At 36.2% G+C, this 72,089-nt stretch overlaps 3 protein-coding genes and 1 long non-coding RNA gene across 14 annotated transcripts in view; 3 read left to right on the plus strand and 1 right to left on the minus strand.

The window, feature by feature from the left end:
• The window catches only part of LOC141553148 (ribosyldihydronicotinamide dehydrogenase [quinone]-like), a 13,982-nt gene extending 13,579 nt beyond the window's left edge, over window positions 1–403 (plus strand). Inside the window, exon 6 of the mRNA XM_074284990.1 lies at window positions 215–403. Within this exon, the coding sequence (XP_074141091.1) occupies window positions 215–388 (174 nt within the window). The 3' untranslated portion in view covers window positions 389–403. The remainder of the gene's footprint in view (window positions 1–214) is intronic.
• Window positions 404–10,042: 9,639 nt separating this feature from the next.
• On the plus strand, window positions 10,043–40,863 carry LOC141544396 (ribosyldihydronicotinamide dehydrogenase [quinone]-like). 8 transcript variants are annotated; one of them, XM_074270514.1, is made up of 9 exons: window positions 10,043–10,287; window positions 15,183–15,703; window positions 17,237–17,369; window positions 20,917–21,049; window positions 25,324–25,488; window positions 27,667–27,797; window positions 31,860–31,973; window positions 39,550–39,651; window positions 40,584–40,863. In XM_074270514.1, exons 4-9 carry the CDS (start codon window positions 20,992–20,994, stop codon window positions 40,755–40,757), a joined length of 744 nt encoding a protein of 247 aa, XP_074126615.1. In that variant the 5' UTR covers window positions 10,043–10,287; window positions 15,183–15,703; window positions 17,237–17,369; window positions 20,917–20,991; the 3' UTR covers window positions 40,758–40,863. The 8 variants fall into 8 exon arrangements, with proteins under 8 accessions (XP_074126615.1, XP_074126606.1, XP_074126628.1 ...); XM_074270505.1 differs by having other exon boundaries at window positions 17,237–17,366; XM_074270527.1 differs by having other exon boundaries at window positions 10,062–10,287; window positions 17,237–17,366; window positions 20,942–21,049.
• A 6,836-nt stretch (window positions 40,864–47,699) lies between these two features.
• RIPK1 (receptor interacting serine/threonine kinase 1) overlaps window positions 47,700–72,089 on the plus strand; it is a 37,082-nt gene continuing 12,692 nt past the window's right edge. The window contains exons 1-8 of one of the 4 annotated variants that reach the window (XM_074270577.1): window positions 47,820–48,010; window positions 48,250–48,401; window positions 58,574–58,634; window positions 61,153–61,370; window positions 63,064–63,217; window positions 66,661–66,798; window positions 68,930–69,191; window positions 71,912–72,061. In XM_074270577.1, coding sequence (XP_074126678.1) covers window positions 61,162–61,370; window positions 63,064–63,217; window positions 66,661–66,798; window positions 68,930–69,191; window positions 71,912–72,061 — 913 coding nt within the window. In that variant the 5' untranslated portion in view covers window positions 47,820–48,010; window positions 48,250–48,401; window positions 58,574–58,634; window positions 61,153–61,161. Of the gene's footprint in view, window positions 48,011–48,249; window positions 48,402–58,573; window positions 58,635–61,152; window positions 61,371–63,063; window positions 63,218–66,660; window positions 66,799–68,929; window positions 69,192–71,911; window positions 72,062–72,089 lie in introns of those variants that run through there. The other 3 variants (XM_074270587.1, XM_074270607.1, XM_074270596.1) reach the window with 3 other exon arrangements.
• The window catches only part of LOC141544437 (uncharacterized), a 14,945-nt gene continuing 7,686 nt past the window's right edge, over window positions 64,831–72,089 (minus strand). The window contains exons 2-4 of the long non-coding RNA XR_012482603.1: window positions 68,880–68,975; window positions 66,728–66,878; window positions 64,831–65,224 (exon numbers count right to left, since the gene is read on the minus strand). This is a non-coding gene — a long non-coding RNA (uncharacterized LOC141544437). The remainder of the gene's footprint in view (window positions 65,225–66,727; window positions 66,879–68,879; window positions 68,976–72,089) is intronic.

A 72,089-nucleotide genomic window follows, 5' to 3' on the forward strand; every position in this document is an offset into this window, starting at 1 on the left:
GTCTAAAGGACTTCCTCTGATTCACAGTATCCAGTATCCTTATTTTAGCGAACAGTCTGTTTTCTGTGAATTGCTAGTTTTTAAGATTTTTGGTTTTATTAATTATTTTCAGAGAGTAATGTTTCCCCTTTGTTACTTCCTTTTGGCTTTTTATCTGGGTATTAATACAATGGTACCATTTCTCATTAGTTCCTTTCTCCCTTTCTGAACATAGCATGGTGTGTTTCACTTCTGCGGTTTCAAAATCCTCGCCCCACAGATCAGCTTTGCTCCTAATCATGCATCAGAAGACAAAAGAAAGGAGATGGTGACATCTTGGGCCAGGAGACTGGCAAACATTTGGGATGAGAAGCCGATACACTGCACTCCTTCTTGGTACTTTGAATAAAAGTATTTTGAATTGCATGCAAGATTTCCTCTGATTTTTGAAAACTGAGAGAAAACTTCTTGGGGTACATGAACATTTGTATACTGGATTTAATGTCAAGAACTCAATAAGCCTTATAACAAAATTAATCATATGCATGTATTCATTTATATAATAGATTATTTAGTAATTGGATATAGATAGAAGTAAAAAAAAATGTTTCAGTTGTTATTTTATACAGGCTGGCCAAGAATTTCTGGAGTCATTTTTTGTAGGAAAAGACAGGGAAACTGAATCCATAATGACTGAGCTTCTTCCTTTTTCCCATAGGAAATCACTGGGTCTCAGGTCCTAGGTATTGGCAATCAGGACTAAGAGTAAATAGAGACCCAAGTTTCACTTGTCTTTACAAAAGTCAATCTTTTCCTTTTTGTAGTGGGAGTTACTTCCCTTTACTAAGGAATCATTTTTAAAGAGGAAAGTATGAACCTTAAGCTTCTTTTAAAAGGCTCTCGAGAAGACCTCAGTATCTATATTGTGGCTCTCTTTATCCTTCCCCTAACTTAATTCCATAGTATATAAGGGAGTTGATTGATTTGTATAGGTTTTTTGTTTGTTTTTTTGTTTTGTTTTGTTTTTAGAGTTGTATAGTTTAAGAGAAAGTTCAGAAAGTCTTACCCAGACACTTCTTGAAAATCCCCTTAAGAATTCTTTTGGGTGAACAAAGAAGGAAGCCCTTGGAGAGCTAAGGAGAAGATTGATGCAGGAATAGATTAGGAGTAGGAGGATTTTCTATAGGTTAGGAAAATAAACTGATTAAACCATTCTACACTATGAAGTGTCAAGGGAGTGGTAGTTCTGCTAAGGATAAAGTCTGGGGAACTTTTTCTCTATGTAGAATATTCAGTTAGGTCTTTGGGTAGCAGGAGATAGTAGATACTTATGTAATATAGGAGAGAAGATATTAGAAGGAAGTTTATGAAGGGATGGAGGGAAAGAAAGAGAGAGAGGGACAGAGAGATGGTGAAAGAAAGAGTGAGAGAAAGAAGAGAGGAGAAAAAGAAAGAAGAAAAGAAAAAAGAGAAAAAGAAAGAAAGAGGGAAGGAAAGAGGGAGGGAGAGAAAGAAGCATAAAAAAGGAAAGAGAAAGAGAGAAATAAAGAAAGGGAAAGACAGAGAGGGAGGGAAAGGAAGGAAAGGAGGAAGGGAGAGGGAAAAAGAGGGAGAGAGAGAAAAAGAAAGAGGCAGACAGAGAGAAAGGGAGAGAAAAAAAGAAAGAGAAAGAGAAAAAGAAGGGAAGAAGAAAGGAAGGAAGGAAGGAAGGAAAGAAGGAAGGAAGAAAGAAAGAAAGAAAGAAAGAAAGAAAGAAAGAAAGAAAGAAAGAAAGAAAGAAAGAAAGAAAGAAAGAAAGAAAGAAAGAAAGAAAGAAAGAAAGAAAGAAAGAAAGAAAGAAAGAAAGAAAGAAAGAAAGAAAGAAAGAAAGAAAGAAAGAAAGAAAGAAAAAGAAGGGAGGAAGGAAGGAAGAAAGAAAAGAAAAAGAAGGGAGGAAGGAAGGAAAGAAGGAAGGAAGGAAGGAAAAGAAAAAAAGGAAGGAAGTTGGGAGGAAAAGAAAAAAGGAAGGAAGGTGGGAGGAAAGGAAGGCTAAAGGAGAGAGACAGACACAACGACAGAGAAAGAGATACACATAGAGAAAATTATTCTGTATTTTCAGAATGGACACTTCATACCTCATTCTTCATTCCTTATCTCCCTATCTCCAAAATGGTAACGTGGACCTTATGACCTTCTGTACAGACCACCTGCTTTTGCTTGAGACATTTCCAGTCCCCCTTTTTCTAATTCACCTACCACAGACTGACTCCATCATTAAATGGTCACAGGATAATTTGTGGAAAATATGACATATCAATTATAAGTGGAAACCAAAAAGAAGGTGTGTTCAGGGATACTCATAAACATTAACAGAATTATATACATCTGGGAGGATCATAGGGACACAGCTATGTTCTCACCCCCGTCACCTGAGAGGAGAGTTACCGGACCTGGATTACCTGTATCCAATCTCACTTAGACACTGGCAGAAACATACATGGCAGCCACAGCCACAGGGGGAAAAAAAAAACTAAATGGTCTAAATTATGATTTTTCCTGAACCCCTACTTTTTAGGGGTATGTCAAGAATCCTGAACTCCAGCCTTCTTTTTAGAAAAGAGATCTCTCTAGCATTGTGATCCCAGACTTTAGTTTTCCTACAAGAAAAGGGAGATTTCTTGAATACTAATCTTGTGTTTGTCTTTTAGCAACAAGTTCTAAAATTCTGCAATGTAGTCTTCTAAAGAGATGAGGAAAGTTTCCAGGGAGTACTATGCAATTTCTTAGAAAGAGGAGATTATGCATTTGGCTCCAGCAGCAGCAAGGGGCTAAAGCTGTTCTATAGAAGAAGAAAATATCAATATTTTGCCTTTCATTAATACTATGAGTTACTCACAGTACAGGAAGAAGCTTATTTTCCTTCTAGAGGACTTCAGTATACTACCACATTGGCTAAACTCACCAGAATGCCAGTCCTCTGATGCTGATTTATGAAGCTAATGGTCAGCATAATGACCTTTTTCTGAAAGAAATAGCCGCTTTCCCAGCAGTAGAGAAAAAGCCTGGCTCTGAAAGTCTGGTTATGTTGATCCAAAAATTTGCTCTATAAGCCATAGATATAGCAGGGCCACTGGCCCTGAGCTTTCCAGGCATAGTCTCAGATTTAACGAAAAAATATAATGTACATATATTTTTATGGAATTTTTTTCAATCCTTTTCATCAAAAACACCAAGATCATCTACTGCATCCTGATCATTTTGCCACTGACCTTCATCTGGAAGATAAAGTAAAACTGACTACTTGGTGTGACTCTACCTCATTTAAATCCAATTCACTCAAACTCATCCAGTTGATACTGTTATTGCTATTGTTGATCTTGTTATATCTTAGTCTTAGCAACAGCAACAACAACAACAATATTTCATGTAGAGGCAGCAGAGATTTGTAATAGATAAATTCTAGTTTGAAGTATGTGCAAAAATAGGATAACAGAAATTTATAGTGTGTACAGCATTTTGAAACAAAGCTCCTTTTTGTAATGGCAAGGAACTGGAAACTGAGTGGATTGGGGAATGGTTGAATAAGTTATGGTATATGAATGTTATGGAATATTATTGTTCCATAAGAATGATCAGCAGGAGGATTTCAGAGAGGCTTAGGGGTCACAAAATGATGACTAGTTATCAGTAAATATTTAATTGGTATTCCTATTTTATAGGCCTATATACCTGGGGTCATGTAAAATTTTTTCTGACAAAAACAGATAGTGAGTGGAAAAAAGACAAGGTTTTGCAAGGGTGAATGTCGAAAACTATCTTTGCATATATTTTGAAACTAAAAAGCTATTTTTTTAAAAAGGAAAGAAAAAAAAAGCTGCTAAACTATACCACCCTGTTGTAGACCAAAGCTTCTTAAACAATGGTTTGTGACCCTATATGAGATTGTGTAATTGAATATGTGGGGGGGGTCACAAAATTATGATTGGTTATCAGTAAATATTCGATTTGTATTCCTATTTTATATGCCTATTTACCTGGGGTTATGTAAAAATTCTCTGGCAAAAACTGATAGTGAGAGGAAAAAAATCAAGAAGTCCTGCTTTATACTATGCTATGGTCTTATGATTTGCTTTCTTGTGTCCTTTTCCCTCTAGCTTGTCAACTCCATGTCTAGATAAATATACAGTTAAGATAAAACACCATGTTTCTTGATCTTTATGTAACATATCACTCCCTAGAGAAACAACAATTCTATATCAGTCATGATATTGAATTTCCTAATAAGTGATACAGGTAATAGAATGTAGGATAGCTAATTGAAACCCAAGATATCAGTGAGCATCTTTAAGATTTTTTTAAAGTGGTCTTGAAGCATACTTGTTTTTGTTTCTTTGTTTGTACGATTTCATTTTTGTTGTTTTTTGTTTTTGCAATTGGGGTTAAGTGGGGTTAAGCTAGTATGGGCAAAGTGTCTGAGACCAGTTTTGAATTCAGGTTCTGACTTCAGGCTGGTGCTCTATCTGCCCACCCAGCTGCCCTATGAAAGCCATTCAAACTGGCAACATAAACCAGCAATCTTCACTTTTCACTCCTTCTTGTACCTTCTCTCTTTCCTTTGCCCACTTTGGAACTTGGGGTTTCCCTGGGGTGTTGTGAGACATTATTCTTTTTTCTTAAAATTGTGTTTACTCTTTTATGCTTAAAATTTTACTTTGCTTTCTTAAGCAAACAAACATGATAAAACTGAAGCAACAAATTACAAAACAGCCTGTGCTATTTGTTTGAATGTATCATTGAGACGGGATAATTTGGGAACAGCAGGAAGAGTCTAAAACTTCCATTTTCCAGAATGAGATTTCTGGCTGAGAGCTCACAATTAATGGAAAGAGTTCTTGATTCATCTTTTTATTTCATTATCTTCCCAGAGCAGGGAGAATACATGAACCTTTCTGTGGAAATGAGTCAGCAACAGTGGCTGGTCATCAGAAAGCTGGAAAATCACTCCCCAGTAGAATAAAGTTCATTGTAGTAAACAAAAAGAAAATTATATCCTCTGGAGAGGGCAGCTAGGTGGCGTCATAGCACATAGAGTGCTGAGCCTGGAATCAGGCAGGAAGACATCTTCCTGAGTTCAAATCCAGACTCAGATATTTACTAGCTGTGTGACCGTGTAAAAGTCACTTAACCCTGCTTGCCTTAGTTTCCTCATCTGTAAAATGGTCTGAGGAAGGAAATGGCAAAACACTTGGCAATCTTTGCCAAGGAAACCTCAAATGGGGTCATAAAGTTGGACATGATTTAAATGGCTGAACAACAAAATCCTATATGGAGGAGTAAACTGTCCCATAAAAGGGACAACTAGCTCAAGCACAAAGAAATATAACTGATCAGGCAGCAAGCCACCACTGTTACACACACATTTTCCACTACCCAAAGGATGAGACAATTTTATGTAGTAGAAAGAACAATGGGTCTGGATCTTGATCCAACTGACTACCACATTATATTGAGTCAATCACTTAATTTCTTTGGTTTCGGTTTCCTCATCTGTAAAATGAGAGGGTTGGTTGGATAGTCTCTGAGTTCTCTTCCAGGTTCTAGTTTTGTGATTCTAAGAGAAGCAAAAGAAAAGCAACATGGTTATGATGGTTGAAAAGAAATAGGAAAGAAAGAAAGAAAGAAAGAAAGAAAGAAAGAAAGAAAGAAAGAAAGAAAGAAAGAAAGAAAGAAAGAAAGAAAGAAAGAAAGAAAGAAAGAAAGAAAGAAAGAAAGAAAGAAAGAAAGAAAGAGAGAGAGAGAGAGAGAGAGAAAGAAAGAAAGAAAGAAAGAAAGAAAGAAAGAAAGAAAAAAGGAAAGAAAGAAAGAAAGAAAGAAAAAAGGAAAGAAAGAAAGAAAGAAAGAAAGAAAGAAAAAAGGAAAGAAAGAAAGAAAGAAAGAAAGAAAGAAAGAAAGAGAAAGAGGGAGGGAGGGAGGAAGGAAGGAAGGAAGGAAGGAAGGAAGGAAGGAAGGAAGGAAGGAAGAAAGAAAGAAAGAAAGAAAGAAAGAAAGAAAGAAAGAAAGAAAGAAAGAAAGAAAGAAAGAAAGAAAGAAAGAAAGAAAGAAAGAAAGAAAGAAAGAAAGAAAGAAAGAAAGTCAACAAACAGGGAAGAATGGAAAAGTTGGATTATAAGAAGTGCTTTCCAGATGTTCTATGAAGAGGAGAATGAATAATAGAAAGGATTCACTCAAAGAAATACACTGGGTTTTAAAAAGATAATTAGAAAGTATTTAAACTTAGGAGTAGGTGGTGGAAAGATAGGTGGAAACTCAATGGTACTTTCCCTATTTCACCTTTTTTTAGTAACTTATAATAACTTCAAAAGCCTCTGCCTCTGGAGACCCACCTGAGTGGAAGAAACTAGTAGACTACATATAAATTAGCTTAGTTAAGTTACTTTTTCCAGGCAACTTTTACTGGTTCCTCTTAGTACTCAGCTCCTGGAACAATTTTTCTCCCATTGCATTGCAGCTGTTGATGAGGCTGATCTGAGATTAAACAGATGTTACCCAGTACATGTAAAGCATAAGAAGAGGAACAAGTATAAAAAACAAATAAAAAACACCCAGCTCTGAGTTTAGATTCTGCAATGTCATACTTCCAAACATCCCCATTGTTTTTTCTCTTTACAACATTTTTATAAGAACAGATCTCATAGGTACTATTTCTTTCAATTTGAAATCTAATTCTTGGATTTCAATCAACAAGGATTTGTTAAGAAAATACTTTCCACTGGACACTGTGCTAAGCCCCAGAGATACAAACAAAAGCAAAAAAAAAAAAAAAAAAAAAAAAAAAAAAAAGGCAGGTAGAAATACAAAGATCTAGGAATGGAATGGAAGCCTTCTTCAAAGTCTGGGACCCTTCTTCAAAACCGATGTTCTAGAAGGAATTAATCAATGAGAAATAAGTCCATAGGGGCAGAAGGATGTTTTATAGAAAGGAAAGAACTGAAAACATGGAGAAGTCAGGAGAATCAGAATCAGAGCCAGGGAAGAAGAAAAGGATGGCTGGCAGGGAGGGGGGCTTGGATTTTAAAGCAAAATGTGTCAGATAGTTGAAAGAACACATTCTCTTTCTCATACACACAACTTCCGATGTTGCTAGTGAATGTCCATGTAAAGTCATTAGTCATACCATCATGGGAAAGTAAGGAAATAAAATGAATATTGAAACTTTAAACTACCTAAATCAGGCATTTCCAATTATGCTTTAAAAATACAGGCTTCTATGAATGGAGTCACAAATGTCTTTCAATGACTAAATTTAACAAATATTCACCTTTAAGTAGAATGAAATAAATGAAAAGTGAGTGGGGAGAAGACACATAATTTAATTCAGGGGTCATAGTCCATCTTCTTACATTATCCTATTCCAAAGTCAGTTCTGTCCAAGAAAAGGTACTTTAAAATGCTGGGACAGACCCTTTAAAAAAAAAAAAAAGAACTTCTGGCCAAAGGGGTAATACATGTCAACACTTCTCTGCCTCTTGGCAGACAAAGAAAACTCTGTAGGCAGTTTGTCTACCACTAAACATGGCCTATTGTTGTAGAATTTTTCAATCATGTCCAACTGTTCATGATCCCATTTGGGGTTTTCTTGGCAAAGATATTGAAGTGCTTGCCACTTCCTTCTCCAGCTCATTTTACAAATGAGGAAACTGAGGCAAATATAATTAAGTGACTCACCTAGGATCACACAGTTAGTATCTGAGGCCAGACTTGAACTTCTGAAGATGAATTTCCTGATTCTAAGCCCAGAGCTTTATTCCCAACTCCATTTAGCTGCCAAACATAAGATTATTAACAAACTCTAGTTTTAAACTTGGGTGTGTCACTATCTGGATGACCTTGGAGAAATGATTTAATGTTTCTGGCCTCAGTTTCCTTATCTGTAAGATGAGCTTCTAAAGCAAGACCACAAATTTATGTAAGATCTGGAAGAAGCTAAGAGGAAAAAGAAGAAAATCTTTTGTAAAAGTAAATGAAGATTGTTAGTATTTGTTTGTGGAGTACATAGGAATGGCAAAAGTTCTCTAAACTTCTGTCAGTAATTTATTCCAAAGGATCTAGGAAGTAGGAGCCAGCCCCAGGCTAAGATGAAAAAACTGAAATTGCTTTAGCTTCCAAAGTCAATTCCTTGTCTCTGTTCCTGGAGGACTTTGATCTTCCTCTATCACCTAAGGAAAATAAATTCCCTATGAGATTGTTTTCCCTACTGTTATTCTGTGACAATATTCCTTTATAAATCTGCTAGAGTTTTTCTTCCAAAAAATCTTGCTTCTTTTTAAAAATTTGTTATTTATCTTAAATTTAAATTCAAAATGCAAAAAGAAAAAAAAAAAGAACAGTTCCATGTACAAAACAGAATACAGAAGATTCAATATAAAACAGTACATTTCCATTTCTGATTTTTTTTAATCTATGTAATAAATACTATACACGGTTTTCAAAGCTACCCAGCTTTTCTGTGCTTCCAAGTTTTATTGTCTGCTAGATGGACTTTGCTTCTTAAATGTTCTCAACTTTAATAAGTGACAACAATTCTTTTTCTTCCTCTGTTCTTCCTTTTGTTCCTCCACCTCCCAGGTCTCACTCTTCTTTTCAATTCTAGGACCCTGCCAGGCCCTGAGTCTACTCAACATCCTAAAGGCAGTATGAACTCTTTGCTCCATAGAATTTTTTTAAAAAATGTTTTAACAGAGTTTGCATAAGGGTTTAGGCTGGATTTCTCCAATTATAGGAGGAAGAGGGCTTTAGCTGAGAATTGGCCTAAAGTCAGGAAAATCTGGATTGGAATCTTGCCTCTGACACAAGCTGGCTGTGCCAGTAATTAACATTTATTAAGTGCATACTATACACCAAGCACCGTGCTAGGCAGTGGAAGATAAAGAAAAGCAAAAGACTTGTTTTTGTTGTTGAGGCAATTGAGGTTAAGTGACTTGCCCAGGGTCACACAGCAAGGAAAGATTCAATATCTGAGGTGAGATTTGAACTCAGGTCTTCCTGACTTCAGGACCAGTGCTCTTAAAAGACAATTGTTGTCCTCAAGGAGAACATTTGAGGCAAAGGATAGAGCCAATGAAAGTGCCTAGAGTTGGAAAATGGAGACGTAATGTCTTATCTAATAAGAAAGCCAGTGTCATTGGATTTCAGAGTACCAGTGAGAGAGGGGAAAGGGTCTAAGAAATTGGAAGAGGGGTAGGGAAGAGGAGAAGAAGTTTGGGAAAGGTTCTGAAAGTTAAACACAATTTTATATTTGATCTTCTAGTGATTGGGAGCCACTGGCATTTACTGGGGGGAGGGTAGTAATGAAATGGTCGGAACAACATTTTAGGGTGTCTAGGTCTCACCAGTGGGTAGAATCCTAGGCCTGGAATCAGGAAGACCTTTGTTCAAATATGAACAAATTACTTATTAGATGTATGATCCCGAGTCACTTAATTCAATTTCTCATCTGTAAAATGAGATGGAGAATGAACTGGCAAGCCATTCTGATATCTTGGCCGAGAAAATCCCAAATGGGGTTACAAAGTCCGATACAACTCAACCACCATTTTAGAAACATTCTTTTGGCAGCTGAGTAGAGGGAGTGGGGAGAGACTTTTGGCAATAATCACCTGAGAATAACCAGCTGTGAAAATCTCTTACTGAAATTCAAATCTGGCTATTACAGTAATCCAGGAGGAGGCCCTGAGGGCTCATACTAAGCTGCTGAGTGTCAAAGGAAAGAGGGGAGACCTATGAAAGGGTCTTTAGGATTTTTACTTTAAGAAAGTAAAATCAATAAACTTCAGTTGGAAGTAACTTGATTATCTATGATCCTGGACAAGTCACTAAGCTCTTAGGAGTCCAGCCAACTCTCTAAGTTTAGATAAAGGGACAAGCAGTGGTAGAAGGATTTTCCTATCCAGATCCAGAGCCCTAAATTCCTATACAAGACTTAATTTTCATGTTCAAATGCAGTATTTGCTAGACTATAGAGTATACAGACTCTGACATCTAGTGGTGGAGATGGGTGTGGCCTCAAAAATGGAACTAGAAATGTGTATTATGACACCATAAAATGAACAAGCCCCAAGAAATTCTCTCTGGAGACACAGTAGAAAAGAAATGTCTCTCCTGCGTCAGAAATGATTCAAGTTTAATGACAACCAAAAGGGAAGTTCTAGCCACCAAACACAATCGGAGACTATCAAGAGCCATCTTGCAATGCATACTCCAAGAACCACCCCACACTGAAGGAAAAAATATCCATCACGGCCTTGAACTTCATATGCAAGTGGTAGATAGGTAAGTCTGGACAGCACTAGGTTACCTTCCGGGTGATGTGCAAAGCTGGGCTCATTTCAGCTGGATAGCTCCAGTTTTCTCCCAATATAACTTTATACATCTCTTTTCGGGGAAATGTGCATTTCAGTAAGAGATTTTCACAGCTGGTAAAGCTAGAATCCACAGAAGTTAATCTCTACTGTAGAGTTAGAGCTCTTTGGTCAGATGCATTTTTCATATTTATGTTTACATAAGAAATGTTGTTTTTCTCTCTTATTCCCCAGTTCAGCCTTTCTTTGTGCTAGATTAGAAACTCCTTTAAGAACACAATCAAAAATGTTTCTTATGCCTTTTGTAATATCTTATACATAGTGAATACCCAATAAATACTTGTCAAATTGATGCAAATGAATTGTCAGGGGAGAGAGAGGAATTTCCTAGTAGAAACTATGAGGAGATAGATAGATAGATAGATAGATAGATAGATAGATAGATAGATAGATAGATAGATAGATAGAGATATTGGAACAGCCCTCAAGAAAATTTCAAAGTAAACATTTTGCCTTGGGGACCTTCCCATCTTCCTTTCTGAATTCATTTTTCCCAAAGGGATAAGATCCATGGCTGCCTTCTGATTGCCAAAACCTCTCTGGCCTGCACAAGGCAGAGCCCACCAAAGTTTGCCACATTTCTATCCCATGTGCCTCAAGGACCAAGGTCGTCCATTCTTCCTTCTCCAGCATAGGATGAGTGAAACAAAACTAGAGAGTACATATACCCTTTCACTCGCAGAGGTCCCTCAAGGACCTCTCACCGCAAAGAGTCCATCCACATACGGGCCATTCTCTTGGCAAGATTAAGAAACCAACCCCAATTGTGTATTGAGTATCATGTAGATGCAATATAGCCATGGAGCCACAAGGGGGCTACTGCACCTCTTAGTTAATGCTCTAAATTTTCTTCTGGATGTGTGTGAATTTAATCATTAAAATCACATTTTAATATGCAAAAAGAGGCTTAATCAAGAACTGTGAACTCTTTTATATGCAGTTTGGTGTGGTCTGGTATGTGTGTGTGTGTATGGAGACTAAATTTGTGACTTTATTAGCATGAAATAATCCTGAGAAATTCCCTCGACCAATTAGATTGGCTCCTTATCTGCAACTTAAAGGCTTGGAGAGTACCGTGAGAGGCTAAGTGATAGCCCAGAGTCACACAGTCAGTGTGAGATAGAGATGGGGTTAGAAACTCGGGGCCAATTCATCCACTTAAGACATGCTGGCTCTCAAGAATTACATGTGCATGAGGGAATGTATGCACAGTTTGAAAAACAAAGTATACATACATACATAAATACTTTTTTTTGTATATATATATATATATGTATATATATATATGTATGTAAAACTGAAAAATAAAACATTTAGCAGAAAAACAGAAAACAGCTGTGGTCATGAGTAGTCAAATTGAAAATATATTAATTTGAGACATCTATACTGTACTCACATACATAATATATATTACAACTACACTATATATAGAATAGAATATACAATATGTATATATGTAAACTTAAATTAATTTAACATTACCATATTAAATTATTTAGAATTTAATATGGTAATGTTAAATTAATTTAAGTTTATTATATTATAATAAATATTTTAAAATATCTATAAAATAATTTAATTTGAATTAAATTATAATTCAATAGGCAAATTAACAAAACTGTTCCATTTATGTCACCTATACCTTTTTGCTCTCTTCTGTTCATTTTTTTAAAAAATATGTTTAATTAGTGATCTTGGAGGGGAAGGTGAAAACACATCTATCATTACCTACCAACTTTGTATCCCTATCCCCATCTTCCCAAGTTAAAGCATTCCCTTATAGCTAATATATATATATATATATATATATGTGTGTGTGTATGTGTGTGTAGCTATTTATACACATGTATGTATGTATATATATTAGCACATGTCCCTGGGTGAATCACTTTATAAATACATATATATATATATATATATATATATATATATATATATATATATATACACACACATATATATATATACACACACACATATATATATATACACACACACATATATATATATACACACACACATATATATATATACACACACACGCACATATATATACATATATATGTATATATATGTATATGTATATATATACATATACATATATATGTATATATATATGTATGTGTATATATATACATATACTTACATATAATACATAATATATATTATATAGTACTTTGGGGCAGCCTAGGTAGCACAGTGGATACAGCACTAGCCCTGAAGTCAGAAGGACCTGAGTTCAAATGTGACCTCAGACATTTACTTTCTAGCTGTGTGATCTGGTTAAGTCACTTAACCCCATTTGCCTCAGCAAAAGTATATATATACATATATACACACATGCATATGCATATATGTATATATATACATATGCATATATGTATATATACATATGTTATTATATATATATACATATGTTATTATGTTTAAATATAATATGTATGTATAATAAGAGTTCAAACCTGGTAGATTTCACCATCACTGATAATGAGAAGAGATCACTATAGAAATCTGTTCTACTTCACATCTTTCTTTGCCATTTCATCAATAAATTTTCCTATAGCCCTTCCAACAATCATCAGCTTTCTTTTTTTGTCATGTAGCATTTGCCGTTATCATTATGAGGCAGGATATCAAAGTTGTTTCAATGTACATTACTCTCTTCATTGGTTATTTGGAATTTTAAAAATATTGTTGATAACGTTTCTTTGAGAAATACATGTCTATATCTTTGGTTATTTATCTCTAAGGGATTGACTTGTTCTTACTTATCTGAATAAGGGATTGACTTGTTCTTACTTATCTGAATTAGTTCTTTATATATCTTGAATATCAGTTCTATATCAGAAAATCTTGCTGTAAAATTTTTCCCAGTTAATGGTTTTTCTTTTGATCTCAAATTTCTTAATTTTATTTATGCAAAAATGTTTTAATTATTTGCCATCAAAATTTATCCATTTTTTGCCAATCGTATGCAGAGAAAGAATTATGGACACTAAATAATGGATCGAAGCATAGTACTTTCACCTTTTTTTTTGTTTGTATTTTTTCTTTCTTGTGTTTTTTCCCCTTTTGGTCTGATTTTCTTGCACAACATGACATATGGTAATTTTAAAAATATTGAATATTTAACCTATATCAGATTGTTTGCTATCTTAGGGAGGGGAGAAGCTAGGGAAGGAGAGAAAATTATAGAACACAAAATCTTACAAAAATGAATTTTGAAGACTATTTTTACATGTAGCTGGAAAAATAAAATACTATTGAAAAAATTAATCATTATTTTCTTCTGTGATACCCTTTATCCTTTGTTTTATTCTGAATGCTTATCGTTTTTACAATTGTGAAAGGTATTTTCTTCCTTGTCCCTCTAATATGTTTATATGACCTCTTAACATCAAAAATCTGTTTCCATTTGTACCTTATCTTTAGATATAGTATGAGATGTTAGTCTTTCTAGTTTTCCCAGCAGTTGAATTGTGTCCTTACCCCACCAGTCAGGGCTTGCATGTTTACAGAATATTATGATGCTATATTCATTTGTTTTTATATATAGGGTACCTGATCAGTTTGACTGATCAATCTTTCTATTGCAGGGCATATATATGATGTCCTATATATCTACATAGATCTATCTAGATAGTATAAATAGATATCTTTAGAATCTCTTCTGCCCACCCCTCTCCAAGGGGCACTTTGATCCTTACCATGAGGGAAACGGGATTGAGGACACAAGGTTGACCAATAAAGGGATATTGAGCTGGGATTATATCTAGCTTCATCCCCCAAAAATATCTTTAATCTAGGAAAATAATTTTAATGTTCAAGTTGAGCTTCTAGTGGGAAAGGAACGTTCCAAACTATATATCCCAAGGTTTGACATCCTTACCACCAAATGCCAATTACACCGATATATAGTGAATAGCAAATAAACCCATTTATCCAAGCCAATAGCAAATAGATAGCAAAGAAATGATATAGTTTAGAGCAAATCAGACAACATATATGGTGGATGAGCTCTCCCATCGGGAGCACAATATTTCAGTTCAACTATAAGAAAAATAAAGATTCCCATATCTCACCAAAGAGAAATTCTCCAAAGTCTCTAGCATGGTAAGCTGTGGATAAGAACATGGATGCTGCCTCCTCTATAGGCCATTTTTTCTCCAGAATCTTTCTTTCCCTTCAAAAACCTTTGCTTGAGGAGAATCTGGAACCGTTTATTCTCCTGCTTTAAAGCGGGAAGCTAGAAGGATAAGAATCTCTCTTCTCCAAAGTTCTCACCCCTCTCACAGTCATGGAGAATCAGGGCATCAAGTGGTCTCCATCAATGAGATGGAGCACATGTATTTAAGCTTCAGACTACACTATTTTTCAACAAGAGCCAAATAAAATAAAAATTTTGTAATACCTTTGTAAACTTGTGTAGGTCACTTAATTTTTCTGGACTTGATTAATAAAATGTGGGGAATCAGACTGAATGATCTCTTATGTCTCTTGAAACTCTAAATAAGAATCATAATTATTATACAGAATCCAATTCTTCCCCCTACTGGAAAAATACTTCAAGGCCTATGGATTTTAGAATACAATCTGAATCATCTTCATTTGTGAAATTCAGCATCTAAATTATTTGTGATTTGCTCAGTTCCGATTTAAGTCCTAATTTAGATACAGTGTGGGGAGTTAGTATAACCACGCCTTTACTTTTTCTATAATGCTATAGAGGATAAAAAGTTATTTTAACTCAAGGTTTCTTTAATTTGTTTGTTTGTTTCTTTCTCACTTTTTGTTCCCACTGTTTAGCCGGCAAACATTTGGTCAGTAAACTGACGAGGGATTTAAGAAAAATAGATGAAATTAACACCCTGCAAGCAGCATGACCGCAGAGAGGCAGCCGTAAATTACCGTCTCCCTGGGGTTCAGCCGGTCCCCGGTGAGTGAGCCAGAGAGAGACTTACAGCAGAACGATTAGCTGAGCCATCCCGCGGCCAGAGGGGTGATCCGGCCAGCGAGCAATCCATCGCTCTCCTCCCGGGGCAGGAAAGCTGAGGAAGTCGCGCTGTCTGAGAATTTGGATCAATTTTCAGACAGTACTAGTTGCAAGAGACGGAAGCCTCCGCAGCCTTTCTCAGCCAGTCACCGCAAGGAAGGCTGCTGGTGACTTGGGGAGAGGGCCCGGGAGCAACACGGACCCGGAGGCTGCAGAAACCCTCCCCCTGGCTGGCCGTGCCTGGTCGTCCGGACACCGGGACTTGTGAGCCGGGAAGTGTTGACAGTAGGAAGCAGAATTTCCCAGGATATTCTCTGCAGCTGCTTTTGTGAGGGTAAGTCCAGTTTCTTGCAAAGGCTTATATAACGCTCATTCTCTCCACCTAGCACACACAGAAAGGGCTTTGCTGCTGATTTTTCAAGCAAGGATTTTTGTTGCAATCTTTTGTTTTTACATTTCTTGTTTTCCCCCTGAATCCTTCTCAATTTCTCCTCTAATTCTCCCTCATTCTCCTTCCTCCTTCTTCTCCCTTTCCTCCTCCTCCTTCCATCACTACCTTCTCCTCCTCCTCCTCCTCCTCTTCCTATAGAGGTTAACTATTATTATTATCGTATACCCATATCATTTTTGCTTTCTCTGACCACTTTGAGGTAGGGGCCTAGTAACGCTATTGCTAGATCAAAGAACAGTTTAGTGACTTTGGGGACGCAGTTCCAGATTATCTTCCTGAATGGTTAGAACTACTCAGAGGTCATCAGTGTGCCTGTTTCCCCTCAGCCCCTCCAAAAATGTGATTTGCCTTTTTTAACATCTCCAATCCTTACCATCTTAACCACCTGACATCATCACATCACCAGTGGTTATGAACTGAAATGTCAGAGTTTAATTTGCATTTCTTCAATTATTAGTGATTGGGAATTTTTTCATATGGTTCTTGACATTTTCCATTTCTTCTGCTGAGAAACTACCTGTTCTGTCATTTCTTCTTTAAAAATGCAGACGAGAACAGAAGGTCAGAAAGAAGCATGGGACACTCAAGACATTTTTGAAAGCTACAAGATGAACTGATTATATAATTTGTTTAAAAAAGCAAGCTGCAGATAGTGCAGATCTATAGTTTCACATACAACTTTTTTTTGTTGTTATGTATATAATAATGCCCATTTTATTTGCTGTTGGTTAAGGTCAGAACATAAAGGGAACAGTTTTCAAATATATTGTTAATTTCATTGGTTTTGTTTGAACAAAATCTTTTTAACTTTATAACTGAAAATCATTTTATCCTCAGAGATCATTTTCAACTCTCTTTTGAGTATTCATTTTCTTTTTTTTTTTTTTAGGGGGGGGGCAATCAGTGGTAAGTGACTTTCCCAGGATGACAGAATTGTATCGAGCCTGGATTTGAAATCAGATCCTCCTCACTGGGGGCTGGTGTTCTATCCACTGGGCCAGCTAACTGCCCCTCATTTTCATTGTCTGTTGTGTGATTGTTTTCCATTTTTGCACCATGGTACTTACTTGTTTTCTTAACCCTGTTTCCCCCTACCTGTAAGGCATTCCATCAAAGTTAAGGAAACACGGACAAAAAATGAAGTGCGCTCTCCACAACTGAGGAGTTTATGCTACACTGAGCCCCAAGAAGGCTTCAACAAATTCTTGATTGAACACTTTGCCCAGCTCTTGCCACTGACTAAAGAAGATAGCATTTAACCTCTGTCTGTGTCAGTTTCTTTATCTGTAAAATGGGGATAATAATAATTTCAAAGGAAGTCAATAATATTAAAATTTTTTTCATTTTAAAATAAAAAATTAGGATAATGCTTTAGACACATCTCAGCTTCCTTAAGTTTTCAACTCTTCTCCTCAGTGTTCATAAGGATTTGGAAGTACTGACCCAAACTTCTCAGGCATCTATCAGCTGGAAGATCCTGTGTCCCTGTGACAGCGACCCTCTCATCAGCCGTGAGAGCTATTCCTGGCGCTGTTCCAGATTTCAGGTTGTAAGAATATGTCTTTGCTCTCAGAATTGTATTTATTTTTTTTATATAACATGGAAATTATGATCTTATATAACTTAAAGATGGTAATTAGGTTGTATTAGCTCATGATTAACCATCAAAATGTTAATTATTGTGTTTTACTTTTTATTGCTATCTTTTGTTTTTATATCACCTTCCCCAAACTTCTCCCAAAATGGATTAATTTTTATATCAGGATTTAGATGCTGAATTTCACAAATGAAGATGATTCAGAGTTATATTCTAAAATCCATAGGCCTTGAAGTATTTAGTAATTATGATTCTTATTTAGTTTCAAGAGACATAATAGATCATTCAGTCCAATTCCCCACATTTTATTCAAGCCCAGAAAAATTAAGTGGCCTACACAAGTTTACAAAGGTAGTAGCATGGCCAGATTTTGAACAGAATTCGTGTGATTTCAAATCTAAAATTCTTTCCACTGCTCCATAGAAATTAAACTGAATGGTCGCCATGTATATATTCTCTATTCCAGTCTATCTTGAGACCAGTTATTTGATATTATTTTGTAGTTAATATAATTTTTTTTACTCTTTATACCCCCAATATAAAAGAGAGGGGCGAAAAGCTTTATAATAAATATGTATAATCAAATAAAATAAATTCCTATTTCATTCATGTCCAAAAATGCATGTTTCACTCTCTTTTTAATCCACCACCTTTCTATCAAGAAATGTGTAGCATAGTTCAATATTGTCAAGTCAGATCAAATCAATCTACATTTATTAAGTATTTACTATATGTCAGGCATTCTGCAAGCACTGGAGATAAAAAGAAAGACCAAAAAAATCTCTGTGACCTCATAATATAAAAGGAAAGACACCAAACAACTGTGCACAGATATGATAGATCTAAGATATGATACAAACTGGAGATAATCTCAGAGAAACCCCATCACAAATAAGGGGAATCTCAGTCTTCTGGTCTTTATTATTGAATAAAATTGTATATTTTGTATTGCATACAATTGTACAATTGTATTGTATAAAAGTTGTGTAAATTGTTCTCCTGATTCTGCCCCCTTCACTTTGCATCATGTTCTAAATCTTTACAGGATTCTCTGAATCTGCCCCCTTGGCCATTTCTTATAGTGCACTAGTATTCGATTATATTCACATAGCATAATTTGTTCAGCCATTCATGACCAGTTATTTTTTGAGAAGGACAGAAAGGGCTGGAGAACAAAAGAAAGATAACCACATGAAGTTATGGCCTCTTAAAATATTACAACGGGAAGGGATTTAAAACAATAAAGTGGCCAATCCTTTCATTTTACAGATGAGGAAATTGGATGGTCATGACCCCTACTACACTATGCTAATCCATGAACTAATTAGTGTGTGCGTATGTATGTGTATTATGTATATATGCATGTCAATGTATGTGTATGTGTATGTACAGGTATATGTATATGTGTGTATGTATATGTGCACACACACGCCCCTGCATACTCTATAATGGCCACCACAGTGGCCAGCTTATTCTTTCCAACACATACTCCTCCATCTCCCTCCCTATTCCTCGGCTCTGTTTCTCCTTCTGGCCTCCACTGCCTTCTTCTTACCTCCATGGGATAGTTTATATGGCTTTGTAAAATCTCAACTCAAATCACACTCCTACCTTTTCCCTTATATTACCTTTAGTGTTGTTTTTAATAGCTTTTTTATTTTCAAAATACACGCAAAGATAGTTTTCAACATCCAATTCAAAATTCAAAAATTCCAAATTTTTCTTCTCCTCCCCATGAACAGAAGCAATTCAATATAGTTTAAACATAGGCAATTCTTCTACACACATTTCTACAATTATCAAGATCACAAGAAATGGGGAAAAATGAGAAAGAAATACCATGTTGTGATCCACATTCATTCCCCACAGTCCTCTCTCTGGACGTAGATGGCTCTATCACAAGTTTATTGGAACTGTCCTGAATCATCTCATTGTTGAAAAGAGCCATGTCCATCACAGTTAATCAAGTGTTGTTCCTTCTTGCCTATGACCCCATTTGTAGTTTTCTTGACAAAGATACTGGAATGGTTTGCCATTTCCTTCTCCAGCTTATGTTGCAGATGAGAAACTGGGGGATCACACAGCTAGTACTTGGCTGAGGTCAAATTTGAACTCAGCTCTTCTGATTTCAGGCCCAATGATCTCTACACTCTGACACCACCCAGCTGCCTCTATATTACCTGATAGGTATTTCATATGTACTTAGTTATTCTCATGTTTGTCTCACCCCTTGGAAATGTGACACCTCGAGGTCAGGGGGGTGTTTTTGTTTTTCATTGTATTCCCAACATTCACCACAATGTCTGGCATGGAGTAAACATTTAATAAAATACTTGTTCACTGACTATTTTGTTTGGGTCTTTTTAGGCTTTATCTTGTGCCTTCTCACATCTTTCAATTTGATTCTACAAGCCTCTGTCTGTCTGTTCATCTCTCTATTTGTTTTTCTCTTATGTGTGCTTTTTAGCCTTTACATGGAAATATTTACTTCAAAAGATATAATCATAAATTCACAAATCACAGATATTCAAATTACTCCCCCAGCCCTTGGGAGATAGGTAATCCCTCCTGCTTTCACTACAATCGTGGGCAGAGGAGAGCAACGGGATTAAGTTCTCAGTTCAGCTCATTTCTATGGAGCACAGTCACAAATTCCAAATCCAGAGTTCTCTTGGAGCTCCAGTCTTGGGCCCCTGGTTTCTCCCATCTTCCATGCTGGGCAGACGGCTGCAATCTTGGCTCCGAGGTCACAGAGCTTTTATTAAGTGCCTACTATGTGCTGGATCTTTAGAGTAGGCTGCTGGACATACAAAAACATACCAAAACATACAGTGGACTAGCTATGGTTTTTTTCCCTTTAATTTTTTAGTCTTTTTTTTTTTTTTCTTGAGAATTATCTGATAATTCAGTAAAAACCTGTAATTTCAACACTGTGGAACACTAGATTGGAATCACGAGATCTGCTTTTTTTCCACCTACAGCCTAAAACAAATAACTTTCCTAATCCATAAAACGGAAGAATCAGATATCTGAGGTGGCTTTTCTGATCAAAATCTGAGATCTGATGATCTCAGAGAGAAGCAATCGCCTGCCCTTATCTCCACTCAGTTACCTTATGTTGCAATAAAGAGGCCTTGAGAGGCACTCAGTTGCTCAATTTGGAAGGGGCTAGACCTGGGGGAGGGAAGAAGAGGGATATTGTGTGTGGGAAAGGGCTCTTGCTCCGTCTCTCTCCCCCTTCTTTCCCCTCTCTGTCTCTGCCTCTGTCTCTCTTTCTCTCTCTTCTCCTCCTTCCTCCTTCCCTCCTCCCTCCCTCCCTCCTCTCTCTCTCCACCCTGCCCAGAACCTTCTACAGTTTCTCCCAGGACCCTCACCTCCCCAGTAGCAGCAGCCCAAAAGCCACATTGTATCTCTTGACAAGCAGTTCCTCACCCTGCTCTGCACTGCTATTGGTCCTTCCCTCGGGGCACATGCTTTTTTCCCTTTTTTCCCCTTCCAGACCATTTTCTTCCCCCAAACTGCAGAGAGCCGGTGTGTGACCTGCAGCCTTCTGCACAGAGTACCTTTCTTTGCTATGAGTGGGACGGTGTCCTTGATGGGGCCGGAGGATCCGCGGCCCTGGGGAAGGGCAGGTAAGAAGAGGTGCCTTTTTTCTGGAGTTGAGGGAAAACTATTGGGGCTTCGAGTCTATTTTTCAGACTCTCAGCCATAAATAAACAATAGCTCTGTGGCCTGAAGCGACTTAATGTGTGTGTTCTTCTGAAAGCCCCAGCCAGATAACCTGAATTACCATTTCAGCCTCAGAGACCCCCTGCTCTAACTTAAAGCAGTTTTCCTCTTAGTCACCCTCTAAGCCACAGGCTTCTGGGAGGTGGCAGAGAACCCCATGTCACCCATATCATTCATGCTTTTGTAGGAAAGGACAATTGGACGAGGATTTCTGAGAAGAGTACCCCGGAGCCCATGGGTGTCCGGAGCTCTGCAGAACCCAGCTGGATTCCCCAATCCCTGGGCCTGGGAAAATTCTCTCAGCCTTGCCTTCTAGAAAATTTTCCTGGTTCACTTTCCTTTAGCCTTACTTTCCGAGGATTAAATAAGACAATATCCCTAAAGTGCTTTGCAAACTTTAAAGCCTAGCAGAAATAATGATAATATAATAATGATGATGATAATGGCAATTCTAATCTCTCTGAACCCGTAATTTTCTTTTCTATGAAATAGAGAAAATAATACTCCATATTTGTCAGGACTATGTGAAGATTAAATGAGGTAATTTCTCTTAAGTTTTAAAGTAGCATAGAAATGGTATTATTATTTAATTGGCTATGATGGAGGTAAATATATGAAGTATTTGTTAAGTACTTACTGTGTGTGCCAGTGCTGGAGTTACAAACACTAGCAAGAAAATGATTCCTGCCCTCATGGAGATTTGAGCATTCTAAAGGATCCTGAGGAAGCCATTTCTCATTTCACTGTTTTCCCACTGGGAGGTCCTCATTGTTGGCATTTATGGGGGGTGGGGCAGCTGGGAACTCAATACATTAAGGGGAATATATTTCAAGGCATGACCCACATGGAATGGGGATGGCCAGAAGACAGAGTCCAGGCCTGCATCATCTCAGTAATCAGCCCGAGGCAAGCCCAGGCTGTTGAAGGGCCATCCTTTCAAAGGTGGGGGTAACAAGATGACACAGTAGAGTAGGAGTGAGTAAGACCCTAGTTCAGATGCAGATGATTGAGAGCAAATTACTTAAAATCAGATTTCTCTGCTATAAAATGGGAGCCATCATGGTGTCTAGCTCCCAGGTGATTGGAAGAGTGGAGTGAGATAAAAGTGCTTTCTATTTAATTCTCACTGTAACCTGGGAGGCAGGTGCTATTGTTATTCCCATTTTCCAGTGAGGAAACTGAGGCAGAAGCACTTTATATCTAATTCTAAAAACAATCTGGGCAGTGGGTCTGGGGGAAATAGGGGGTGGGGAAAAAAGTTGACTTTCAAGTCCACTTTTAAAGTGGGTTAATTTTTCCCAGTCAGATTATCTTGGAGACAGTCCTAGTTAACTGAAATCTGATCAGGAATTGTCTTTAGGCCTTTTACAAGGTGCAAATGGGTATATATGGGGCCCAGAGAGGGATTATCAAGTGACCCAGACATAACTTCATTGCCTTGTAAATAAAGTTGAGCTCATCAAAAGCCAGTCCACTTTAGGCTAGCTTCTATTTTCTGAGCTTAATCCATGTCCAGGAGGGCGTAGAGCCCAGGAGGAGGAGGTGGGGGTTAGAACAGTTCAGTACTTGAGAAAATGTCACAGCAGAAAGAACCAGATTCCCGTCATAATGTATGGTGATCCCATCTGGGTGTCCCAGCTGAAAAGGGCATCGATAGACTGAAGCGGCCGGGAGGAGAAGGGCCTTGAGTGTACAAGGATGGCTTAGCTGAAGAAATTGTCATTGATATTTAACCTAGAAAAGAGAAAAGGTAGATAGGGCCCAAATGTAGCCTTTTATTTCTTTACTGGGTGATATTTTTGCCTCAGTTTTATCAACTAAAATGGGCATAATAATAGCACCCACATTCCAGGGTTTTTGTGAGAATAAAGATATTTGTATAGTGCTTAGTACATAGCAGCTGCTAAATAAATGGTTTTTTTCCCCTTTTCTGTTCCTCTGAAGGAGTCATATTTGGCCCAGAAAATAGAAGCAGAAAAACTGTAGAAAATGCAAAAAAGAAAGTTTAATCATGTTAGGAAAATATATGTGTGTATACAGACACATATATACACATGTGTGTGTATGGTATGTACACATGTATATGCATGTACATATATTCCTTCCTACCAAGGTGTCTATATAACAAGATATGTATATATATACATATCTATCACACATATACATATGCATGGATATTATATACATATATTCTATGTGTATTTTATGTTTATCTCTATGTTGCATATAAATAAAATATATAATATATAGACACCCCAGTTAGAGCTCTCCAGAAATAGGCTTGAAAACTGAGAGGGGAGGGATTTCCCCTTTGTTGACAATTTTCAAACAAAAGCTCTATGACATTTTGTCTGCTTGGGTAGAAAGGGGATTTTTTTTCCCCATATGGATTGGTCTTGAACTCTCAACTTCTCTGCTTGGGAATCTAGGTGGTAACCGTAGATAGAACACCAACCCTGTAATTAGGAGGACCCAAGTTCAAATCCAGCCTCAAGACACTTATTAGCATTAATTCTATACAACAGACGTAATTTCTTTGCCTCAGTTTCCCCATCTGTAAAAAGGGGGTAGTAATCGCACCTATTTCCCAGAGTTCTTATAAGAGAAAAATCAAATAATTGTAAAAACTTAAAACAGTGCTTAGCCTATAGTAAATATTATATGTTAGCTATTAGTATTATTATATAAATGTTAACTATTACTCTGTTACTCTTGACACTTAGTTTCATAGATTGGTGAGTGATTATAGCAGCAACTTCCCCTTTTTTCCCTCCTGGCTCCATGGATATTCTTCCGGACTGATCTCAAAGCTTACCTTCTCCAGGAAGCCTTTTCTGCTTATACCTCCCATTTATACTCTATATATTTCATTTATAAATAGTTATTTTCACATATAACCAAAACTCAATTTATACCCTAAACATATATCAAATTATTATAGTATATAGTTATATATTGAGAAAACATCTTGTCTTCTCATTTTTATGATCTAGCATAGTGCCTTAAACATAGGAGACATTTAATAAATGCTTGAATTAACTTTTTTTTGTATAATTTCCAGATCAAAGGTTAAATTACTACCTCAGAAATTATCTAATGTTCATTTACCTGATGAGAAAAAATGAACTTTAGATGTATTTTTTACTCATTATGTTAATTATCTATGTTATGATAGAAATTATCAAAAAAAATTTCTCAAATTATCTAGTATTCATTTACCAGGTGAGAAAAATGAACCTTAGATGTATTTTTTTTACTTTTTATGTCATTATCCATATTATGGTAGAAATCATCAGAAATTATCTAGTATTCACTTACCAGATGAGAAAAGTGAATTTTAGATGTATTTTTTTACTCTTTATGTTAAATATCCATGTTATGGTAGAAATTATCAGAAATTTTTCTCTCAAGTTATCTAGTATTCATTTACCAGATGAGAAAGATAAACCTTAATTGTATTTTTTACTCTTTATGTTAATTATCCATGTTATGGTAGAAATCATCAGAAATTATCTAATATTCATTTACTACTTGAGAAAGATGAACCTTAGAATTTTTTTTTAAACTCTTTGTTTAATTAACCATGTTATGATAGAAATTATCAGAAATTATCTAGTATTCATTTACCAGGTGAGAAAAACAAACCTTAGATGTATTTTTTACTCTTTATGTTAATCATCCATGTTATGAGAGGGACCTAATGTACTTGTTTTGCACTTTGAGTGTGACTGATAAAGTTGCCACCACAGGTCATTGGTTAATAATAGCCAACATTTATGTCACTTTCTAGGCTTGTTACTTTCTCCTCCCAACACACCTGAGTTAGATGCTGTCAATATCCCCATTGTATGGATGAGGAAGCTGACACAGACAGGTTACATGGTTTGCCCAGGACCCCTCAGCCCTTGTGTATCTGAAGCAGGCTTTGAACTTAGGTTTTCCCCACTCCCAAATTCAGCTCTCTGATCGCTGCATCACTGAACAGGCTTGGATGCTTTACTTATAACTTGAAATATCCCTTATGTGATTAGAGATATTCTGTAATAAAAGTCTTTATTTTACATATTACTCATCCATCTGATGCATTTGTGAACACTCCCTCTAGCCCCATGGCTGTTCTTAAGCACTAGAACCATTCCTCAAGGAAGATTTGCTTTCTTTTTTCTCTCTGACCCAGGGAAGCGCGTGCTCATAGTCTATGCACATCAGGAGCCCAAGTCTATGAATGGATCTTTGAAGGATGCAGCAGTGACCGAACTGAGCATTCAGGGCTGCCAAGTCACTGTGTCCGATCTGTATGCTATGAACTTTGAGCCGAGGGCCACAAAGAAGGATTTTGCAGGTGAGTCATCAGCTTTTGCAGCCTTGACAACTGGAAAAGTCAATACGTGACTTACCTTTGTAAGGTGGTAGCTTTGTCTCTCCGTATCCAAAGGTAGCCGTGAGGAGTGACGTGCCTGGTGAGTGCCAGGCGTTGGAAGAAGCGCATTGGGATTCAAGGTACCTCCAACACTCACTCTCAGTCTAAGTTGTGAAGGTATAACCAGGCTCCAGGAGCCACAGCCCATCCAAAGTAGTTATATGTAAAGCTAATGAATGGGTTAAGTAAACAGATCAGCCACGCACCTAATACAGCCTGCCACATTCTCCCAAGAGGCGGTAACTATCTTGGTTGCTGTTGTCCAGTCGTGTTCGATTTTTTGTAACCTCTCTCATGAGAGACTTTCTTGGCAAAGACCCCTGAGAGGTTGGCCATTTCCTTCTCCAGCTCATTTTACAGATGAGGGAAACTGAGTCAAATAAGGTTAAGCGACTTGCCCAGGATCATACAGACGGTCTTTCTGACTTCAGACATGGTACTCTATCCACTGAGTTAGATACCTCTGACTTAGATCTTAGCCTAGCATTATTCTCATATTATAAATGAGGAAATTATTGATCATCCAATCAGTAAGCATTTATTAAGTGCTTACTATGTGCCTGGCACTGCACTAAGACCTGGAATTCAAAGAATAGCAAAAACAATCCTTCCCTTCAAGGATCCCATGTTCTTAATAAGGAGACATGTGAAAATAATTATTTACATTTGAAATGAACTTTAGATGTAATTTTTTACTCTTTATGTTAATTATCTATGTTATGATGGAAATTATCAAAAAAATTCTCTCAAATTATCTAGTATTCATTTACTAGGTGAGAAAAATGAACCTTAGATGTAATTTTTTTACTTTTTATGCTATTATCCATATTATGGTAGAAATCATCAGAAATTATCTAATATTCATTTACCAAATGAGAAAGATGAATCTTAGATTTTTTTTAATTCTTTGTGTTAATTATCCATGTTATGGTAGAAATTATCAGAAATTATCTGGTATTTACTTACCAGGTGAGAAAAATAAACCTTAGATGTATTTTTTACTCTTTATGATAGAGACCTAATGTGCTTGTTTTGTGTTTTGTGACTGATAAAATTGCTACCAAAAGTCATTGGTTAATAATAGCCAGCACCAGCTTTAAAGTCAGGAGGACCTGAGTTCAAATTTGGCCTTAGACACTTAACACTTCCTAGCTGTGTGATCCTGTGTTCACTTAACCCCAATTGCTTCAGGGAAAAAAAAAAAAAAGACTAAATAGTTGAAGTATAAAAAGACTGGAAAGTAGGAAGGAGTCAAGTTATAAGAAGCTTTGAAAACCAAAGATGATTTTATATTTGATCCTGAAGGCAATAAGGAGCCATTGAAGTTTATAGACTAAACTGAAGTTTGGATTTATGAGATGTCTCTGAGTAAGGAGTTGAAGTTGACACCAAAGTTGAAAACCTGGGTGAGTGGGACAGTGACAGTGACAATAACAGGGAAATTTTGAAGTGGGTAGGTTTAGGTGGGGGGAAAATAACAAGTTATTTTTGGTCACATAGAGTTTGTGATGTCTGTGGGATATCCATTTGAGATGTCCATGAGGAGAGAGGTTAGGGCTGGATAAACTGATCTGAAAAATCATATGCATCGAAATGATTTGGGCCCAGAGAGGGGAATGAATTGCTGTAACATCACAGGACCAGTCAGTGGCAGGCAGGGCCAGAATTCAAACCCAGTGCAATCTCCAAACTCCATGTTTTCCACCAGATTTAGTTATCACACTGACTTTTGAAATTTTTCATTCCTCATATATAACCAATGTCAAATTGCTTACCATCTTAGGGAGGAGGGAAAGGCAGGAGGGAATGAGAAAATTTGGAACTCAAAAATTTATATAAAAAAGAACATAAAAAATAAAAATAAGTGAGAAGTAAAAAAAAAAAAAAATTTCATTCTTTCACTCAAGTAAAAAGAGCCATGAATCACACTAAATTTCATATTATGGCTGCTAATCAATTCTTAGTTAGACCCTGCTGGGCAAGACTATGTGCTCTTTACTATATTAGATTCCAATCTATTATAGAGTCACACACATTTGGAAGGGGAATCAATAGAACTAGATTTTTTTGAATAACTGTATTTAGTATATTTCTCTGCAGGTCCTTTGAATAACTCAGACTTCTTCAATTATGGGGTAGAAGCACATTCAGCATATAAAAAAGGATTTCTGTCCAGTGACGTGATTGAAGAGCAAAAGAAAGTACAAGAAGCTGATTTAATCATATTTCAGGTGAGTTTTCCTTTGATAAAATATGTTGAATTGGATACTCCCAGTGCATAAGTACTTCTTTTTTTTAATCCCACTTAATAGTATTTTATTTTTTCTAATTACATGTAAATATAGTTTTCAACATTTGCTTCTCTAAGATTTTGATTTCCAATTTTTTTCACTTCCCTCCTCCTCTCTCTTCCCCAAGATGGAAAGCAATTTTATATAGATTATATATGTATAATCACATTAAACCTATTTTCACATTAGTCATGATGTGAAAGAAAAATCAGAACAAAAAGAGAAAACCAAGAAAAAGAAAAATGTGAAAGTAGCTTCAGTCTAAATTCAGATTCCATGATTCTTTCCCTGCATGTGGATAACAAGAAGTCTTTTAGAATTTTCTTAGATCATTGTACTGCTGAGAAGAGCTGAGTCTATCAAGATTGATCATCACATAATCTTGCTATTGTTATGTATAATGATCTCCTGGTCCTGCTCACTTCATTTTGTGTCAATTCATGTAAGTCTTCCCGGGCTTTTCTGAAATCCTCCTGCTCATCATTTCTTACAGAACAATAGCATACCATTAAATTAATATTGCACAATTTGTTCAGCCACTCCCCAATTGATAGATCTCCCCTCCATTTCCAATTCTTTGCTACCACAAAGAGACCTGCTTATAAACACTTTTGCACATGTGGGTCCTTTTCCCTTTTGTATTATCTCTTAGGGGTACAGATCTAGTAATGATATTGCTAGATCAGAGGGTTGCATAAGTACTTCTAGGTAATATTATTTCTTGATATTAGAAACTCTACTGGCCTAGTCACCCATAAACAAAAGCATGGATTTATCCCATAAATCAAGGTCTTCTGCTCTTTGAAGATAAGTTCCTTGAGGGCAGGTCTGTCTGTTTTTTGTTATCTTTATCCTTTACACTTAGCAGGATGCCTGACACATGATAGGCACTTAATGAATGTTTATGTACTATGAATGAGGGTTTCTTCCAGTTCTAAATTCCATGATCCTGTAAAATTATGCCCAAGAGACTATTCTGGTAACAAGTAAGAGAATCAGGGTCTGAACACAGGTCCTTTAAGGTCAGAATCAGTGCTCTTTCCACACTGGACCACAGCCCAGCCCTAGCATTAGTTTCCTAAGATCTCCCTATCACTTTGCACAAGTTTCCTAAGTAGCTACTTCCCAGAATCCTAAACCAACACATTTTACTTAAAATTTTTTTTAATAAATAAAAAACTCAATTTTTCTTTCTCCTACCTCCTTTTACCTTATTGAATAAGATAGAGAAAAAACAAATCCCTTTGTCACAAATATGCATGTCAAGCAAAATTAATTCCTGTGTTGGCCATGATAAAAAAATATATTTCTATTCACATTCTAGATCTGTCTCTTTTAGGTGGCTAGCATGCTTCTATCGCTATACATTTGGAATCCTGGCTAGTCATTGCATCAATCAGAGTTTTTAATTTTTTCTAAGTTTTGAGCAGAGTCTTGTTAGAAATTGTTCTATTCAGTTCATTTTGCATCAGTTCAGATAAATTTTCTCTGAAATCATCTCTTCATCATTATAGCATAATAATATTCCATCACATTAATATACTATAATTGTTCAGATATGCCCTAATTGATGGCTACCCCCTTAGTTTCTAATTCTTTGCTTTCACAAAAAGAACTGCCATAAATTTGATTATCTGTATGGATCTTTTTCCTCTTAATTTGATATGTTGGGGTGTAGATCTGTATATCAAAATGGGTCACTTGGGGAGCAGAGTTCCAAATTGTTTTCCAGAATATCTGACTTAATTAATTGTTCTACTAATAGTATATTCATGTGCCTTTTTCCCCTCTATAGCTCCTGTGGCTTTTTTCAGTTACCTTTTTTGTCAATTTTACCAATCTTAGGATTTGGGAATGGGACTTTCTCTAATAGTAATTTGTATCATTTTCCCCCCAAACTGCTGTTGATAGCTCGGTTATTTTCTTAGAAAACTGTAGTTTTCAATGAATGAAATTCAAGCTGTCTATAGTCATATAAAAATGTTCCAAATCACTATTGATTAGAGAAATGCAAATTGAAAAAATTCTGAGGTACTACCTCATACCTCTCAGATTGACTAATATGATAGAAAAGGAAAATAACAAAAGTTGGAGGGGATGTAGGAAAATTGGGATATAATTGCACTGTTTGAGCTGTGAACTGATTGAATCATTCTGGAGAGCACTTTAGAACTATGCCCGAAAGACTGCGTATATACTCTTTGACTAGAAATACTACTACTAGGTTAGTATCACAAAGATTTCAAAGAAAAAGGGGAAAAAACATTTTGTAGCAGCTATTTTAGTGGTGGCAAAAAAATTGTTCATTGAGGAGATGTCCATTAATTGGAAATGGCTGAACAAGTTTGGAATGTGATTTTGATATAGCACTATTGTGCTATAAGAAATGACAAGCAGTTTGCTTTCAGAAAACCTAGAAAAACGTACATGAATTGATAAAAAGGGACCAAGAGGATATTGTACACAGTAACAGAAATATTGTACAGTGATCATCTATGAACAACTTAGCTATTCTCAGCAATAGACACTTTTTAAGGGCTTAACATGTAAAATACTATTATGTACCTCCAGAGAAAGAACTGATGGAGTCTGAGTGCTGATCAAAGCATACTTTTTTAACTTAATTTTTCTTATTTTTTTCTTTTTGTTTATGTTTTCTTTCACAAAATGATAAATTAGGAGAATGTTTTGCATAACTATGCATGTATGATACAAAATGAACTTTTTACCTTCTTAGAAGAGAAGAAGAGGAAGAGAATTTGGAACTCTAAATTTTAAAAAATAATTGTTAGAAATTTTTACATGTAATTGGAAAAAATATTAGAAATCTGTCAGTTCGTATCCCTTGACCATATACCAACTGGGGAGCCTCCACATTTGTTAGCCCATTTAAAACAGATTACAGTAATGCTCTGAAGTTAAGAGTCATGTGCTATGACTAATTTAGACAGAAAAGACAGATAGATACATCATCTTACTTGCTAACTAATTGAGTCAGAATTAGACTCTTCAATTTGTTTGTTAACTACAAGTAACTGAGTCAGAGTTAGACACCAAAATTCCCTTGAAAGCCTTGCCTATATTAAGAACAAGGGACAGGCCTGGGCCTGGAAAGGAATGTAGAAGGGGTTCCCTCTGGTGACTAATGTAGTGTTTAAGGACAGCCTGGATGTAATGCTTCCTCAATATCCATGTGTTAAATTTTATCTTGCTCTACTGCTCCCGACCACCCTAGTCAGTATAGTATGTTTTAACAGGAAATAAGATTGCAAACCAGTGGTTATGTACAAACTGTCCTAAATAGCAAAGGAGCATAATTTATGAATTATTTCATGTATTAACTACAATTCACATTGTGATAAAGGAAAACCATCTGGATGATTTTTGTCAAAATGCTGGCCCTGTGATATGTGAATCCCAGATAAAATCCAGATATTCACAGAGCTATCCCAGTAGAATATCAAAAAAATACCAATAACTTTGAGATGTTGACTTTGAAGTCTTACCAATAACTCTGAGATGACTTGGATATGTTAATGAACAAGGTAACACAGATAAAGGTTTGTCTGTTTCCCTCCAAAAAAACTGTAAAAATGAGACTTCAAAAACCTGTCCATACTCCCATTCCTACTCTTCAACCCCACCACAACCTTCTTCCTTTTGCATCAACACCATGCTCACTAGTGCAGTTTGAAGCAAATTTTTAAACTTTTTTTTTTTTCTGTGTGGGTGTTCTTTTGCAATATGGCTAATGCAGTAATATGTTTTGCACGATTTAACATGTATAATCAATATCATATTGCTTGCCTTCTCAAACAGGAGGGGAGAGATAAAAGGCAGAGAATTTGAAATTAAAAATTTTAAAAATAAATGTTAAAAATGTACATGTAATTAAGAAAATTAGTTAAATAAATATATTTTTTTAAATTGAATAATGAGCCATATGCAGATTTCCCACCAACCTGAAGTATTTATTTTGGTCTTGTTGTTCCCTTTCCCTAGTTTCCCTTATATTGGTTCAGTGTGCCTGCCATCATGAAAGGCTGGATGGACAGAGTCCTTTGCCAAGGATTCGCTTTTGAATTTCCAGAATGCTTTGACAGAGGCTTCCTCCAGGTATGTTCAGTGGATTATGCTATTATCACAAGCTTTGACACAAGGTCTGGCACTACAGGTTTTTAAATGTTATTTTTCAAACAAATGTCTGTTGTTTTCATCATTGGACTCTCTCTGTTGCTTGTTAATCGTTTTTTTTTTTCTTTACCACTTTCACAAAGAATCTTACCTATTACCTTACTGAAAAGATTGAGGTCACATAATACCAGCTCCCTGAATTACCTTTTTCTATATACCAAAACTTTTCTTAATTTTCATTAACCTCTCCTTCCCTCCTGTTTCAGAAGGGGAAGATTTCTTCCTCTCCCCAAACTTGAACTACATTCTAACATCTCTTCTCCCTTTTAATACTAAGGTTCTTGAAGATGTACCCTAAGTCTCATTTTTTACATTTTTAAAAAAATGTGTTTTATTTTTAACTTATGGAATAATACAAGGATTTCCATAACATAATATAATTTTTAAAAGATATATGAAACTTCTTATCTACTGACTACAACTTGCTGTTCTTTTTAAATATATAATAAAAGTATGTAGATTTTTTATTCCCCCTTCCCCCACTAGGTATCATTAGATGCATATAATGCATATATATGCAAAATTATTCTATATGTTTCTGTTTATAAGTTTTTCCTTTGGTGGCAAATAGCATCTTTCTTCATATGTGTTTTATTTTTTTAATTTGTGTATTTATAATACTTAAAATGGCTTATTCACTCAAAGTCATTCTTCAAACAATATGCTGTTACTATACACAATGCTCTCTGGGTTCTGCTTATTTCATTCTTCATCACTTCTTGAAAGTTTTCTATGCCTTTCTATTGAGCTCATCATTTCTTATAGCACAGTAGTAGTCTATCACAACCATATACTACAACCATTCTCCAGTTGATGAGCATCCCTGCAATTTTCAATTCTTTGGAGACTTTTTTTCCTAAAAAACTATCACTGTCCTTCAATCTCCCTTTCTCCCGAAGCACTAAAATAGACTAAACAGAGCTCAGAAAGTTTTAGAAAATGAACCTCCTAACAGCCTCTCATCGCTCCTCTTAATCTGCTGATCATCTCATTGATGAAGGGAAGAGGAAACTGAGGACTCAAGTCACTGTCTACTTCCCTCCTCACTATTTGGTAGAACTCCCTCATCTACAGTTGCTATGGAATCACCCACCTGGGATCAGGTGACTACCCTCTCCTGGACACTCTCACCTCAATCATTCCCCAAATCATTCTTTCCATCTCCAAAGACCAGAGTTTTCTCTATGCACATACTAAATCACTCCTTTCTCTGGGTGCCCCCTGCAAAGGTCCCTGGAATTAGACACAAATGCCAGCTTTCCAACCATGCTCCTTCCACCATTACACCCAGACTGGCTTCATAACTTTGAACATCACCAATCTTAAGGCTACTTTTTTACTGCATCTCTGTCTCCATAAGACCTCTGATTGTAGACATGATGAATAGGGCCAATGAAGTTTGATCCAGTTTCAAGTTCAGGGGCTACTTCAGGGGCTACCTCACATAATAGGATATAGTGATTCCTACATGTTCCTACATCCCTGCTCTTGAGAGACCACATTACCCCACTAATGAGTGAGAATTTTTACAGTTTAAATTGTAGACTTTAAAATGCATTACTGGAACATACCAACATAAACAAAAGTGAATAAGTGAAGACTTAGCATGTGTAACTTATTGAAATGTCATCTCTTCATGATATAAAATGTTGGTCCAAGTTTCCCCTCAGTGATCTGACTGACTAATGATAATCATAAAATACATTTAGTATTTACATGGCACTTTAAGATTTGCAAAACAATTTTCGTATATCATCTTATTTGATTCTCACTTATCCTTAGTTACAAAAAAGGAAACTGAGGCTGGGAAAACTTCAATGATTTGCCCAAGGTCTTAATAGCTATTAATTGAATAAGGCAGGATTTGAATTCATGTTTTCCTAGTTATCTAAGCTAAGACACAATGACATCATTCAAACAGAATATAGATAAGTATATGGTAAATATAAATTCCAAATCAATTAATTAGCATTTATTATAAACTGCCTCCTTTGTGCCAAGCACTCTTTCTAAGTGCTAGAGATACAATAAGAGGCAAAAGACAGATACTGCCCTAAAGAATTTACAATGCCTTTTCTTTTTCACACTGGAACTGGGAATTCATTGGATGGGGATTTCCCTCTAAGAAGACTCCTACTAAAGTAGATCATCTTCTTTGAAACTTAGAGTCTTAGAGAGTTGTCAAAGAAGATTCTTGAGGTTCAGATACCCAGGTTCACACAGCATCAATACTTGAACCCAGGTTTATTGGTTCAGTTTCTCTGTGTTGTGTTTCTCTTTCCTTAAAATGTAACTTAGTTGACATATAATTTCTCCTGGGACTTCTTTTTAAGTTTTACCTCCTTGTGTTCCTAGATCAAACACCATACGAATTTGATTCATATTTGTTGAATTAAATTTGTTGAATTGAATCAATTAAATTTTTTCTTCTACTTAATCTCTAAGAAAACAAAAAGTCTAATTCAGATCTTGAGGTAAGACATGCATGTCCCATTTGGCACAGGAGTACATTTTGGAGTTGTAAAAAGGGGCCTTTTAAGATAGTGTTGAAATTCAGGCAGATATTTCCCACAGAATTCTTTTGATGGTGGTCTAAAGCATTATTCATGCCTTATATGTGCTAAGGATGAAACAATCCTTGCTCTCAAGGAGTTTCCAGTCTACTTAGGGGAAGGAAAGGGAACTGGATACACAGAGAAGTAGATGCAGAATTGTTACAAAAGAGACAGTGGGTGAAGAACTGACCTGGGAGTTCGGAACCACTGATCTAGAGCTGATCATCTCTGGTGCACACAGAACTAGGCAGCACATCACTTAAACTCGCAGGGCTGTAGTCCTGAGACCAAGAGTAGCAGATTAAGAGCCAGTCTACCTTAGTAGGTGGGATTCCTTTAAGAAGAAAATAACAGATTTCATTAGAGAAAAAAAAAAATCTTAAAAAGTCACTGCCGGGAAAAGACTCCTGCCTTCCAAGAAGTCCTCCAGCTTGAGATGCCTGAGAGCCAGAACTGAGTCACCTCTGGAAGCTTCAGGAGTGGTGGAAGCCAGTCCAAAGGCTAGGGCCTTTCCTTTCCTGTCAGCTGGGAGAAATTTTCCCATCAGTCTTTTATCTAAATTACATGCCCAGCAGACACACACATACCATATGGGAAGATAAAAAAGAGCAGCATTGGGTCTGGAGTTAGTGGAGTCTGGGCCAGAGTTGGGACGGCAACCTGGAGGAGGAGTCTGGATTGGGGAAGGACAAGAGCTGGAGGAGATTCAGAGCTCCCAAGAAACCTGCTCACAGAGAAAAGATTTTACAGAAAAGAGATCTCCTCCCAGAGAAGGATTACAATTGAGAGACAACAGGACCCTTACATTTGTTTTCAGGAGTACCTTTTGCAACTGCAGCCTCTCCCTCTGATTGTCTCTTCCCAGAACCTCCATTCTAATTATGATGCTTAAACCAATAATGTCCTCATCCCTTTTTAGGTTGTGCTTCTAACTCTCGGGTTTCCTCTACAATGCTCCCTTACTGGCCACCTTCATTACTTCTTTCCATATCACCATTCTTCACTTTTTAGCTTTTATGTGCTGTTTTCCTACATTAGAATGTAAACTTGTTAATGGCAGGGCTGCTGTTGAAGGCCTACCTGCACTTTCACCGGTTCCTATTCAATGGAAGACTGATTTACCAGTGTGGGTGAAACAGTGGCCCTTAAGAAGTGATAAAATTCAGGCCTTATTAGACATAGTGCAAGAACAACTTGACCAAGGACACTTGCAGCCTTCTCTAAGTCCTTGGAATTCCCCAGTATTTGTGGTAAAAAAGAAATCTTGGAAAATGGAGGATGTTAACTGATCTAAGAAGAGTAAATGAACAGATGGAAACTATGGGAACTCTTCAGCCTGGACTTCCATCTCCAAAAAGTTGCCAAAAAGAATGGCCTCTTTGGGTTATAGACATTAAGGATTGTTTCTATTCTATCCCTCTAGATAAGGAGGATATGAAAAGATTTGCTTTTTCAGTGCCTAGTGTTAATTTGGCTGAGCCTTATAAAAGATATGAATGGACAGTTTTGCCACAGGGAATGAAAAACAGCCCTACTATGTGCCAAATGTATGTTGCTGCTGCTCTTGCTCCAGTAAGAAAAGCATTTCCAAAAGTAATATTGTTACATTATATGGATGATATTTTGGGATGTGCACCTGAGGAACAAATGTTAGAAGCATGTCTACAAAAGACCATGGAAACACTAAAGTACTACAAACTGCATATAGCTACAGAAAAAATTCAAAGACATGCTCCTTTTCAATATTTAGGATATGAAGTATATCCTAAGACACTCACAGTACAAAAGCTTTCTTTAAGAACAGAGAAGTTGGACACCTTAAATGATTTCCAAAAATTAATAGGAGATACCCAATGGATGCATCCAGTGTTAGGCTTAACTACCAATCAACTACAACCTCTATATGACATTTTAAGGGGAGACAGTGCTTTAAATTCACCACGCCAGCTTACAAAAAAAGCACAAGAGGCTTTGAGAGAAGTTGAACTTGCTTTATCCAATGTGGTTGAAAGAGTCACTCAAAAACCCTTGGAAATATCAATTTTTGCTACACAAGAAACACCCACAGCAGTTCTTCATCAAGGAGACAGTGTGATTGAGTGGGTGAACCTCCCAGCACAACCAGAACAAAGCCTGACTCCTTACCCAGTGCTTGGGGCTAGAATTTTATTAAAGGCCAGTAAGTGAGCAGTACAATTATCTGGGATAAGTCCTGAAAAAATATACACATTCTATACTAACACACAAATTAATGTATGCTGTGAGACCATCCCAGAATGGCAAATTTTATTGTCCACAGCTCCAAATTTTGCACATAGATCTCCATTAAAGATAACCCGGCTACTGCATAATTGGCGATGGATTTTTGAAGAAAAGATTTCTAAGGCTCCTCTTAAAGGACCAACAATCTTTACAGATGCCTCCAAAGAAAATATTTATGCTGTATACTCTCATGATTTAACCATAAAGAGAGTAGTCAGGACTCCTTTTCAGTCCACTCAGCAAAATGAATTATTTGCTATCATGCTAGCTCTTACTTATTACCCAGGAGATGTAAATATAATTACTGATTCAGCCTATTCAGTAGGTATAAAACAAAGAATTGCCACAGCCCAAATAAAATTTGCAGCCTCTAATATTTATCAGCTCTTTAAGGAACTTCAAGAGCGAGTGAGAAAGCATCCAGGTAAGAGTTATATCTTGCATGTCCACCCACATAGTGGACTTCCAGGTCCTATTTTTGATGGAAATTCAAAGACAGATAGCCTTCTAACCATGCTGGCCAGTACTCCTTTATTTCAGGAAGCACAAGAATCTCATTCTAAATATCATCAGGCTGCTTGAGCTTTATGTTTACAATTTGGAATAACAAGAGAAGAAGCTAGGAGCATAGTAAAAGCCTGTACAGCTTGCCTTCCATGATCCTACACTCCTTCCAGGGAAGAATCCTTGTGGTTTGAGACCCAATGAAATCTGGCAAATAGATGTGACTCATTATAAATCTTTTGGTCGTCTGTCTTTTATCCACGTGGTGGTAGATACCTTTTCAGAATTCACTTTTGCAGTGCCAACAGCAAAAGAGACAGCCTGAGTGGTCACTGAATTCCTTATTCAAGCATTTGCAATTATTGGTGTGCCACAAGAAATAAAAACAGATAATGGACCTGCATATACGTCTAAACATTTTGCACACTTGTGCACAATATAAGATTTTACATACCACAGGCATACCCTTTAATCCTCAAGGTCAGGCAATAGTAGAGAGAAGAAACAGAGACATTAAGACACTCCTCCAAAAACAAAAGAAAGGGGGAGCCACTGGTAACCCTAGAGAACTTCTAAATTTAGTTCTCCATACCATTAATTTTCTAATTTTTGACAAAGATGCACTGGCTACGGCAGACAGGTTTTATAACCCACCAGAAGGGCAGTGTCCAGTGCGAGCATCTCCACTGTCCTTAGATAATCTCCAGGTGATGCGGAGAGACCCAGAAAGTGGTGAACGGAAGGGACCAGATAGGTTAACTGCCTGGGGGAGAGTGTTTGCTTGTATTTCTTCAGATGGAGAAGGAATCAGATGCGTGCCAACGAGTCGTATTTGCCTTGTCCATCAGAGAGAGAGAGAGAGAAAGAGAAAGACCTCAAAACAAAGGAGAAAATCTAAGAATATCTGACACTGAAAGAGCATGGCTAATAAGAAGACTGTTAAAGAACTTTAAAACCAGCAGGAATCATTGGATTTTCTAACACAAGATGAAACTAATGGACAATGGACTTATGGACATTTATAAATTCTCAATTTATGATCATGTTATTTGTTTTATCACTTGTAGCATGTGTTATGTTACGATGTATTTATGTAATTTATGTAATTATGTGTAATACCTCCCATATTGATGGATTTATGTTTCAAGGTCATGACCACCCTATGTTCTAAATCAAAAGAAAGGGGGAGATATTAGGTCCTTACTAAGTGCTAAGTCGGTACTTAACAATTCTCTGTTCACACCTTTGGTTCTGGCCTTTAAGGGGAGTTTACTCCTTTGAACTTCTGAGGAGGAGTTTACATATGGAAAGGAGTTTACACAACCTTTAAAAGGAGCAAATTCATTGGTTGAAGTAATTTTTCCACAAGCCCCTGAGTTCTTACACGCTCATTCTCTGGGAGGATAAAAGAAGACAACATTGAGCAAGGAGCTAGTCTACTCTGGGACAGAGTTGGGACGGCACTCTGGAGGAAGAAGGGTCGAATCTGGCATTGAGTTGAGATGGCAGTCCCAAAGGACAACTTAGAGACGACAGGACCTTTACAAATCTGGACCTTCACATATATATAATGTGCACACACACGACACATATACATATACAAATACCATACATGTAGACACATACCACAGACACATAAAAATAATTATACTAAAGTATAATAAAAGTAATAAGGATATATATCTGAATAACAAAATTCCGCCATGAAAATAAATTTATTTACTTTAGTTAACTGAATTGTGTTTTATTATAAAAGTCCTTGAGATTTTTGTAGAGAAGAAACTATACCATTTATTAAAGTGATCTGAGCTTGAACTTACTCTTTCTATATTATTATATACACTTGTTATGGGCTATTATCACTGCATCTACTATTGGTTTCCCTTTGTGAAAACATTCTTGATTGTTAGGTTCTTACTAAGTGCTAATGAAATAATGAGATATTAGGTTCTTACTAGGTGCTAAGTCGGTACTTAACACTTGATGGCAGAATTTTTAATTTTATCCCTTTTTCTATGGAAGCTTAAGGGTAGAAAGAAGATCTCAAGTTAATTAAAATCTCTAAAGTTAATATGACATTTCTTACCTTGAACTAAATATTTCTCATTAATATTTCTGTTTTTGAAAAATCAGTTTTTCATATATTCATATATTCATTTTCTTGTATTCTATTCCAGAACAAATTAGCCCTCATTTCATTCACCACTGGAGGTGATGCTGAGTTGTACTCCAAAACAGGACTCAGCGGTGATATTAAATACATCTTGTGGCCCCTACAGGTAAACGTACTATTACTACTGTACATCACTGCCACCTTATCACACTTCACCTCCTGCTACTCCTCTGAGTAGAAAGACAAGTCATTTCTTCAAGAAACTGCATGAAAAGCAGGATTTAGGAAATTTTGAATATATCAATCAGCCAAGTAGTTATTAAGCTTTTATATATAGTAGCAAATCTGGAATTGAGCCTTACACAAAGTAAATAAGATGCCTAACAAATATTTGAAGAATAATGTAATGAATCTAAAGATAAGAAGGGGGAGAGAGATCCCTTGGGCATTTCTCTAGGAACTTCTTTCCTAGTCCACATCCATTCATCAAAGGTTATTCTTTAGAGCCAGTCAGTGGGTCAGTTCCCAAATCTACCCAGCTGTAGCATTACTTAGATCAGAGGTATCACACACACAGGCTATATGAGGTTCACAACACTCCTGAGTGCTGCCACAAATAAATTGAATTGTAATCGAACTGAGAAATACTTAACAAAATCAATAAAAATTCAATAAATCAGATGTTAACCTGTGGTTTTCTAAGTGGCCCACAGGGATCTTTATATATGTGATTTAGTGGCTTCTGTTTCAATTTGAGTTTGATAATACTGATCTAAGTAACCACATATTCCAATTTTATTTTCACAGATACCAAAAGTTTCCTAATCTATTTTGCCCACCAAAAAGTATTTGAATTTTTAAAATAAAAATTGTAAATATTAATTGCTGATAAGACTTCCTCTGAATTAACATGCCATCTAAAGGTTTAAAGGTTGTTCATTTGTTTTCTATGAATTTATGGCTATCAAGACGTTTTTGCCTCTTCCACTGATGTTTCAAAGCTTGAGATCTCCCTCACATTAATTCTAAGAGATTGTCAATTGGGTTGAAAAGTGGGTCATATTTCTGATGGATTTCTTTTTCACTTTCTGAGTCTAGCATGGTGTGCTGCATTTCTGTGGTTTCAAAGTCTTGGCCCCTCAGGTCAGTTTTGCTCCTGAGTTCTCATCAGAAGATCAGAGAAAAGAGATGGTGGAGTCTTGGGCAAGAAGACTAGAGACCATCTGGAAAGAGAAGCCTATAAACTGCACTCCCTCCTGGTACTTCGAATAATAACATCTGGTGTTATGTGTAATGTTCTTTCCCTTTTTTGACATTGTGAGTAGCCCATGATTTGGAGACAATCTGTTATAATCAATAAAGCTACAAAATCCACTTACCAAATGAATCTGAGACTTTTTTTGTTTTTTATTGTTATTGCATTATTGATATATTTTAATATTTAATAATTTTAGTTAATGTATTTTAATATGTTAGAATATTTTAGTAAGGTACAGCTGGGCAGTACAATGAATAAGAGTGCTAGACCTGGAGTCAGAAAGAATTGTCTTACAGAGCTAAAATCTGGCCTCAGATACTAATTGTGTGGCACTTCATTCTGTTTCCTCATCTGTAAAATGAGCTGGAAAAGAAAATGGCAAACGCCAATGTCTTCACCAAGAAACCTCCAAATAGGATCACAGAGAGTTAGGCATGAATGAAAAAGGCATGAAAAATAATAGCTAATTGAAGAGTCTGCAATTAATATTCCCTTCAAATATATAGACCTAAAAGTTCTAGGAATAGTTTTGGAAGGTGAGAGAAGAAATGAGAAGAGTCCCATGCAAGAAAGGGAGACGTCACACAGAGCAACCATGGTGGAGAGCCTTGATAGAATATATAGGTAGTAGCATCCCAGGCTAGGTCAATAGTTAAGTGATTTAACTCTTCCCTTCTGCAATGGGAAATGACCTCACCTCCTTAAACTAGTAAATGGAGGAGATGTAAGAAATGCTTCCTACACATGGCTCTTCTCAACAGTGAGGTGATTCAGGCCAATTCCAATAGACTTGTGATGGAGAGAGCCATCTGCATCCAGAGAGAGGACTGTGGGGACTGAATAATATTATCACTTTTTTTGTTGTTCCTTGCATTTTGTTTTCATTCTCATTTTTTTTCCTTTTTGATCTGATTTTTCTTGTTCATCATAATTGTGGAAATATATGTGGAGGAATTGCATATGTTTAACCTATATTGGATTACTTGCTGTCTAAGGAGAAAAATTTGGAACACAAGGTTTTGCAAAAGTGAATGTTGAAAACGATCTTTGCACATATTTTGAAAATAAAAAAGCTATTATTTAAAAAAGAAAGAAAAAGAAATGCTTCCTAGGCAAGCCTGTTTCTGGGATCAGGCTGCCTCCTGATTAAGTTCCTCTTTTGGAGGCTTTTACCCACATTCAATTTCAGCTCAGCAGCCAATAAAAACTTATCTTCAGCGGTGTGGTAAGTGACAGGAAAATGTCACATGCTATGAACTAGGCTGGGCTCCTCCATTCGACATCATTTATAGGCTTCCAGAAGCAGCTCACCAATACTCTCCTAGCTGCCACCACCTGGAGGGGCTGGCAGCCCACACTTTGAGGATACAGTTACCACTGGCCAACTTGCTGAGATGTGCAGTTCAGCTGAAAAGGGCGTATGGGCAGTGAAGGGGAAGATATAGACCTGATAGAGCTGAGTAGAATATTTTAGTTACTGTATGTGACCCATTGGGTAAATCCCTCTCTTTTCCTCTTCTGTAAAGTGGGGCTAAAGCTAACACCTCCCTCCCAGAATGGTTGTGAGGATCAAGTGTTATATTTATTTGCATAGTAAGCACTAGATAAACATTAGCTTTTTTTTTTTTTCCAGGAGCTTGCAGTCCTAGGCACTTGGGGAGTATGAGAATGTAAGAGAGAACATAGGAAGAAGTCTTGGAAATAGTCAAAGAACTCCCCAGCAGCCACCATTGTCTGTTCTACTCCCAACCCAGAAGCTCTCTCCCTTATTCCTTATTTAATTAAAAAAAAGGGAGCCTGTATCCTTTCACTCCCTTAGACCAGTAGTTCTCAAAGTGTGGTCCAGAGAATATCAGGAGTCTCTGAAATCCTTTAGAAGGTCTACAAATTCAAAATTAGTCTTTATACTAATATAGTAAATATAAATATAACCGACATGAACAAAGTCTTTGGATAGATCATCAGTAATTTTTGACAGTTAAAGAGACTGAGAACAAAAGTTTGAGAATCACTGCCTTAGATATAAGTTTGATTTTGGTTGAAAAACTTCCAATTCTGTTTTCTCACTGACTCTTGTGAGTTGGATAGATGGTGAGATGGGCTGTGGGATTGGACATACTTTGCAGAGCTGACAACCCATGAGTATCAAGTAGAAGGACTTGGGGCGGCAGGTGTTCACAATGCAGCTATGCAATCATGGAGCCCTTTGGTAGAAACTTACCATATTTTAGTTCCAGCCCCTCTCCCCACACATGAATACACACAAATCTCCCATTTGTGAGTTCAAGCTCAGGAGAGGGAGACATAAAATTATTTAGACATAAAAGAGGTCTTGGAAATCAAACATAGGCATTGTGGTTTTATTGTGCTTTAAAGATACCATGTTTTAACCAATTTAACAAAAATGTAACTCTGCATTGAACACGTCTTTCTAAACCATTTTTCCAAAACTATCTGCTCATCGTGTCTCTGAGTCACATTTTGGTGATTTTTGCAATAATTTAAACTTTTTCATTATTTTTATGTCTTTTATGGTGATCAGTGATCTTTGATGTTATTTTTGTAATTATTTCAGGGCACCAGAAATCACACTCACAAAACATTGGAAATTAATCAGGAATTATTGTTACGTTCTGATTGCTCCACTAACCAGCTATTCCTCCATCTTTCTGCTCCTCAGGCCTCCCTATTCCCTAAGACACAACAACATTGAAGAATATTACATAAACTAAATTATTAAAGCAATGGCAAGGTTTGAAGGGCTTTATTCCAATTTTGAAAGAAGTTATACTGTGGACAAAATCCTATCAAACAGTATCACATGCTACAGAAAAATCTTTTGTGAAAAGAAGTCAATTAATTTAGCAATTACCATTTTTGTCTTTAAGAAATTGTCACAGCTACCACAGTCTTCAGCAACCACAATCCTGATCATTCAGCAGCCATTGAGGCAAGATCCTTCACCAACAAGATTTTGACTCCCCAAAGGCTCAGAGATGGTTAGCATTTTTAGGAATAAAGTATTTTGTAATTAAGGCATGAGTCTTTTTTAGACATGATACTATTACACATTTAATAGACTACAGTATAATGTAGACAAAACTGTACTGGAAAACCAAAGAAATCATGTCACTGGTTTTATTGCAGTATTTCCTTTATTGCTGAACCAGTCATACCTCTGAGGTATGCTTGTAAGTTGGTTGTATTTCTGGAAATCATACTGATTGGTTAGGTGATTCTGGTCAGGTTATTTTATTTATTTTTTTTTTTTTTGCTTCTGATTTATTTATCTTTACAATGTGAACAGTCACAAGACCAGTGACTAGGTAATTGCCCACTACACTACATACCATTTGTCCTCTCTGATGTGAGGACAGCACTATGATGGCCTGTTTCTCAGAGAAGGGGCACTCTCTTCCAAGAGTGCTGAAACAGGAAGGATGAATCACACTTTGCAAAACTTATAGTAACAACAGTAGCTCTAATACTAGTCACTCTTGAAATTTTGCACTGAGAGTGAGCTAAGTCAGTGGACAGAGCATTAGACTTGGAGTCAGAGAGATCTGAGTTCAGTTGCAACCTTAGACACTTATTAACTGTGAAACATTAGGCAAATCTTTTAATTTCCCTCTCTGCCTTAGTTTCCCTGTCTGTCAGATGGGATAATAATGACACTGACTTCCCAGGGTTGTATGAGGATAAAACGGGATAATATTTGCAAAGTATTTTGCAAACCTTAACACATATTAATGCTAGCCATTGTTATTGAGTAGCTAGGTGATTCCATGAATAGAGCCCTGGGCCTAGAGTCAGGAAAACCTGAGTTCAAAATAAGCCTTACATACTAGCCGTGTGACCCTGAGCAAGTCACTTAACCTGTTTGTTCCAATCCACTGGAGAAGGAAATTACAAACCATATTAGTGTAAAACCACATGTACAGTACTGGTATGCTATAGTCCACAGAGTCACAGAGTTAGACATTACTGAACCATATTATTACTTGATGTTGTAGAGTATTGCCAAAATATATTTGATATATAGATATATACATATATGTATATGCATACAAACCCTATATAAATATACATATATACACAGATGAATGAATACACATATAAGCTATACATACATACATGTATACACACACACATAGCATCTTTGCTTTATGGTACTAATAACTGTGATTATGTATTATGCATTGTGTGTTGTAAATGGCATTAGACACATCCCTGGCCTTGCCACCTTCATCTGTAAAAGAAAGAAATTGGACCAAATATTATTTTCCAGCCTTATGACACAAATGACTTTCTATTCTATGACACATAGAATGTGTCATGAGTCTGGAAATGGCAATTGGATTATCTAGTAATTTATAGATTTAATACTAGAAAGGGCTTTAAAATTATAGATTTGGAGCTTGGTGGGGTCTCAATCAGAGGCTTCCATTTTACTATTAAAGAAAATGACACTCAAAGAGGGCAAAAGGTGAGAAGTAGAACTGGGATTAAAACCTAGATAGACTAAGTCCAAATCCAGAACTCTTTCCATGACTTAAGTAGCATTAAGATAAAATTAATTTTCAAGTTCTAAATAGTCATTACTAGATGAGGTACTTGTGAAAGGGCTTTGGAAAAAATTAATATTTACAGTTATCAAGGGATTTTAAGTCCTATGCATTAAGCCTTTCCTAGATCCAAGATTGTTTTTAAAACATTAATGGAGAAGATGTTCTGTTATTCTATGTGCTACGGATCAGAATTTATTTTTGTCTAATTATGGAAGTGGAACCTAGTTAGACTCAATATCTGTTGGATACAATAAAAGTGAAGTTTTCTTTTTTTTTACTCTATTATAGCTTAGCTTTACTATCCTCTCAAGTAAAATTTAACCATAATAAGAATTTTAAAACAAGCTTTTTTTCTCTCTTAATTATTATCCCCTAAGCGGAAATCCCAGGATCTGTTCTCCCCTTATTTACTTAAAAAATAAGACCCTCTTATTTGCCATAGGTGCCCTTATCATTTCATTTAGCACTACTTCATAAATGAGCCATGTGATGTTTTTATAGTTGGGAAAAGTCACATTCTTAAAACTAAGCTGTCTATTGCTAACGCTGGGCAAAGTTTATATATATATATATTATATATACACACACACACACACACACATATATATATATATATATATGTATATTACATGCTATTTTGCTCCTGTTAGAAGTCAGCACACTATACAAGTAGAAGAGAGATGATCTAATATGGTAATAGCTCATCCAGTAATTTTCAGTAATAGGATAACAGAACCAATCTCCATTCCTGTTCCCTTTGGCAAATAGACATGCTCAAAACTGATTCAGAATGTTAGAAAGGCAGGATTAGGTCCACATCATTGTCCCATAACAGAGAAGTGTGGCCCCCTCCAATGAGAATGAAATAACGTATAATATGGGATGTATTTCACCCTCAATGCTGAAGTCTCAACCATAGTTCTGCAGAAAGCAGAGAAGTGTGCCCTTAGGGACTTTACCTGAGGTCAGGGATAGATAGCTTAGGGAGATAAGTTTTCCCATTTACCAGAATAATACATGGCTCATTTATGAAGTTGGAAGTAAATGAAACAATATTTGCATCTATGGAAAATAAATAGGGCTTTGATTGTTTTTAAAGGAATTAAAGGAGCAATAGGTTCTAGGTTTTTAACTTAGTGGGAATAATTGAGAGAGGAAAGCACATAGTGCTTATTTTAAAATCCTAATTATGGTTTACTTTTACATAAGAGGGAAGTGAAGTATAATAGAGTTAAAAAAAAAAAAAAGAATTTCAACAAAAATGAAAAAAGAAGCCCTGTAATTTTTTTCTCACACGATTGTTTTTATTGTAGCCACCCGATATTTAGAGTAACTAGCTTCCACTTCCATTAAAAGATAAATTTCAGCACCGGAGCGGGTGCACACACACACCTTGAATAGACTCTAAAATGGACTGTGAAGTGGGCCCAGGACTGAACAAAAGGAGAAAGTATTTTAATAACCACAAACTCCCCTTGAAACAGAGATTAGTCATTAATGTTAATATTCTCACCATTAGAAGAACTAGCTGTTAACTCGTGCATTACCATTACAGTATTACATACAGTGAAATTCACATTTCTGTAATGTTTGACTTCTGACAATTTCAAAAACAAACAGAGTTCCAATAGCAGATTCAAAGTTATTTTTTCACTGACGTGGGGCGTTTGGAAAAAAGAGAAACTGGAGCAAGGCAGTGGAAGGGACGGTGCTTTGACAGCCCAAGTAGGGACAGGTGAGAAAAAGGCATTAGGGGGTCCAATATAGTTCCTGAATCCTTTGTTGTTATTGTTGTTGTTGAAACAATATATAAATGGCCAATTTATATAAATACAAATAAATAACCAATTTAAGGTTAGTTAAAATGCTTGTTCCAACTTTTGTGAGATTTGTAATGAAATCACTTGGAGCATCCAAGATTTTCACGGGCTTTTAAGGGGACCAGAGATAGTTTTATGAGGGATCGCAAACTCGGACAGGGAAGAATGCATCTTAATGTTCATTAACTTCCACCTGAAACTTAGTTTTTCCTGTTATTACTTTAAAACATTAATCTGAAAGGGGGGGGGTTCATATTCCTCATTAGATTACCAAAGTTTAAAACATTTAATTTGGACAAAAACCCACCTGTCGAATGTTCTGATATAAATGACATCTTTTTTTTTCTCTTACATATTAAGAGAATTTTGCTTTTTTTAAAGAAAGTGTCAAACAAAATTATTACCCACTAAGTTGAAAACCTAGTTTATTTGTAAAACAAACAAACAAACAAACAAAAACCTGTCGTACTGTCTGTGCGTCTTTACTTAGCACTACTTTTCTGTGTAGTGATACAGTATTGCTTTTCGCGAAGTAAATAAAATCGGCGCGGATAAGGCGGTAACCATTGGTGTTCCCAATATGTAAATGAGATACGTTTCCGTGAAATATTCCGCGGTCCGGTCCACTTTGGGCGGGGAGTTAGTCACTTGTCCCTCGGTATAAAAGTTGTAGCGGCTGAATGCGCGCAGGACCTCGGAAGCGCCTGGCACGTCCCTGCAGTTTCCCGGCTTTTTATCCTGCATTGTTGCCCATCCACACCGCAGTGCCCCCGCACTTAGTCCGTGCTCCCAGGTTCGGAAAGCTCCCCACAGCGTGTCACCTTTCCCCACCGCGCCTCCCCCGCTGTCACAGACTCGCCGGACCCTCGGAAAAGCCAGGTGAGCGGGGCGGGCTGGACGGGACGGGGAGCTCCAGAATCGGCCTTTGCTGGGGCCTCTCGGGGCCCCACATACCCTCCCTCTTTCTTTGGGAGCTTGCCCCCCCCTCCCTTTACTACTATTGCAGTCCCGGAGTTTATATGGGCGGGACTCGGGGGTCACTCCCAATCACTTCCTTCTCGCTCTGGGCTGGAGAGAGGTTTATTTTGACACGAAAAAGAAACTAACTTTTCCCCAAGTTGCGACTGCGCGGGTTCAGCCTGCCTTATGATTTTATTAATGGCGAGTTTCTCAGCAACATCTCGTGCCATTGCTGCCTTTCTGGGTCGGAGCGGGACTTTTCAGAGGCCTTTGGTCTTCAAACAGAAGGATTGACTCCACGACCCTCGAGGTGAGTTCTGCCTCGTTCCGGGAAGCCGGGGAAGCAGCGCTCCTGGGCCAGGTTAGGGTCTGGGTTCCCTGGGCAGGAGAGGCGGTTCGTGGGGCCGATCTAGTCGGGTCGGATGGAACCTCTTCCAGCGCTCCGGCGGCCGTGGACTTATGCTTGCCGGAGAAGATCTGAAAATGCCAGGTCCTCTTGTCTGACCGTCTCACACACACACACACACACACACACACACACACTCACACTCAGGAACGACTTGCAGTTCTGTTCGTCTGTCTCAGTCTCTGTGCCTGTGTCCGCCTGTATCCGTTTCTTCCTCTACATATGTGAGAATATATTGCTAAAATACAAACGTGTAGAGGAAAGAAGCTGTATTTGACTGAGCGAGCTGTCCACACCTGGGTATCCAAAAAGTGAATCGGACTGTAGGCGACACTCTAGTCCGAGATACTTCCTGTTGAGGAGGGGACTCTGTGTGGGTTGTAAGGATGGGTGTGGGCTGGGAAGGATAGAAGCTGGGTGCTGCCTCGTCTTCTGGGGAAGGTTGGGGTGGAGTAAGAGGGGAAGGAAAGTAGGTGCACAGAAGGTGTGGTCCAAGTAGTTCCTAAATGTTTAAGTCCCAGTTAGGCAAAAATAAAACGTTGCGATATGACCGACTTTTTCTTCTCTTACAAGTAGATATATTTTGCTTTTGGAAAGTGAGTTATTGCTTTTTTTTTTTTTTTTTTTTTTTTTTTTTTTTTTTCTATTTTGCAGCGCTTAGAAATGAGAGATAAATGAGTGTTTAAAGATCTGTTGGTTATCTTAATATATTGTGGCATTAGCAATAGAATTTCCACCCAGACTTTCACTTAGAATGTTTTATTCAACAAAAGTTATGGCAAGTTGTTATGAATCAAATTAGGATCTTGGCTCTGTTTGAGGCACACTGTTTTATAGACCACCATTCTTTCCCACTAAATGTTATTCTCCTTTACCAGTTGGAAAAACTAGAGCACAGAGCCATCAAATGAATTTCTGAATAGCTGGGTTGACCATGGGCAAGTCACTGTAACTGTTTCCAGTTAAGTTTCCTTATCTGCAAAATGGAGATACTGAGGGAAATGGGATTGCATCAGGGAAAGTGCTTGGTAAACTGTTAAGTGCCATGTGAATGTGAGCTATTATTTATTTACTATTTATTTCCCTAGCCTGGATTGAATAAACAGTTGGCCTTGAAACTAAAGGAAAACCTAAGTCCAAGTCCCTCCTCTGACACATACTATCTGTGTGACTTTGTACAATTCATTCCAAGATTCTCAGTTGGCTTTGATAAATACTTTTCCTCACCCTGAAGCTCCTATACCAAATAAGAAGTCTGATCCTTATCCCTATCTCTGTGTCCATATTGAGATGCAGGGATCAATGAAGCAATCAATAATCATGATAATAGCTGACAGTTATATAGAACTTATCGTGTACCAAGCACTGGTGCTAAATATTTTAGTTTTGATCTCATTTGATCCTGACAACAATTCTGAGAGATAAGTGCTAGTATCGGGGCAGCTAGGTGGCGCAGTGGATAGAGCACCAGCTTTGAATTCAGGAGGACCTGAGTTCAAATTTGGTCTCAGACACTTAACACTTCCTAGCTGTGTGACCCTGGGCAAGTCACTTAACCTCAGCCTCAGGGGAAAAAAAGATAAGTGCTAGTATTAATCGCATTTTACAGAAGAGAAAACTGAGGCAAATATGTAGTAAGTAACTTACTCAGGATCATAAAGCTAGTATGTGAGGCTGGATATGAACTCATTCAGTGCTCTATCATGAACCAAAACTTGAGAGTCAGAAGATCTAACTGTAATGTCTAGGCTCAACTACTTGTGATCTTGGACAATTTGTTTAATTTCTCTGATTTTTCTTATCTGTAAAATGAGGATCATACCTATTCCACAGAATTATCACAAGATTCAAATGAGATAATGTGTGTAAAAATATCTTATAATTACACACTGCTTTCCAATTATGTTATATTAAATAGTTTTGTGGCAGCGAGTCAGCACAGTGAATAGAGTACCGGGTCTGGGGCCAGAAGGACTCATCTTCTGAGTTCCAATCTGGCCTCAGAGACTTCCAGGCTGTGTGACTTTCGGTAAATCACTTCACCCTGTATGCCTTACCTACAAACTGAGCTAGAGAAGGAAAAGGCAAATCACTCCAGCATCTTTGCAAAAAAAAAAAAAACCCAAACAGGGTCACAAAGAATGAGAACAACAGAACAAGAGATTAATTAACAGGATCACAAAATCCAAATTGGAAGAAAACTTGGATGTCATCTAGACTCTAAATGTAGTATTTTCTGTAAAGCTCTTAATCTTCCTGGGTTTCAGTTTTAACATGGGTAAAATAAATAAAGACTGGATTCCCCTGGGGTGCTTTCAGTATCTAAATTTGGGGGCCTAGATTTTTGTTCTTGATCCTATTAGAGCCCCCATATTAAGAATCTTTTCTTATAACATTCCCAATTAGTTGTCTCTTGTAAGGACTTATTGTACTCTGTCAAGGCAGGTCATTCCACTTTGGGATAACACCAATTTTTTTTATTATTAATTTTTATAATTATAACATTTTCTTTGACAGTACATATGCATAGGTAAAAAAATTTTTTTTACAACATTATCCCTTGTACTCTCTTCTGTTCCGAGTTTTTCCCCTCCTTCCCTCCACCCCCTCCCCTAGATTTGCAGGCATTCCCATACATATTAAATATCTCATAGTATATCCTAGGTACAATATATATGTGCAGAACCGAATTTTGTTGTTGCTGTTGCAAAGGAAGGATTGTATTCGGAAGGTAAAAATAATCTGGGAAGAAAAACAAAACAAAACAAAACAAAAAAAACAATGCTCACAGTTTACACTCATTTCCCAGTGTTCCTTTTCTGGATGTAGCTGATTCTGTCCATCATTGATCAATTGGAATGGGATTAGCTCTTCTCTATGTTGAAGATATCCACTTCCATCAGCATACATCCTCATACAGTATCATTGTTGAAGTGTATAATGATCCTCTAGTTCTGCTCGTTTCACTCAGCATCAGTTGATGTAAGTCTCTCCAAGTCTCTCTGTATTCCTCCTGTTGGTCATTTCTTACAGAGCAATAATATTCCATAACCTTCATATACCATAATTTACCAACTATTCTCCAATTGATGGACATCCGTTCATCTTCCAGCTTTTAGCCACTATGAAAAGGGCTGCCACAAACATTTTGGCACATACAGGTCCCTTTCCCTTCTTTAGTAGTTCCTTGGGGTATAAGCCCAGTAGTAGTATGGCTGGGTCAAAGGGTATGCACATTTTGATAACTTTTTGGGCATAATTCCAGATTGCTCTCCAGAATGGTTGGATTCTTTCACAACTCCACCAACAATGCATCAGTGTCCCAGTTTTCCCTCATCCCCTCCAACATTCATCATTCTTTGTTCCTGTCATCTTAGCCAATCTGACAGGTGTGTAATGATATCTCAGAGTTGTCTTAATTTGCATTTCTCTGATCAATAGTGATTTGGAACACTTTCATATGAGTGGAAATAGTTTTAATTTCATCATCTGAAAATTGTCTGTTCATATCCTTTGACCATTTGTCAATTGGAGAATGACTTGATTTCTTATAAATTAAAGTCAATTCTCTGTTTGTTTTGGAGATGAGGACTTTATCAGAAACTTTAACTGTAAAAATGTTTTCCCAATTTGTTACTTCTCTTCTAATCTTGTTTGCATTGGTTTTGTTTATACAGAGGCTTTTTAATTTGATGTAATCAAAATTTTCTATTTTGTGATCAATAATGGTCTCTAGTTCTCCCTTGGACACAAACTCCTTCCTCCTCCACAAGTCTGAGAGGTAAACTATCCTATGTTCCTCTAATTTATTTATGATCTCATTCTTTATGCCTAAATCTTGGACCCATTTTGATCTTATCTTAATATGTGGTGTTAAATGTGGGTCCATGCCTAGTTTCTGCCATACTAATTTCCAGTTTTCCCAGCAGTTTTTGTCAAATAATGAATTCTTATCCCAAAAGTTGGGATCTTTGGGTTTGTCAAACACTAGATTGCTATTTTTATTCACTATCTTGCCCTGTGAACCTAACCTATGCCACTGATCAACTAGTCTATTTCTTAACCAATACCAAATGGTTTTGGGGGATAACACCAATGTTTAGGAAAGATTTTTTTTCTTTCTTACTTCCAGCCTAATTCTCTCTCTCTAGACTTTTGTATACATTATTCTTAGTTTTGACTTCTGGTATCCAATATCCAATCTCTTTTCTCCCTGGCTGCCTTTCAAAAACTTGAGAATGACCACACTCACTGCTATTAAGTTTTCTCTTCCCCAAACTAAACATCTTCAGCTTCTTTAATCAATATTCTTATACCATTATCTTCCCTTAGCCATTTAGTTGCCCTCCTTTTTCTAGCTTGAATCCCTTTTAAAATATTATCTACAATACAACGTATTACTCTATGATTGAAAACATAGTAGACTTCCCCTTCTCAAAGCTTCGTATTTCCTGAAATGTTCATCTCCCTGTAAAGTTTTCTATGATCATTTAAACCCAATTTTACCTATATGAAAATGCAGAGTATGGAAGAATATAATTTATCTTAGGCCCACTGAAATCTTCTCTAGGGATAGCCCTGAGTATTATGAACATAGCCAATACGAAAATATGATTGAATTTAGATGTCTTTACTTTTAATATTCCCCAGTTTATGGGAAAAAATGAAAGCAGTTTGGTAAAATTAAATGGAAATGTTTTGATAAAGTTCTAGGTACTACAAAGTAATATCTTTGTCACATGGTTCTAAACACTAAAATAATAATGTATTGGCTAAAGTTGCATCAAAGGACCCTTAATGTAAAACAGTTATTTGTCAAGTATGGATCAAAAAGTAGAATTAGGAACCTGACAAAAAGAGAGGCCCTTGAAGAATACAGGATAAGAATTTTTCTTAGAGTGGTAGCCTGGAGAAAAACCTGTTTTCAAAGTTTTTGCTTTGTCTTAGAATTTAAATAAGAGTCTTGGATACATACTAATAAAAACTTTGTTCAAAGTTTGCACCATATTGACACTGACTAGATCTTCCAGGCAAGGGCTTGTTGACAACTTTAGTTATAATTTTCTTGATGTATTGAGAATGAGGAAGAATTGCCTCACTATACAAGGGTAAGAGTAAAACTGAAAGTATAAAGAAATGAGGAATTCTAAAAGATTGAATATACAAAGATTTTCAGTGATTTTTCTATCCTGAATGATCTGTGGTTTTTTCCTTCCTGCTCCTCTCCTCCTTTACTCCTTTCCTTCCTTTGTATTTCTATCTCTCTCTCTTTCTTTTGATTTCATTCTCCATAATAAAATAATATCATTTTTGGTATGCAGAAATGACATTACTGATCTCCCATGAATTAAGCATGCATTTTTTCTTTATTTTCATTTTTGTTTTTAAATAGATTTTGTTGCTATTTTATTTTTATTTTTATAGTGCTTGTTTCCTTCTGTATTTCTCTACCCCTTTTTAGAAAGCTATCCATTATGAGAAATAATTTTTAAAAAAGAAAAACTTTTTTTTTAAGCAAAATCAATCAATACTTTTGGGGGAAAAAAATCTGGCATTGAATGCAGTGTTCCACAACCATGAATCTCTACCTCTTCAAAGAAATGGGCAGGGAGTAGATATTTTCTCATATTTTTCTCTGTGGTACCACGCTTGGTTGTTTTATAATTTCACATAATTCCACTTTGATTGTTTTGTGATCTTTGTTTTTTCATTTCATTCTTGCAATCTTTGTGTATACTGTTTTCCTGGTTCTGTAAAGCATGTTTTAATCATCTTTTAGGAAAAAGTGGTGAAAAACATTTACAGAAGTGGATACCCTTTTCTGTGGGCAGCTTAACTTCCCTTTGTAACAAATGGCAAGAATTTACAAAATATTTTGCTAGGATAATCTCTGGCTACCTGATAGCATAAATCTAACATACTACTTCAGGACAGAAACTATTTTAACTCATCATTATATCTTCCATTGTGTTTGAGATTGCAGAAAGTTGAAAACTGAAAGGAAAAAAAAAAAAGGTCCTGGCTCTCAGTAAACATTTAGGGAATGAATATACAAATCCTTATCTGCTACTGATTGAGCTAATTAACTCCCCTAAACCACTGCTTCCAAACTGGTGAGTTGCTATGTGCTGGTGCATACTATTTATCCCATATGAACATTTTTAAAGGTTACAGTAGTACATGAAATAGAATATTTTTGGTAGAATACTGTGTTTAGATGAGTGGTGGATTAAAATATTAAGCTATAGAACCGCCGCTATTTAGATCTTAATCTTTTCTACAGGCCCATACACAACTGTCAATTTCCTGTACATATAGTAGAAGTGATGTCACGTTGGCGTTCAGTCCTGAAGGAGTGGTTCTGAATTCATTTCAGTGGCATTCAGAGCTTGGTCTAGCATTCCCAATCTGTTTTAGGATGATCTGGGTTTCAGGTGCAAGTGCTTCTCAGTGGGTGTACCTCTTGAATTTCTACTTCTTTCCATTGGCAGTTAGGAAAACAAGGTCTAAGGTCAACCTCTAACATTCGCATACTGTCTGTGTGACTTCTCAGTGCTCTGTAAACAATTCTCAGAGATTATGAACTGGAGAGAAGGATGCTTACTTATACTGATAGAGAAAGACCCGTCATCTTGGAGCTCCCTAGTCCAATGAAAGCAGAGGTCCAGTCTGTATTTTTTTATTTATTTAGAGGAGGATAGTGGTTGATAGTAGATATCAAAATCTGCCTTCCATCTCTTAGATTCTCAAGGGTAGAAGAAAAGCCCCTATATGTATATGTCATATGATTTGCACATCTTAGAGTATATTTATTCTATTTTAGGGCATGGCAGCTTCTGACCCCAAGGAGCATTATATTTATAGAAGCAGGAATCTTTGCAAAAGTAGTATGTTTAAGACTTTTGAAGTTGACAATTCATTTCGTATTAACAAGAGAAAAGTTGCTTCTAGAGAGATACGCTACTGAAGTTTGGAGTTTGGAGTTATTATATAAAAGAAAGCAATCTAATCTAATTTCTAACTAGGTTGAGAACAGTAATCCTTTTAATAATATCATTCCTAGAAGGGTCATATTTATTACTCCATTTACAATCCCTGTGATTTCCCAGACTAAAACACCCTTGCCAGCCACCCCTCCTCTGAAAGTGTTGTCTTCTATTAGAATATAAACTCATAGGGCAGGGACAGTCTTCCTTGTTTGTATTTTAGACAGGTCTTGGCATTTAACAATTTTTTTTTCTTCTTTCCTTCCTTCCTTCATTTTATTCATTTATTTCTGCTTGTAGGAAGGAAATTATTTTTCATTTTTTCAGCCTTCTGTAACTCTAAGATCATATGCATGAATGTAACATTTTACTAATTTTGTTTCATTTGATAATCATTATCTCTTACAACAACCACGGAATACAGATAGTACAAATATTGTGGTTGATGCATGTTTAGATGAGTGGCCCAAAGTCAGTTAGCTAATAAGTGGCAGAAGTCACAGAAGAACCCTGACCATTTCACACTAATGTTCTATGCTCTTTGTTGTATCATGCTGCCACATTAATTTAAATCATAAAATTAGTATATCAAAGGGTCTTTGTTTAGTAATCTGGGGGCAAATTCACCATTTCTCAAAATTCTGGGAAACTCATCCAAGTCCTGTAAAGCAACAGTCATAAAGCAGAAGTTGAAATTAGGGGGCTAGATTTAGTGACTGTTTACTAAATTCTTTTTTTATTTTAAATTATTAATATGCAGTATTTTGTGGCATGTCTTTTCTTTAAAAAACTAGAAACTCATCTACAATAATATTTAAAAAATAATCTAAATGACTCGATTAGAAACAATTAACATAACTAAGATGCTACCTCACATCTATCAGATTGTGTAATATGACAAAAGGAAAATGACAAATATTGGAAGGGGGAGTGTGAAAAAAATTGGGACACTAATGTACTTCTAGTGATATTGTGAACTGATCCAACCATTCTGTAACTATGCCCAACAGATTATTGCTGTTGTTCAATAGTGCTTGACTCTTTCCGACTTCTTGGACAATACTGTCCATGGAGTGTCTTGGCCTAGATATTAGTGGTTCGCCATTTTCTTCTCCAGTGAAGTAAGGCAAACAGAAGTCAAGTGACTTTCCCAGGATCACACAGGTAGTGAGTGTCTAAAGCTAGATTTGAACTCAGGTCCTCCTGACTCCAGGACAAGCACTTATCCACTGAAATATTTAACTGCTCCCAAATGGTTGTATAACTCTGTATATTCTTTGACTTAGCCAATGCCACTAGTGGGTCTGTGTCCCAAAGAGATTTTTTTAAAAAGGGAAAGGATCTATATATACAAAAATATTTGTATTAGCTCTTTTTGTAGGGCTTAAGAATTGGAAATTGATGGGATACTCATCTTCCTCCTCTAACCTTCCTCCTCTAACTTAGCTCCGAGGTGGGCAAGGAATAGGCTAAGGTAATGGTAAGTTCTTTAGTCCCTGAGGTAGGGCTGAGATGGAGGAGGGGCACAAGGAAGAAAAGACCTTCCCCTGTGATATGCTGAAGTGGGAGAGAGTGCTGCTCTATTCTGGGTAGAGTTGTGGAATGCCAAATTGTTCTCTCCCTGGTTTTCCTAACTCAAATCTGGCAGTAAGCTGGGGAGACGGGGAAGGGATGCAGACAAGGTGGAGCAGCAATCACTCTGATATGGGAACCAGGATGACTTAGAAATTCCTGATTCCTTAAGGTAAATTTATCTCCATAGGTTCAGGCTACTAGGATAGGGACTAGATTCCTGGGCTTAAACAGAGTAGTTCTTTTTGCTTTTTAAAGGGTAAAGCTCTAAGCAGATAATATGTAGAGTTGGTGGGAGAAGATTTTAATAGCTTTGACCATCTCAGCCCCCCCCCCCCCATCAGCAGGGATGGTCATCTAGGAGTGGATACAATTCTCACGCAATCATAGCATAGTGTGGGTAAGTCTCTAGGATTAATAGTAGTAATAAGGTTAGTGAGACTTTTTAGTCAATAGATAAGACATCAGCTTTTCCCTTTCTCCAAATAACCTTTGAAAACATTTCTGACCTCTTCCTCTAGTTTTATTTGTTGGGCTTTTTTCCTTTCTCTCTCTCTTTTTTTTTTTTTTTTTTTTTTTTTTTTTTTTTTGTGGTTAGGAAGAGATTTGAATAGCATTTACAAATCTTTGAGGGAATTATTTGCTTTTTATTGCTCAGCTCTCTAGTAAATTTCTTTTTCCTGATTACTATCTAGAAAGGTAAGAGAGGGAAAGGACCTCACTGAAGATATATGACTTCACATCCTTGTGAAGAAGTGAGACACTATGAGACACTAATTCAGTTTGATCCACCAAGCATTTATTAAGCTCCCACTATTTGCCAGATACTGTTACAAGTACTAGAAATTAAAAAAAAAACAATAAAAGAAATAGTTCCTATCTTCAAAGAAAGAATTTAACATTCATTAACACATGATCCTGGTATTATTTAATGAATATGGATTCTGAAGGATTTCAAGTTTCCATGATTTTCAGAGTACATTAAGCAAAAGCACAAAGAAATGAGCAGAACCAAGAAAGTATACAGTATACAGTATACTTTCAGTATACAGCAATATTTTTTTAACAAGAAGTTTGAATGACTAAGTCATTTGGCTATTATGAATACTCAAATTAACTACAAATGGCATGTGAAAGAAGACACAATCTGCATCCAGGGAAAAAACTGATAAATAGAAGTATGTATAAAATAATTCTTATATAAACACATATTTATGTCTCATGGTGGGATAAGAGGAAGAAATAAAAGAAATTTACATTTTACACAAATTTACATATTTTATTCTACAATATAACTTTATATTTAACTTTGCATGATATAACTATCATATTTAAAAGAAATGGCAGGTTATACATAATATATTTGCAGTTTTATGTACAATCATTTATTCTACTATGTTACAGAAATGCTTAATTTATGAAATAAAATGAAATTTTTAAAGTAGAATTAATTAAAAATATTTAAAGCATACAGAAATGATTCACATACCATTTTTGTATTGTTATTCTCATTCATAGGTCTTGACATACAAAAAGAAAACTTTGTCTTAGCTGGTCTCTACAATTAAAAGTTTAGAATGTAAGTAACATTAGATGATCTACCAATATTCTTGGGATAGAGTTTGAGTATTGTGTGCAAATCTGGGAGGGTGGCCTCATATTCATAAAGTGGAAAGTATCTAGAGAAGGGCAGCCAGGATGGTAAAGGACATTGAGACCATGGGTGTGAGCATCTCTTTTTTTTCCCTAAATATTTCTATTTTACCAGTTACAGTTGTTTTTAAAACTTTGAGTTCCAATTCTCTCCCTTCCTTTCTACCCTTACTAAGAAGGCACATGTAAAGTTATGCAAAACATTTCCATGAAAGTCGTGTTGTGAAAGAAAACATAGATCTCCCCCCTCCAAAAATACAAACAAAACCTACAAGCAAAATAAAGTACAAAAAGAAAAAAAAGAATATAATATGCTTCAATCTGTATAAGACACAAGCAGTACTTTCTCTGGGTATAGATAGCATTTTTCATAAGTGTTTCAGAGTAGTGGTGGATCATTCATTGTATTGCTGAGAATAGCAGTCATTCACAGCTGACCATTCAATAATATCACTATTACTTTGTACATAATACATTGCACTTTGCTTGAGTTCATGGAAGAATTTCTGAGAGCATCCTGCTCATTATTTTCCATAGAACAATAACATTCCATCATAATCACATACCACAATTTATTCAGCCATGCTCCAATTGATAGGCATCCCTTAATATCCAATTCTTTGCCCTGAGAAGAGAACTTCCATAAATATTTTTGCACATATAAGTCTTTTTCCTTCCTTTGTTAAATCTCTTTTGGGATTCATGCCTAGTAATGGTATTGTTAGGTCAAAGGACATGTATAATTTTATAGCCTTTTGGCCATAGTTCACATATTTTGATCATTTGTCGATTGGGGAATGGCTCTTCTTATTATTATTATTTTTTAAATAAATTTGTCTTAGTTCCCTATACATTTGAGAAACAAGGTCTTCATCAGAAATGCAGTCCTTAGGAACTGGAGGAGCTAGCATGTAGAAGAGGACTCCCTCTTAGCTCCAGAAGGCAGAACTAGAATTCAGGGATGGAAGTTTCAGAGAGAAAGATTTCAAAGTGATTTGAGGAAAAACTTCTTAACTTTTAAATCTACCCCAAAATAGATTGGGCTGCCTTAGGAAATAGTGAGTTTTCCCCTGAATGTAGGCAAAAATTAGAAGACTGCCTGCTTGAGATAATATATGGTGGGGGAGATTCTTATTAAAACATGGGTTAGACAAAGTGATCTCTGAGGTGAAGATGGGAAATGTGTATTTATTTAGCTTCTAGTGTATGCCATCCCTTGTGTTAAATGTATGATATTTGTACAGCAGCCCAATCTGTTTTTACATATGGAGAATATGGAGAAAGTCAAAAGTATAAATCTAAATGATTAAAAAGAAGAACACAAAAGAAAATCTCTGAAAGTTGTTAGAACTAATTATTTGGGCTAGAGTATGTTCTTAAATATGTGAATAGTTATTATAAAGGTAGTTACCAATTTTTTTTTAATCACCTGCACTGAGAACAGAAGCAATTGGCTTAAAACAGAATGGAATATTTAAGTTGAATATAAGAAAGAATTTCTTTACCACAAGAATTGAGAAACTTCCTCTTCTTTTTAGAAATATTCTTAAAATCATATTTTTCCATCGTGGCTTTCACATTTTTCTAGTAATCAAAAGGCTATATTCAGAGTCAAGGAACCCTGGGTTGATAGCCAAGCTCAGATTATTCAAATTCTGCCTTCCTTGGAGTAAACCACTTAATATATCTGAGCTTCAGTTTTTTCACCTGTAAAATGGGAACACTGTCTTTTTGTGAGGAATAAATAAAATAGTATAGGTAAGATTTTTTTTTACAAACTTTAAAAAAAATGTCAGCTATTCTTGTTATTATTTTCACCATCAGCAATGAAAATATGGATAACCTAAAATGTGGCAATGGACCTAAAAGCACTTATTCATCTATTTTTTCCTCTTTGTTTATCTTACAAGAATCTCTCTGCAAAGAACAAAGTCAGAATATTTTAGATTAAAATACTTGTTTCTGTTTCCTTAATATAGCTTGATAAGAAGCAAAAAAGAGAAATAATAGCTAGCATTCATATAGCTAAGTAAGTAAGGCTCATCCAATGAACATCCTTTGATCATGGAATAAAACTTGATTACTCTAGGTCCAAAATTGTAAATTACTTATAAGATAACGATGTCACCTTTCAGTTCTTTTTCACTTATGATTATTATCCCATTTGAGTTCCCCCCTTCACAGATATGAGAGACTCAAACAAATCAGATCCCTGTTGGAACTCTCTTTTGAGTTTCTCATCCAGGAGGATTTGACCTTTGCCTGAAATACTTGGACAGTTTCCTATCACTCAAAGAAAATAAGTTAGAAAAACATTTTTAAAAGATGAAACTAGAGCCTCCTGTGGTTCAAAACAGCACAGGTAGTGTGAACATACACCTTTGAAAGTGGGTATTAAATATCACTATTGTAAACATAATGGTTTTTCTCTCCTTTCTTTGCAGGTTGGAATTATGGTAGAGAAAGAACTACATTTTCCAAAGGACTGTGCATCTAAAAGAGAAGCAGACATGTCTTTGAATGAGATGGAGATGAAAACTGATGATCTGTTAGAGAAGGAGCAAATAGACAGTGGAGGATTTGGGATGGTATCCTTGTGTTTTCATAGAAATCATGGGCTTGTCATTCTGAAAAATGTATATACCGGACCCAAGCGCACTGAGTAAGTTGGCACAATGAAAAAGTGTGTTAGTCAAATCAGGGTTTTAAGGAACAAAGATAAAGTATCATTTAGCTTGTCTAATTTTAGGGTTTATTGAAAGATGTTTAAGCTCATACAACAAGGATACAGGATGTATCCTGGTCTAGTTAGATTCCCATGTTTGTCTGGCCAATGAAAATAAAGTCACACACAGACTCAGGAAGTTTTATCTGTCTATATCATTGGTTCTCAAAATATGATCCAGAGAATCCTGGGAGTCTCTGATACCCTTTCAGAGGGTCTATAAATTCAAAATTAGTGTTTTTTTATTTTTAATACGGTAAATATATATAAATATAATCTATATAACAAAAACTCTTTGGAGAGATCCTTAAAATTTTTTAACAGCATAAAAATTATGAGAACAAAAGTTTGAGAACCACTGAATTCTAGACAATCACTAGATGGCCCATAGAGATTAGAGGTTCTATAGTTTTTTAATGAGGTTGGGGGAGGAGAGAGGAAATGGGATGAGGGGAATGAAACAGACAAACACAGAGGAAGAAATGAGAGAGAAAGACAACAGACAAAAAAAATGTGGGCGGGGGAGGAAGAGAGAGCCAGAGATGGTGGGGAAAAGACACAGGAGAGTGGAATAGCCACAGATAATGGAAATGGCAAAGATGAAGAGCCAATAAAGGAGATTGAAAAGGAACTAAATAAGAGAAAAATAACATAGCAAAGTCACAAAACCCCAGAACACAAAGTATTTAGGAGGTGAAGATGATCAACCTACTTTTCACAATTCTGATGAAAACCAAGTGAAGGTGCAAGACGACTATCTTAAAATACCCAAAAAAAAAAAAAAAAAAAAAAAAAAAAAGAAGAAGAAGGAGGAGGAGGAGGAGGAGGAGGAGGAGGAGAAATTCTTTCACTTGTATCCATTGGTAAGAGGTTTGGTGATCTAACACAGGGATTCAGAACCATTTTTGTGTCACAGACCTCTTTGGCAGTCTAGGAAAGTCTGATGGACTCTTTTTGAAGTATTTTTTTAATTGTAATTGAAAGAAATACTCATTTTTGTTAGAAGATATTAAAAATAAAGATATAGTTTTTCCCCCATCCAAGTTCATGAACTTTTTGAAATCTATTCATAGATCCCTAATGATCCATAAACTTTAGAGTAGGAATCCATGGTCTAACAGAGAGGAATTGTATGTGTGATGGGAGTTTAATAAAATTTTATTCTAGGACTTGATGTAGTTTTCCAAATAAGTTAATTACATGACTTCTCTTTCATATTCCTCATCTCATTCATTGGAGCCACAGGAGAAGAATTGTTTAATCCAAGGAATAACATTGAAAGTAGGTTTTCTCCTATCACCTTTTATATAATGGTTATAGAAGGTGTTTTCTCTGGCACTTGTCTAGACCAGCGCTTCTTAAAGTTTTTCTACTCACGACCCCTTTTTGCTTGAGAAATTTTTGTGTGACCCTGGGTATATAGGTATATAAATCAAATATTTACTGGTAATAAATCACAATTTTGTGACCCTCCCCCCACATTCAGTTATGAGACCCCATAAGGGGTCACAACCCACAGTTTAAGAAGCTGGGATGTAGAACAATATTGAGTTCCAGTTGATGACAGAGTTGTTACTCTGGGACACTAAAGCAGAACTTAACTCTCATTGGCATGTTTCTCCTCCAACAGCTATAATACTGCTCTACTTGAAGAAGGGAAGATCATGCACAGGCTGAAACATAATCGGGTAGTGAAGTTCCTAGGCTTTATTTTGGAAGATGGGAATTATTCTCTTGTAATGGAATATATGGAAAAGGGAAATCTAATGAAGGTGCTGAAGACAGTAAGTAAAGAGCTTCTTACACACATATTTTTGTAGATATTGTGGTTGAGCTTTTGTGATGATTTTCCATTATGGTCATTTTGGTAGCTTTTTTGCATGTAAATTGACCTAGAAATTTCTTAAGTTTGTTTTTTTTTTTTTTCCCTTAACAATAAAGTTTCCTCTATAGTATTTCAGAACTACAACTGCCTTTTAAAAGTACAAATATTTTGATTCACTTATGAAAAACCTTTCTGAAACTTTTTCTGACAATCCCAGCTCACAGTGAATAATCTTTCTCTCTTCAAAACTCCCATATCTGAGGTGGCTAGGTGACACAGTGGTTAGAGCACCAGCCCTGAAGTCAGGAGGACCTGAGTTCAAATGTGCCCTCAGACACTTAACACTTCCTAGCTGCGTGATCCTGGGCAAGTCACTTAACCCCAATTGCCTCAGCAAAAAAACCAACTCCCATATCATATATTACCCATGTTTTTCATTTGGTACTAAATTGTGTTGTTTGTTCCTTTTTAATGGGCATACACCTATCTGTCTAATTAAACTGTGAGCTCCTTGAGGGTAGACACTGTACCTCACTATCTAGTACAGAGTTCTCTATAACATAAGGACTCAGCAAATATTTATTAGGTTATTAATCATGTAAATCAATACTCTGAATCTTTCAACCATGTTTTCTTGGTGTGGATTTTCTCTCCATCAACAGAATACATAAACGCACTTCAATGTCTTATGTAATACCATAGCCAAAATTTTCATCACCTATTAGCTAACCTTAAGATGATAAGTTGTAGATGAACAGGGTAAAATAATAGTATAACAGATGTATCATAAGCTAAATGAAGGACCGTTTATTTTATGCTAAGTATATGGCCTTACTTGTTCTAATTGGATGGGATCAGTGTCAGAAAATATTGCCCCTTTTACCCTTCTCTGGTTTATATTTTTAAAGTAAAGTAAAGTAATTTTTTATGGTTTTTGTCTATCTTAGATCCCTAACTTATGCATTTCTTAAAGTTTAATGAGAATACTACATCAAATTCTCTGAAAATTGGTTTTCAGTGTATGGTATGGGAAATGTAACCATGAAGAAACTAGATTGTTTTTTCATAAATGTTTCAGTTCAATCAGTGTTTGGAAAATTCTTGCTGTGTATATTAGTATATTATCTCAGGCACTGAAGGAATGACAGAGTTTTGACATGATCCCAATCCCACAAGGAAGGGACATTCTAGCAAGGGGCTGTGATAGCCAAGTAACTGTAGCATTACTGAATGCCTGATACACACATTGAAGAGATGTGAAGAAGAAGATGATCAGGAATGACTTCATAGAGGAGAGGGCCTATGAGTTGGATGTTAAAAGATAGGTAAGAATTCATTTGAGAAGTGCATAAAGGAGAGATGTTTAGGAAATAGTATTAAGAAAGAAAGAGTGGAAATTCATGTGAGTTTTGGGGGACAGGATATAGTCCAGTTGGGATCCATAACATAGTATATGAAGGGCAGAAATGTGAGGGAAATCTGAATGGGTTGGTGCCAGATCATGGAGGATTTTTAAATACCAGCCAAAGGAGTTGGAACTTCATTCTGTACAAAGAAGGGAACTACTGAGGATTTTTTGAAGGGGCCAAAGAATGAGAAGCCTAGCTCTTTTATTTTGTAAGTAACATGAAGAATAGAATAGGAGGTGGGAATAGGAGAAGGGAGAAAAAAGCTGTAACAGGATGTCTTGTTTGGATGCTTCTCTGATAGTAGCTGGAAATCATTGTTTCCACCCAGCTGGTAGTAACGAGAATGGAGAGGGGCAGATACATCCAGGAGATGCTGCAGAGGTGCAATACTGATGAGTATTATTCTCCAAAGTCATCATTTCAGAGAGAAGGTGTTGCTATACTAACTTGTTTCATTGATGTTGCCCCTTTCAATACTGCTTTGGAACTCTGCTGCATTTGGAATTCCAGCTTACAGATCTCATAAGAAGGTCAGCCCTGTTGCTTTGTAGTGAGACCTTTGACAAAAATAAACAACAAACAAAAAAGCCAGGGATCACTAACCTCATTCATTAAATTTAGCTCTGGAGGACTTTTAGCTGTTCCCCAAAAACAAATCCATTGTCACATGACAAGAATTTCAAACCCAAGAATGGGCAAAAGAATATGGTACACATTGTCATTCTGAAACAGAAGTTCCAATGATGTTTGGATCATTGCAAGCATCATTGGAATACTGTGTTTGCATAGCCTCCTAACACAACTGCTTTGAAAGGGACAACAATGACTTGAGTGAATTTTAGAGAAATTTTTAAAGAAAAGAAGAAATGTTTTATTACTATGATTGGTTATAAGAATATACCAAAAGGAATTCAAATTTTATAGCTTGTTTTTTCCCAGTAATATTTTATGTGGCTTATTTGTTAAAGAGTTGCATACCTTCATAATCACCTATATAATTCCTTTTATTGATCAGACCTCTTCTACATTAATATTCACTAAATAGCATAGTGTGGCAGACAGAATTCTGAACTTCAAGTCAAAAGGATCTGGGATTCAAGTTGTCTGATATATATTAGACATATAATATAAGACTATATATAACCTCTTTGAGTCTCAGAATCCTCAGCTGTAAAATGGGATAATGGTAGCACCTACCACACAAGACTATTATGAAATTATATGGAGCATATTATGAATGTCAGCTTTTTAAAAAATGTTTTGAAACAACATAGACAAAGTATTAACTTAGTATTACATTGTTGTGATACTGTGGTATACACACACACACACACACACACACACATACTCTGAAAATCTATAGAGAAACTTTAAAAAATTTTAGTTCTTAAAGTAAAAGTAAAAATAAAATTTTTGGTCTTTGTAACAATTCATAAACATTAAAATTTCAGCATATAAAGAACAAGAAAATTTTATGTGAAGCTATCAAAAACATGTTGAAGCATCAAAACTCATTAATTAAGTTAGAGGCAGCTAGATGCTCAGTGGCTAGAGCACTGGTCCTGAAGTCAGAAGGACCTGAATTCAAATGTGGCTTCTGGCACTTGACATTTGCTAGTTGTGTGATCTTGAGCAAGTCACTTAACCCCAGTTACCTTGCCAAAAACAAAAAAGCACATTAAATTATGTGTAAAACCATAGGGTTTTTTAAAAAGTATATAGTAATTTTAATATGGTAGTAACAAAATTGCCTTGTTTGTGTCACCTTAAGAGAAAATTTTCAAGGAAAGGGGAAATTTTTACTATTACCATGTTATAAGAATGTCGCAAAAATAATTCAAATTTTCAGGATACTGTTAAAGGGGTAGATACAATCACGGTGATTAAATGGTACCATTTTTACTGCATTGCTCTTCAAAGAACTGATAATTATAGTCTTGTCTTGTCTTTTTGTTTCTTTATTTACTAGAACTCTCTGTCATTTTTGTTTTAGATTAGTATCCCCTTGTCTGTGAAAGGGAGAATCATTCTAGAGGTCATTGAAGGAATGTGCTACTTACACAGAGAAGGTGTAATTCACAAAGACTTAAAGCCGGAAAACATCCTTGTGGATAATGACTTTCATGTTAAGGTGAAGATGGAGCTCACAGAATGCTGGAATCACTCTCTCATGCAATCTTTCTACTCTGGTCTGTATATGTCTTCTGTGTGCTGAAAGCAATGTCAGCATACAAGATATCAGGTGGTTATAGTTTAAAAAAAGAAAAGAAAAATAAATAAAAAGAGAAAAGAAAAATAAAAGATTAGCATTGTGGAATTGGAGGATAAAATATTCACTACTATTTCTTACACTGATTCCAGGTTAAGAGCAACATTTATTAGTCTTTCTGGTCACACCAAAATTATATGGATTTTCCTAAGCAGAGATAAAACTGTTCCCTTTGACTTTTCATTTGTACATTTTTGTTTCTCTCCTATTTTCCCTTTTTTGTGTTTTCTTTCTGATTTCTGTATTTTCTTTACTGTCTCCTGGATATGTCCTCAGGGTATCTCTTGCTGAATGAAACTTCTGGTTATGTGTAGCAGTTTATATCAACTGACCAGTGGAGATTATTGGGGGAGAAATATAAAGTACACACCCCCCCAGGTCATTTGCTAGCTACTCAGACAGGAGGTCTATTGAAAAGAAATTTTTTTCTTCCCCCTAGAAATTTCTGAATAACATAAGGAAAAAGTAGAAAATTTTAAAAGGTTTTTTTTTAATCCTTTCTTTGATCCTAGCAGAAAGTGCCTTTAGCTTTTTTATATGTGCTTTGGAATTTTTTACAGAAATTCAGATAAAAGAACAAAAGGAAGAAATTAATTTCCAAGATACATTTCCAAAGTAATTTCTGGATTCCTAAGAAACAGTGGAACATTGTAGTATGATGATAAAGAGTTCTAAGTGTAGAGCCAAAGGGTCTTGGTTAAAATTCCAGTTCTGACATTTACTGCCTATATGACTTTACACATCTTGAATTCACTTTCTTTATTTACTTTATATTAATCTTTCCTATATTTAAAATGAGAAGATTAAGCTAGATGTCTTCTCATATCTCTTTCAGCTCTAAATCTATGACAGTAAGCCAATAATTTATTATTGACAGTTTTCATTTAGATAAAGTAGTCAGGACTTTTTAAAGGTAATTTTAGTAGTTAAATTTTCCTAAATAATAAACCTTTATCTGAATGCTATAATTTTTAAAAATTCATTTTGTTTTCCTTCGTTTTCAAAGAGGACCAATGACGTCACAGAGTTATGTTTTGACTTGCTCATGAAGTGGATTTAAGTTAGGCAGAGCTGTGCAAAGTCCTCAATCTCACTCTCTCTGTCTGAGTCATTGAAGTTCAGTGGCAGAACAAAGATTAAGATGACCTGCAGTAGTCCAGAATATATTGGGTGACTTTGGCATCTTGTTTGCCCAGCAAAGTTCTCAATGCTCCCCAATGCTGCTTCAATTGCCTTCACATGGTCATTGGGGGGAAACTTGTTCTTGGAGCCACAAGTGAGATTTTGGTGAAGGTAGATACCAAAAGTGGGTTAACAGCCTTGAAAAACGTTCAGCAAACTCTCCTACCAGATATATTCCTGCTCCCTGAACACCTCATACACCACAGCAGCTAGATGATGAAGTGGATAGAATACTCAGCCTGGAATCAGGAACATTCTCCTGAGTTTAAATCTGGCCTCAGACATTTATTAACTGTGACCCTGGACAAATCACTTGACCCTGTTTTGCTTCAGTTAGTCATCTGTACAATGAACTGGAGAAGCTAATGGCAAATTATTTCACTGTCTTTGCCCAAAAAAAATCTCAAATGGAGTCAAGAAGAGTTGGACATCACTGAAAAAAACAACTAAACAACAACTTCTGACTCTAAATCTAGTGCTATTTCCTCTATACCATATTTCCTCATATTTCTAAAAATTAATCTATCTGTAATGACTTGTATAAAACTAAAATTTTCTTCAAGATTTCATATTGCCTTTCTTAATACAACATTTACTAAGCATTGTATTAGGTAATGGAGATACATAAATGAAAAATAACTCAATCTCTGCTCTTGAGCTTACAGTCTAATAAATGATACAACATATACACACACACATATAGAAACACATACATTTATACATACACACACACGTACATACATGTCACTTTCCAAGATTACCTCACTTATGTATCCTGTTTTCTGATCTCTGGTTTTGCCTTCTTTTGCAGATAGCAGATCTTGGTGTTGCCTCCTTTAAGACTTGGAGCAAACTGACTAAAGAGGAAAACAACAGGCAGAGGAAAATAAATACTGCTGCTAAGGGGAACGCTGGCCGTTTAAGTACCTCAGCTGAGGCAAATGCTGGCACCCTGTTGTACATGGCTCCAGAACACTTGAATGATGTCAACGCAAAGCCCATTGACAAGTCAGATGTGTACAGTTTTGCTATAGTGCTCTGGGCAATTTTTGCAAACAAGGAACCATATGAAAGTAAGACATATGTAGGAGAATATCATATGATTAACCCAAATTGTCCCATGATATTAAGACCTTTAAAATTGCTAAATATTAAGATCTTTGGAAAATCAGTTACAATTTGAAGGAAACCTGGGCTAAAAATAAAAGATTCATAGAAGAAATCCTAATACTTCATCTAAACCTTGCATGGGATCTTTAAAGTCATCAACAAAAGGGGATTCATATATTTATTTAACACAACTTGAGCAAACTGCTGTGCTAATCTCTGAAGGACAGAAAGATGTATAAAACATAATTCCTATCCTCAAAGAACTTACAATCTAGGAGAGGTATAAAACAAAACAGGCACACCACAGAACAGCCTATCATTAGATGTTCTGTTGCAGAAAAAAAATAATGGAAATTGACAGTTTGGGAACTACAAACTAACTTTTTAGGGGTGCCAGCTAGTAGGAAGGGGTTGATTTTTTGGATTTTGGATTTGAGCTTTTGGATTGAACTAGTCTGGATATAATGGTGAAAGTGAGTAGAAAATAACATAGGAAAAGAAGGTGCAATATATCTGTGGTGTCTCTGGTGTTGAAGCCTGAGTTTTTATCCCTTATGTTATCATTAATGCTCTTAGATATCTATCTGTTCGTATTGTTCCAAAGTCCATACATAATGTGTATCAGAACAATGAAGTTGTGATTAAATCCAGCTTATCCTATTTGGATTGTACTAACTGAGCTTGTTCTCAATTTCCCATCCCTAGTAAAGAATGCTCAGTTGTTATTAGAGATATTTAATGTAGGGAAGGTGATCTCCCCCTTACTGGAAGACTTTGAAAAGGGGCACAATGACCATTTCATGAATCTCACTTGTTTTTTCATTGAATTTATAGAAATTTATAATGGTAATGGAGGATAGAATGGGAATTGTTCCTTGATTTCAGAACCTTACAGTATAAGGAGATATATACATAAGATACATATATGCATACCTACACACACACCAATACACAAACTAGGTAGAAGAACTAAAGAAACCTCTTGAAGAGGGTGAAAGAGGAGGGGACAAAAGCTGGTTTAAAACTTAACATCAAAAAAACTAAAATCTTAACAACTAGTTTCATCACTTTCTGGTAAATCGAAGGAGAAGAAATGTAAAGTGTCAAATTTTGTATTCTTGGGCTCAAAGATCAGTGTAGATGGCAACCACACTTATGAAATTAAAAGATGCTTGCTTATGGCAAATCTGGGCAGCATCCTAAAAGACAGATGTAATTTTGCCAACAAAGGTCTGATTTGGCAAAGCTATGATTTTTCTGACTCATATCAGGAAGACCTGAGTTCAAATTGAACCTCAGAGACTTATCTTGGGAAAGTAACTTAACCCTGTTTAACCCAATTTCCTCATCTGTAAAAAGAACTGGAGAAGGAAATGGCAAAGCACTTCAGTATTTTTGCCAATAAAATCCCACAAATGGGTCACAAAGAATCAGACATGACTGAAATACCTGAATATTATAGCTGCAAGAGTTGGATAGTAAAGAAAACTGAATGCCTCAGAATCACTGCTTTGAAATCATGGTGCTAAAGAAGCCTTTTAAGACTCCCTTAGACATCAAGGAGATCAAATCTGTCAATACTTAAATAAATTAGTTAAGGAAATTCCCTAGAAGGTCAAATATTTGAATTGAAGCTTTAATATTTTAGCAACATAATAAGAAGACGTGACATTGGAAAAGACCCTGATGTTGAGAAAGATTGAAGGAAAATGGAAAAGGAGACAGCAGAGGATGAGATGGAAAGATAGTGTCATAAAAGCAATGAGAAGTAGTGGATTCCTCTTCACTGGATATATTTGAAGAGAGACTGAATAACCATTTATTGGGAGATAGAGGGAATTCTTGTTCAGGCATGGATTGGATGGCCACTCAGATTCCTTGAGACTCTGAAATCCTGTAATTCTGGGATGTTGACAGAAAGTATCCTGTGAAATTTAAGGAGTAAAAACCTGCTTTTAGCTAGGGCAACCTAATAAGCAATAGGTGGCATCTGAGATAGACTTCCCAGAAAGGAAAAGAATCTTCACAGGCAGAAATGTGGAAGGAAGATCTCCCATGTATAAAAGATGGTCTATGAAAATGTCAAAAAGATGGGAAATGGCTGGTAGTCATGTCTAGAGAATTGCATACTATGTGAAAATAAATTGAACAAAAATATGACTTGAAAGAGAAGTTGTAGAGGACCTTGAATGCCACCCTAGCTCGTTTTGTATTTTATCCTAAAAATTAGTAAGCCACAGGTAACATAGTACTATTCTCTATATTATATTATATTCTCTATATTAGGAAGATTATTTCAGTACTATGGAGATCACGGTGTGGAGCTGGCCTTGGATTTTTGAAGTTTCTGTTAATGGATCAGAAATTTACTAGTCTTGCTAGTATAGATAAATCATTGCTCCCAGTTAAATTTTGAGAACTTAGAAGGAAACATGAGTGATAATAGTGTAGCTGGGAGGTAGAAGCCTTGAGATATCTCATTCCTTAAAAAGATGACCTATAAAATTCCTTCTAACTAAGGGATACTCTTAAGTTACTCTATGCCATTGTAGAAATTAAAAGCAATTCTTGGTACAGATAAAGGTAGAAACTTTGTTTACATATCTTCCTTTGACTATGAGCTTTGCCATGAAGGAAAACTGGAGCAAGAAGGGCAATGATGAAGCTTATCTTTGCCTTTCAGATGCTATTTGTGAACGACAAATAATAACATGCGTTGGAAATGGAAACAGACCAAATGTGGCAGAAATTGCTGAAAAGTGTCCAAAGGAGATTATTAATCTCATGGTACGGTGCTGGAATGGGAATCCAAAAGATCGACCAACCTTTAATGGTAAAATATCTATGAATCTAGCTATACC

This window comes from Sminthopsis crassicaudata, chromosome 1, assembly GCF_048593235.1.
Source record: "Sminthopsis crassicaudata isolate SCR6 chromosome 1, ASM4859323v1, whole genome shotgun sequence".
NCBI lineage: Eukaryota > Metazoa > Chordata > Mammalia > Dasyuromorphia > Dasyuridae > Sminthopsis > Sminthopsis crassicaudata.

What these genes read in the sequence shown, in the direction of transcription:
- LOC141544396 (XM_074270514.1), top strand. Translation starts at nt 20,992, where the DNA reads ATGAGTGGGACGGTGTCCTTGATGGGGCCGGAGGATCCGCGGCCCTGG. An exon ending in CTGATTTAATCATATTTCAG is followed by an intron (nt 27,798 to 31,859) that starts GTGAGTTTTCCT and finishes CCCTTTCCCTAG; the next exon opens with TTTCCCTTATATTGGTTCAG. An exon ending in TTGACAGAGGCTTCCTCCAG is followed by an intron (nt 31,974 to 39,549) that starts GTATGTTCAGTG and finishes ATTCTATTCCAG; the next exon opens with AACAAATTAGCCCTCATTTC.